General features: G+C 36.2%; 1 pseudogene; it reads right to left on the bottom strand.

Moving 5' to 3' along the window:
* Window positions 1-16,594: 16,594 nt before the first annotated feature.
* On the bottom strand, window positions 16,595-43,954 carry LOC134381605 (peptidyl-prolyl cis-trans isomerase FKBP3-like; annotated as a pseudogene).
* Window positions 43,955-72,089: the final 28,135 nt, after the last annotated feature.

The raw sequence follows: 72,089 nt of genomic DNA, 5'->3' as shown, positions 1-72,089 counted from the left end.
TAGAAATTAAACTGTTAGTGATATAAATCCTAATTTGATCACTTACTCAATTTTTTACTTTGGGCTCCCTGAGCCTCAGTTTCCCCACTTGTAAAATCTGTTGAATATCTACTTGGGGATTAGAGGAGATAATCTGTGTCAAATGCCTGGGGCAATAATATAGGCAGTAACATTAGTTCTACTTCCCTGTCCTCAAGGGTAGGAAAAGGTTTCTGTTACTGCCAAGGAGAGAGATTCTTCTCTGGCTCCTCTATTGGAAATTTAATACATTTTCCCAAGGGAAAGAAAATGCTGAAACAGGTATTTGCAAGTAGTTGAAATACTACTTTTAGGTATACCATGGACTACTTAGGGTCTTGTGGGTTGGACTGGGAATAGAAAGTAATGTATCAGGGGCAAAAGAAATGGGCAAGAGTTGGATAGGAAGCCAAGGACCCAACAAAATGGTTGCTGAATAAACTAATATAGAAAAACCAGTCACTAGGATAGAACAAACATAGGAGTGTTTAAGAGACATCTACAGCTCAATGGGTTTCAAAGAAAACCATGTTTGGGGTCACAAGACAACTCTCAATTTGACCCTATTCGTGGAGCTAGGGCTTATAATAAATTGCTAAGATGAACTGGGGGACACTCACTTGCATTTGTAAGCCTATAGAATTGGTCAGAGTAAGGCTAAGAAGGGTAGGATCTGGATGGTGGCTTGCCATCTGAGGGCAGCTAAGCATTTCCTGAGTATAATTACTGTTCACACACCTTGCCCTTTTATCTCATAGAAATAACAGATGATTTATAATTCATAGTTTATCACCACATTTCTTTGGCTCTCACATCACTTCTAGAAAATATTTCGGATGTTATCTTTTTTTTTTTTTTTTTTTTTTTTTTTTTTTACTTTACTATCATAATGATTTACAGTGGAGCAGCATAAAGAAAAAATGAAGGAATAAAGTAGAACACTCAAATACTATCTACTGGTAATTTTCCACTGCTTAAGAGAAAATGTTGCTTTTCTCCCAAACAACCCAATCCTTATTCTTATCACCAATGTACATAACATGATTGATATTGCATATCTGCTATGTAAACATTGCTTTAATATTTTTCATTACTTTTGCCCAGATGACCCTGAGTAAATGTAATATCTGGCAAAAGGTGCTAGCATTGTGGCACTGTTTCAAAGCCAGTGGCTTTCTTGCACAACATGGAACCCTCAGAACTTTGGCATAGCTTGAGTGTTTTTTTTTCCCCCTTAAAAAATTTTTATTGAAGATTTCACCTCTATTACCCATGAAGATCTCTTGCCTAGTAAACAGACACTAAAGACTAAAGGGGACCAAACAAACACGACACTTTTAACTCTCTAATGTGGTAATGATTAAAAAAATACTATCCATGTGAATAGTACCCAGTAGTTGGCAAAGTATTTTCACACACACACACACACACACACACACACACACACACACACACACACACACACACACACACACACACAATTACCTTTTGGATAGACATAGGAATTCATTTTAATAGGAATAAAGTGTATCTTCTAAAAAAAGAGGTACTGTTATCACCTTATTATCTTTCCATAAATGTCCCCGAATATACTGATACTAACATTTGGAGAGAATTTTTTAACCCCCCTAAGTCACAGTTGTATTGTTATTCAATGAAGACAATCTGCACTCTTCCTACAAAGCCAGGCAGATTTCAGGGATGTTTAGAGTTCCATGTTATACCTCATGGAGCCAAAATATACAATTTTATTTTTTGTTATACGGGAAAATTAAATAGAAACTGTTTTGATGCAATATTCAACAACCCATTTAAAAAATAACTTTTATTTCACCTTCTCCATGTCAAAAAAAGATGAATGTATACATTGAAAAATCCTTCTTATGCCTACAAAGCATTTTACTACAATTTTTTCTTGAAGAACTATTGTTTTAATAAAAGCTTAGCAGATTGTTTAAAGAAACCTCTTCCATGATGATCTGTCATGCTCACAATGAAATAAGTAATTAAAAAAAAATTTAAAATAATATACTAACAATAAAGAGGTTCTCAAAGGGTTCATGGAAAGATATATATTACCTTTGGATTCTATTTTTCCATGAATTTTTTTAAAGTACCCTCATATTTTAAATAGATTGGGCATGAATCTCCGTGATTAGAAAGGTAAACGGAATTAACAAACACATCGGAAATAACTGATAGTTGTAGTGTCATCATCACCACAATCATCATTAGAATTTATCATTCTAGACCTTTTTGAGTAGAACTCTTCAAGAGACGTTTTTACCCTATAAATATAACCTAAAATCCTCAAAAAACCCAAAGTAGTTCATTCTTCTTCCAGCATGGAGCCAAAACTGTTCATCACAAATTTAATTAGATAAGCTGAGAAAGAAGTTGAATGACAAGCAGTGTACATGCTGTTACAGTGGAACTGAGCTATGATATGACTGAGGAAGCCCATGCCTGGCTTTTAGTTTTGACTTTGCCATTTGAAGGTTGCTTGATCTTGGATAAATCCCCATCCCTACTACCAAGGGCCTTGGTTTTCACATCTGTAAAATGGAGCCTTTATATTTTGTTCTGCTTACTTCATACCACACTTCTAGGATCAAATGAGATCATGCAAGTGAAATGCTTTCAATAATTCCAAATGTTATTCAATTGTAGGTGGTTGTTATTATTTTTTGAATAGAGATCAAGAGCTTGGTGGACTTGTTCAGAAAACCTGAGACCAAGTTCCTGTTCTCCCACTTATTAGCTAGGAGAACTTACACATATTAGTGGCTCTTTCTCTACACCTCTAAAAAATCGGTAAAGGTACCTACTTCACATAATATATAAACTCTTTTAAAAAAAATCCAAGATAGTTCAGTTTCTTTCTGTACAGGAGCAAAATTGTCACAAATGAAATTATATAAAGCAAGAAAGGATTTGAGCAAGAGGTAATGCACAGCACTTACAGTGTTTTTTTTTAAAACTGTAAAAACAGTAAAATGAAAGTGTTTTTTAAACTGTAAAACTTCTTGTAAATATTAAGTCTGCTTGCTGACAGCTCCTGACCTTTTCTATAGATTAAACTAGTGGTAAGATTGGGCTTGAAACAGCATCTGAATAGCCCTACACCTGACAGTGAGCAAATGTCCACAGTCCTCAGCAAGCAGAGGTAGAAGGAGAGGTTGGTAGAGATGAACTGGGGTGTCACCAACTAACTCCTTTTGTTGCTGCTACTGGGACCCTGTGTTGATAGCCAAGTGGAGGGATCTAGGACTTCTTCATATGAAAGAGTTGAATTTAGCCCATTAAGAGGTAGTTTAGAAAATACTGAACATATACGTGAAATCTTTAACTTTCATTGCTTTTGACCAAAGCAGACTTTAAGAGCTCAAATGAATGTGACTCCTATGAAATAGAATATGGATTTGTTGATAATATTAAATGACATGGCAGTTTTGAAACCTAATGATTAATCAATTCTTACTAATATTTCTGAATCTGATTTATGACATTAGTAAATCAATGCTAATTTTGCTTTATATAGCAAAATTCAAAGGGATTGAGTGTCAGATGTATTTGAACAGTCCCATACATTTGCACTGGTTTTAAACAGAGTTATGAAAGCTCTAGTGTTTTCCTGGTTGTTTAGTTTTCCTCAGAAAGTAGTTCTCATAGCTCTCCAGTTCTGTAATCTTCCCACTCAAGCTCTTTAAATTAACTTTGTGCCAGCAACCAGCCTATTTGGCTTTGGTATGTTTTATTAAATGTTGTGCTGTTTAGCAATAGAAAGCAGGCAAAGAGTCAGAAAACCTTCAACCAGATAGCCTTTTATGGTTGTGAAAATACTACAGCTTCCCCCCACCCCCACTTTCTGTCCCTGTTCTGTTTCTGATAAAAATGACTAAAGTGAGAACAGAATTACAAGGAACCCAAACGATTCAAAAGAAGCCCTATCTCTGAAGCTCAGTGCAGAAGAGAAGGAGAGGAGTTTGGGGTGAGAGTCATAGCAAATTTCCCTACTCGCTTTTCAAAATTCAGCCAATGCAGCATGCTTAGTACACTAGCAAGGTACCCAGCAGAGGGGCATCCCACCGGAAGCTCTGTGTTACCTGTTCTGACTGAGAGAAAAAGTTAACAAGATCACAGATCAGCAGTTGCAATGGCTGGAAAAGAACAAATACTTTCTTTATTTTTGAATGTATTGAGCTCTCCCAAGAATGACTGAAACAAACAGTGCCAGACAACATTGATTGATATTTGTGACAAGGAAAGATATTTCCAAATCAATCATTAGTTGAGAAGATTTTCTTCAGCAGTTAAAGTTGCACAACAATCATTTACCCCGTCTTCTGGTAATACCATTTTAACTTTGAATGAACCTTTCTTCTGTCCCCTCAGTCAGTCCATGTGGATTGAGTGGACTAATGCTGTCTTGGGGGTGGAAGTGTATTTGACTGGATCCTAGCACTTTATTACCATCCATAGCTAAGTGATTGTTTCAGAAATATGCATTTGATCCAAGCCAGGCCAATGAGACCAATTCTAGGATTTTTTTCTAGAGCCATCAGAAAAGAGATGCTCTTTTTGCTGGGTTTGCTAAGCTGATAGAATGTTAACCTGGCTCTACAGGAACTTATCATGTATAGAGGAACTGTGTATGACCGAAGTTCTCAGAAGAAAGAAAATCAAGAGATTGGAAAGTGACTTGAGTCCTGAAGATATTGTTTGAGCACCTGGATCCAGAAATGCCTGAAGTGAGACAAATCTGGATTTTGCAGTTATGTGACAGAATACATTTTCTTCCATTCTTTGCTTAAGTCAGTTTGTAAAGATAGCTTTTATGCATGATTCCCATTTAAGAAATAGCCGGACTGGTTTCTAAGTTGGCATTCCATTTCGCATTCCCACTAGCCATGTCTAAGAGTTTCAGTTGTTCCCCATCCTTGTCAACATTTAGTTTATGGTCTGTCTACTTAATTTTAGTCAATTTAATATGTGTATAGTGGTATCTCTGTAGTTTTAATTTGCATTTCCCTAATGACTACTAATATTGAGTATCTTTTTATGTGTTTAATGCCCCTCTGAATATCTTTGTGTGTAAAGTTTCTGTTCAAATATTTTGTCAATTTCTTTATTGGAGGGACCGGCCCGTGGCTCACTCGGGAGAGTGTGGTGCTGATAACACCAAGGCCACGGGTTCGGATCCCATATAGGGATGGCCGGTTAGCTCACTGGGTGAGCGTGGTGCTAACAACACCAAGTCAAGGGTTAAGATCCCCTTACCGGTCATCTTTAAAAAAAAAAAAAAAAAAAAAAAAATTTCTTTATTGGATTGCTTTCTTATTATTGAATGTTGAGAATCCTTTATATGTTCTGGATACAAGTCTTTTAACAGATAAATGCTTTGCCAATATTTTCTCCTAGTCTGTGGACTGCTATTCAATCTTTTAACAGTGTCTTTCAAAGAGTAGAAGATTTTAATTTTGATGAAGTTCAATTCATCAGTTTTTTTTCCTTAGTTGATAATGCTTTTGTTGTATTAGTCAGGGTTCTCCAGAGAGACAGAACCAATAGGATATGTATATAAATGAATGAGAGGTAGATTTATCAGGGAAATTGGCTTACGTGATTGTGAAGGATGGGGAGTCCGGCCACAGGCCATTTGCAAACTGGATGCCGTAGCGTGGCTCAGTCCAAATCCAAAAGTCTCAGAACCAGAGAAGCTGATGGCATGATGCTAAGTCCAAAACCAAAACCTGAGAGCTGGGGGTGCTGCTCGTGTAAGTCCTGGGACCCAAAGGCTGAAGAGTCTCGAGTGTGGATGTCCATGGTCAGGAGAGAGAGTGTATTTCAGCTCCAGTAGATAGAAAAGATTAATCTTTTCCTCCATTTTAATTCTCTCCAGGCCCCCAGCGGATTGGATGTTGCCACCCATATTGAGGGTGTGTCTGTCCCACCTAGTTCACTCAGGCCCACATGCTAATCTCTTCTAGAAACACCCTCATGGACATGCCCCAAAAGGTTGCTTTACCAGGTTTCTAGGTATCCCTTAATGTAATCAAGTTGAGACTTAAAATTAACCATCACAAGTCATATCTAAAGCTTTGCCTAATCCAAGCTCACAAAGATTTTCATAATATTTTGCTATAAAAGTTTCATAGGTTTAGATTTTATTTTTAGCTCTATTATCCTCTGTGATATGATTTTGTATATGTTGCAAGTAGTAAATGGAATTCACATTTTTTGCATAAGGTTATTTAATTGTTCCAGCACTGTTTATTAAAAAGACTGTTCTTTCTCCACTAAATTGCCTTTGCACTCTGATTGTCAAAAATCAGTTGTCCATATCAGTGTGGGTATATTTCTGAACTTTCTGGGTTTTTTGGTTTTTTTTGTAATTGTATTTTTTCAATTTATTTTTTATTTATCATTATACAATGTAATCAATTTTTGTGGCCTTTTACCAATTCCTCCCTTACCTGCTTCCCTCTCCCCTTTTTCTACCCTTGGCATCTGTTTTGTTATTTTGATCTACTTGTTTATCTTGATGCCAATACTTTAGTGGCTTTACTGTTATAGCTTTTCAATAAATCTTGAAATCAGGTAGTGTTAGACAACTAATTTTGTTCTTTTGCCAAGGTTTTTTGCCTTTAAAACGTCTTTTTCACTTTCATATAAAGTTTATAATCAGCACGTCAGTTTCTCCAAAAAAAAAAAAAAAAAAAGAAGAAGCCTACTGAAATTTTGATAGGGGTTGTGTGTAAGTTATTGATCAATTTGGGGAAGAATGACATCTTAACAATATTGAGTCTTCTGATTCATGAACACAGTTTATCACTCCATTTTTTTAAGGTCTTTTCTTTCTCTCATCAGTGTTTCTTAGTTTTGGATGTATAGTTCTCACACATTTTTTTTGTCAGATTTATGCCTAAGTACTTCATATTTTTAAAATGTTATTGTAAATGGTACAGTTTTAATTTCAATTTCCAATTGCTCAAGCTATTGTATAGACATACAATTAATTGACTTTTGTTTATTGATCTTGTATCATGCACACTTGCTAAAGTCGTTTATTAGTTCTACTACTTTTTAAAAAATATTTCATCCTGTTTTCTTCATATACTATCAGATCATTTGTAAAAAAAAAGACACTTTTTCTTCTTCCTTTCCAATCTGGATTCCTTTTACTTCTTTTTCTTGCCTTTTGGCACTGACTAGAGCCTCCAGAAAATGCTGAATAAAAGTGGTGAAAATAGAAATCCTTGCTTTGTTTCTAATCTTAGATTGAAAACATGTCGTTTTTTTTTAAAACTTGGTTATGATGTTAGCTGTATGTTTTTTGTAGATGCCCTTCAGCAGGCTGAGAAAGTTATGTTCTATTTCTAGTTTGTTGAGATTTCTAAAAATTAAAATGGAAGTTGATTTTGTCACATTTTTTTCCCTGAATATATCAAGATAATCTTATGATTTTTCTTTTTTTGTTCGGTAATATACTAAATTACATTGATTGATATTTGAATGTTAAACCAAACTTGCATGTCTGGGATAAACACTACTTAGACATGATGCATTATCCTTTTTGTATACTGTGATAGGCTGAACAGTGGAACCCCCAAATATTCATGTCCTAAATCCCAGAACTTGTGAATGTTATCTAATATGGCAAAAGAAACTTTGCAGATGTGCTCAAGTTAAGGATATAGAGATGGAAAGATTATTCTAGATTATTTAAATGGGCATAAATGTAATTATAAGTGTCATCATAAGAGGAAGGCAGAGAGAGGTTTGAGTATAGAGAGGAGAAAGTGATAAGACACTGGAAACAGAGAATGGAGTGCTATAATTCGAAAATGAAGGAAAGGGCTAAAAGTCAAGTAATATAAGTAGTCCTTAGAAGCTGGAAAAAGCAATAAAATGGATTTTCCCCTCAGAGCCTCCAGAAGGAACCCTGCCGACACCTCGACTTTAGTCCGATTAAACTGATTTTAAACTTTTGATCTCTAAAAGTATAAGAGAATACATTTGTATTTTTTTAAGCTGCAAAGTTTGTGGTTATTTATTACAGCAGCCATAGAAAAGTAATAATTTTGGAATCAGGAAGAGAGGTGCTACTATAACAAATCACCAAAAATGTGGAAGTGGCTTTGGAATTGTATAATGGGGAGAGACTGGAGGAATTTTGAGGAGCACAACAGAGAAAGCCTACATTGACTTGAACAGACTGTTAGTAGAAATATGTGTGTTAAAGACCGCTGATGACGGCTCATAAGGACACGAGGAACATTTTACTGAGAACTGGATGAAAGGGTATCCTTGTTATATAGTAGCAGAAAGCTTAGCTGAATTGTGTCTTGAGATTATGTGGAAAGAAAAACTTGTAAATGATGAACTTAAATATTCAGCTGAGGGGTTTTCCAAGGAAAGTGTTGAAGTGTGCTGTGGTTTCTTTTCGCTGCTTATAGTCAAATGGGAGAAAAAAGAAATCAATTGAGAGAAAGATTATTAACAAAGAAAGGAACTAGGATTTGATGATTTGGAAAATTTCAGTTTATCCAGATTGCAAAAGATACTGAAATAAAAAGATTTACTGACAGGAAAGTGTGCTTTTAAGAGCAATCCAAGATTGAGGGTGGACAGTATTTTGCTCAGAAAAATCAAAAGACTAAAGTATTCAGTCACATAGAAAGCTCTTTGAAAAGATCAGGCATCTGATACAAGGATCCTAATACATACACAGGAGAATAACAAGATTTTTGAGAATGTTATATCAGCAGAAACTCTGCCAGTTTTTACTGGAAAAGACAGAAAAAGGAAGAAAGGAAAGAAGGCTGTTGCACTCTCAGAATTCTACAGGTAGAAAACAGGCAGGTAGAACTATTCAGCTGCAAGCATGTGCTTCCCTTCATGACAAAGGAAGAATTCAGAGGGTGGAGTTTTGGGTCTGGAGGGTGGAGCCTTGAGCTGCAGAAGATTATTCCCAGGATATGAAAACTAACAGAGTTTTCTCAGTTGGATTTCAAAATTGCTTGGGGATGGGTCAAGGGTGGATCCTCCATCAGAAGCAGGCAGGAGAGCATGCCCGGGGTCCTAGGCAGGAGCCAAGGGTAGCCCCATCTACCTGGAAGCAGTCAAGAGAGCAGAAACCAGGGGTAGCACCCTCTGCCCGGAAGCAGGTAAGGTGCATGCCCAAAACACCACTTCCATGCAGATGGCCCACCACAGCAACCACAACAGCCATGGCTGCCACAAAGGTGGCTCAATGCCACAGCAGCAGTCACAGCCACTATACAGGGGGCCCACCAGACACTCAGCTGCATTTACACAAGGAGAGTCACCAGCAGAGACTGGAAAAAGAAGAGGACATCTCTCTCAAAGCCCACTCCAGAGTAACAGAAGAAGCAACTGCTCTACTAGATGACCAGACATCAATGTAGAGATAATAGATACAAGAAAATCCAAGATAATATGATACCACCAAAAGAATACAGTAATTCTCAAACACTAGACCCTATAGGGCAGGAAACCCTCAAAATGACAGAAAAGGAATTCTAAGCAACAATGTTAAGGAAAACCATGGAGATATGAGAAGACTCAGTTAGACGACATAATGAAAAGAGAAAAAAATCCAGGATATGAAGAAGGAAATTACAAAGAGAGTAATACCTTAAAAAAGAATGTAACAGAACTCAAGGAACTGAAGGAGTCACTTAATGAAATAAAAAAACCACAACCGATAGCTTAAGCAGCAGACTAGAACAAGCAGAATAAAACATATCTTGAACTTGGCCTTTTTGATACAAAGCAAGTTGACAAAAAAAAAGGAAAAATGAATTTTAAAAAATGAAGAAAATCTAAGAGAGACAGCAGACAACCTTAAGTGCACAAACATCTGAATCATGAGTGTTCCTGAAGGGGAGGAGAAAGGAAAAGTCATGGAAAACCTATCCAACGAAATAATAATGGTAAACTTCCCAAGTATAAGGGTTTTTTTTTCTGACCTTCAGATACAAGAGGTTCAAAAGACCCCAAACAAATTCAACCCAAGAAGACCCTCTCCAAGACACATTATAGTCAGACTGGCAAAGCTCATAGACAAAGAGAGAATCTTAAAAGAAGCAAGAGAAAAGTGTCAAGTCACCTGTAAGGGAGCCCCTATCAGTCTAACAGCAGACTTCTCAATAGAAACTCTATAGGCCAGAAAAAAACAGAATGATATATTCAAAATAATAAAAAAAAACTACCAGCCAAGAATACTATACCCAGCAAGGCTGTCCTTCAGAAATGAGGGGAAAATAGTGTATTTTCCATACAGACAAAAACTGCTGGAGTTCACTACCACACAACCAGACTATAAGAAATCCTCAAGTAAGTCTTGCATCAGAATCTGAAAAATTATAATCACTGCTGTGAATACATGAAAAAGAACAAAACATACTATTAGAACAAAAATGTAAACAAGAAAGAGAAACTAAAACTTACCACCACAAAAAACCATAACGACAATTTATTAATGCCCTGCTTTATTTCTGAGCTTAGTGAATTTAGCCTTCTTTTTCTTGGTCAGTCTAGATAAAGGTTTGCAAATTTTCTTGATCTTTTTAAAGAATCAACTTTTGTTTTTTGTTGACTTTCTCTATTGTTTTTAAATTCCCTATTTCATATATTTCTGTTGTAATCTTTGTTATTTGCTACTTATATTTGATTTTGGTTTAGTTAGCTCTTTTTCTGTTTTCTTAGGGTAGAAGTTTACATTACTGTTTGAGATTTTTCTTATTTTTGATATGTGTTTGTAAGTATTAATTTTCCTCTAAGCACTGCATGAGCCATGCATCCTATAAATTTTGATATGTTGTCCTCTGACTTTTATCTCAAAGAACTCTCTAATTTTCCTGTGATTTTCCTTTTTACCCATTGTTTATTTAGGAGAGTGCTGTTTAATTCCTGCACATTTCTGCATTTTTAAAATTTCCTTCTGTTATTGTGGTCAGAGAACATATTTTCTATGATCTTAGTCTTTTTAAATGTGTTGAGACTTGTTTTGTGGCCAAAAATAAAAACTTAATAAATGAATAAAAATAAATTTATGTTTACAAAGAAAAAGCATTGCTTGGGGTTGATGACTCTTTTATTGGATGCTGTTAATGCTGTAATAGCTTTGGAGGAGGTTGCAATGGATTAAATACATTTTGCATGTGGGATGGACATAAAGATTTGGCAGCCAAAGGGTAGATTCTCGTAAGTTGAACAGCTGTCCCCCAAATATTTACATTCTCATTTCCAGAACCAGCAAATATTATTTAATATGGCAAAAGATACTTTGCCTAAGTTATTAAGCTAAGGGTCTTGAAATGGTGAGATTATCATAAGTATCCACATAAGCCATAAATGTAACCACAAGTGTCTTTATAAGAGAGACACAGGGAGGCACAAGAGACAGAGGGAGATTTGATTACACAGAAAAGAAGGTGACTGATGATGAAAGCAGAGTATGAGTGACACATTTGAAGATGGAGGAAGGTGCCTCAAGTCATGGAATACTGATAGCCACTAGAAGCTGAAAAAGGTAAGTGTATAAATTTGCTTCTTAGAGTCTTCAGAAGGAATCAGCTCTACCAGCATTTTCCCTTAGCTCAGAGAAACAGATCACAGAATTATGACCTCTGGAAATATAAGAGAATAATTTTTTTAAAGCCACTAAATTTGTGGTAATTTGTTACAACAGCAATAGAAAACTAACATACATATTATTGGATTCAAGCTAAAAATTTGTTTAGAAGGTGTGATTCTATGTTTATTAGATATATTGGTCTGTGGTTTCCTTTATTTGGTAAATTTGTGGGTTTTTTTTTTCTGAAAATTATAACAACATAATATTCCTTCAGTTTCCAGGGTATAAAGTCAGATATATGTTTTTTCCACTTTATTAATTTAGTTTATTTTGGTAAGAACGCTTAACATAGTATCCACCCTCAAATTTCATCGTGTATAATATAATATTGCTAATTATAGATGCAATGTTGTATATCAGATCTCCAGAACTTATTCATCTTGGTTAACCAAAACTTTATGCCTATTTATAAGTAGTTCCTCATATCCTCCTCCTCCCAGCCCCTGGACACCACCATTTCACTCTTTGATTCTATGAATTTGACTATTTTAGATACCACATATAAGTGGAATTATGGACTATTTATTTTTCTGTGACTGGCTTATTTCACTCAGCATAATGTCATCAAGACTCAGACATGTTGTCATATATTGCATATACTTTCTTTTTAAGGCTGAGTAATATTCTGTTGCATGTATATATCACAATTTCTTTATTCTACACCTTGGCTATTGTGAACAATGCTGCTATGAATGTAAAAGTTCTAATATCTCCTAAAGATACTGATTCAGGTATTTTAGTTAAATGTCCAGAAAGTGGAATTGCTGGATCATATGGTAGTTCCATTTCATTATTATTATTTTTTTGTTTGTTTTTATTTAAAAATTTATTTGTACATATTTGTGGGGTAGAGTGTGTGGTTTCGATACATGTATGTAATACACAATGATTCACTTAGGGTAGATAGTACAGTTCTGTACCCCTTAGTCAACCACTTCTCCTTCCTCCCCATCCCCCAACTTCCCCTTTCTCTCCCAGCCTCTGGTTACCATTATTCTACTCTCTACCTCTATGAGAACCACTTTTTTTCTTAGATTTTATGTATTATTGAGATCATGCAGCATTTTTTCTTTCTGTACCTGACTTACTTCACTTAACATGATGGTTTCCAGTTCCATCCATGTTGCTGCAAATAATAAAATTATTATTTTTTTATAGCTAAATAGTATTTCATTGTTTATATATATCACATTTTTTATCCATTCACCCATTGATGGGCGTTTAGGTTGCTTCCATCTCTTGGCTATTGTGAATAGTGCTGTGATGAACATGGGAATGCAGTGGTCTTTTCAAAAAATTGGTTTCATTTCCTTTGGGTATATACCCCATAGTGGGATAGCTTTGAGGAACCTCTGTACTCTTTTCCACAATGGCTGTACCAATTTACGTTTTCACCAACAATTCCTTTTTCTCCACATCATTGCCAGCATTTGCTATTTTCTGTCTTGTTGATAATAGCCATTCTAACTAGAGTGAGATGATATTGCATTGCAGTTTTAATTTGCAGTTCCCTGATGATTAGTGATGTTGAGCATTTTTTCATGTGCTTGTTGGCCATCTGTATTTTTTCTTCTGAGAAATGACTGTTTAGGTCCTTTACCCATTTTTTATTTTTTTATTTTTTTTTAAGTTTTATTTTGTCGATATACATTGTGGCTGATTATTGCTCCCCATCACCAAAACCTCCCTCCCTTCTCCCTCCCCCCCTCCCCCCCAACAATGTCCTTTCTGTTTGCTTGTCGTATCAACTTCAAGTAGTTGTGGTTGTTATATCTTCTCCCCCCCCCCAGTTTGTGTGTGTGTGTGTGTGTGTGTGTGTGTGTGTGAATTTATATATTAATTTTTAGCTCCCACCAATAAGTGAGAACATATGGTATTTCTCTTTCTGTGCCTGACTTGTTTCACTTAATATAATTCTCTCAAGGTCCATCCATGTTGTTGCAAATGGCAATATTTCATTCGTTTTTATAGCTGAGTAGTATTCCATTGTGTAGATGTACCACATTTTCCATATCCACTCATCTGATGATGGACATTTGGGCTGGTTCCAACTCTTGGCTATTGTAAAGAGTGCTGCAATGAACATTGGGGAACAGGTATACCTTCGACTTGATGATTTCCATTCCTCTGGGTATATTCCCAACAGTGGGATAGCTGGGTCGTATGGTAGATCTATCTGCAATTGTTTGAGGAACCTCCATACCATTTTCCATAGAGGCTGCACCATTTTGCAGTCCCACCAACAATGTATGAGAGTTCCTTTTTCTCCGCAACCTCGCCAGCATTTATCGTTCAGGGTCTTTTGGATTTTAGCCATCCTAACTGGGGTTAGATGGTATCTCAATGTGGTTTTGATTTGCATTTCCCGGATGCTGAGTGATGTTGAGCATTTTTTCATATGTCTGTTGGGCATTTGGATATCTTCCTTAGAGAAATGCCTGCTTAGCTCTTTTGCCCATTTTTTAATTGGGTTGCTTGTTTTCTTCTTGTAAAGTTGTTTGAGTTCCTTATATATTCTGGATATTAATCCTTTGTCAGATGTATATTTTGCAAATATTTTCTCCCACTCTGTTGGTTGTCTTTTAACTCTGTTAATTGTTTCTTTTGCTGTGCAGAAGCTTTTTAGTTTGATATAATCCCATTTGTTTATTTTTCCTTTGGCTGCCCGTGCTTTTGGGGTCGTATTCATGAAGTCTGTGCCCAGTCCTATTTCCTGAAGTGTTTCTCCTATGTTTTCTTTAAGAAGTTTTATTGTTCCAGGGTGTATATTTAAATCCTTAATCCATTTTGAGTTGATTTTAGTATACAGTGAGAGGTATGGATCTAGTTTCATTCTCCTGCATATGGATATCCAGTTCTCCCAGCACCATTTGCTGAAGAGGCAGTCCCTTCCCCAGTGAATAGGCTTGGTGCCTTTGTCAAAGATCAGATGGCAGTAAGTGCGTGGGTTGATTTCTGGATTCTCTATTCTATTCCATTGGTCAGTGTGTCTGTTTTTATGCCAGTACCATACTGTTTTGGTTATTATAGCTTTGTAGTATAGCTTAAAGTCAGGTAGTGTTATGCCTCCAGCTTTATTTTTTTTGCTCAGCATTGCTTTGGCTATGCGTGGTCTTTTATTGTTCCATATAAAAGTCTGGATAGTTTTTTCCATTTCTGAGAAAAATGTCTTTGGAATTTTGATGGGGATTGCATTGAATTTGTATATCACTTTGGGTAGTATGGACATTTTCACTATGTTGATTCTTCCAATCCAAGAGCATGGGATATCTTTCCATCTTCTTGTATCCTCTCTAATTTCTCTCAGCAGTGGTTTGTAGTTCTCATGATAGAGATTTTTCACCTCCTTGGTTAACTCAATTCCTAAGTATTTTATTTTTTTGGTGGCTATTGTAAATGGGCAGGCTTTCTTGATTTCTCTTTCTGCATGTTCACTATTGGAGAAAAGAAATGCTACTGATTTTTGTGTGTTGATTTTGTATCCTGCTACTGTGCTGAAATCATTTATCAATTCCAACAGTTTTTTTGTAGAGGTTTTAGGCTGTTCGATATATAGGATCATGTCATCTGCAAACAGGGACAGTTTGACTTCATCTTTTCCAATCTGGATGGGCATCCTTTACCCATTTTTTAATTGGGTTATTTGTATTTTTGCTGTTGAGTTGAGTGCCTTATGTTCTGAATATTTGCCTATTGTTCTATGTGTAGTTTGCCAACACTTTCTCCCATTGTGTAGGTTGCCTTTTTTGTTGTTGATTGTGTCCTTTGCTGTGAAGAAGCTTTTTAGTTTGATATACTCCCATTTATGTATTTTTGCTTTGGTTGCCTGTTCCTTTGTAGTCTTGCTCATAAAAGCCCTGCCAACTCCCATTTCGTGTAGTATTTCCCCTGTGCTTACTTCTAATAGTTTTATAGTTTTGTGTCTTAAATTTAGGTCTTTGATCCTTTTTGAGTTAATTTTTGTGTATGGTGAGAGACAGGGGTCTAGTTTCAATATTCTGCATGTGAATATCCAGTTTTCCCAGCACCAGGTATTGAAGATACTCTCCTTTTCCCAGTATATATTCTTTGTATCTTTGTCAAAAATCAGTTGGCTATAAGTATGTAAATTTGTTTTTGGGCTCACTGTTATGCTCCATTCATCTATTTGTCTGTTTTTAGTTCAATACTATGCTCTTTTGGTTGCTATAGCTTTATAGTATACTTTTTAAGTCAGGAAGTGTGAGACCTACAACGTTTTTTTTGTTTGTTTGTTTGATTGCTTTAGCTATATGGAGCCTTTTGTGGTTCCATATAAATTTTAAGATTGTTTTGTCTATTACTATTGAGAGTGTCATTGGTATTTTGAAAGCAGTTGCATAGAATGGATAGATTGTTTGTGGTAATACGGACATTTTGATGATGTTAATTCTTCTAACCTATGAACACAGCATATCTTTCCATTTATTTGTGTTCTCTTCAAGTTTTTTCACCAATGTTTTATAGTTTTCATTGCAGAGGTCTTTAACCCCCTTGATTAAATTTACTCCTAGGCATTTAACTTTTTTGGTAGCTATTGTGAATGGGATTACTTCCTTGATTTCTTTTTGTTGTTGGTGTATAAGAATACTATTGATTTTTTTGTTTGTTTGTTTTTTTGACAGTGGGCAAATTTTTATTGAGCCTTTTAGTTTACGATATGAAGTAAAAGGAAAAACAGTTCTCCTTAACCACTATTTTATACAGCTGTAGTAAAATATTTTAGACTTCAAGGATTTATAAGGGGTTACGTTTCTCAGATGTTGGGATCAAGTAAACAAGTTTTAACTTAATTACTTGAATTTTCCAGTTGACTCTTCCCTTACAATAGTAACGGGCTCTAATTGGTTACATAAGTTTCTTCAAGGCCAAATTTTATCATTGTTACTCATGTCTTTAGATCTGAAGCACTGCTATTTCAATCAATACCCACTAATTCCACTTCAAAAATGAGTTTTGCATTTGGTGGAATTTTGGCATCAGGTTGACCTTTCTTTCCGTAAGCCCATTCTGGTTCAATCTCCAGTTGAGCCTTTTTGCCTTTACTCATAGTCAAGAGTGCTTCATCCCATGCTCTCATAACTTTGCCCACTCCAACCTTAAAACAAAGTCTTGGCATTTTTCTTCTTCTTTGAACTTGTTTGAACATTAGCATCAAAAACAGTCCCATCCTGTAGTGTTCCTGTGTACCAGCAATGAACAGCATCTCCCTTTTTGGGAAAGTTGGTTTTATCTCTCTTTTTTAAAACAGATTTTGTATATTTTGGTGAACCCTCATCCATGGTTTCTTCAGACTTGGTTTCTTTGGGTTTATCTTCATTAAGTTTCTCATTTTTCACTTGCTCAGACACTTTACTTATACTTTCAGTACCCTTGAAATGCTTACTTTCAAAAAGATGGTTGTAGGCTGTTACCAAGTGGTCCTTGTTTGCTGTCTTGGCTACATTTTTAATGTTTCCTAATAATTTATGTCTGCAAGAAACAAATCTGAATCGTGGTCCTGCAGAAACTTGAAAATGTCTTTCTTGGGCATCTGCTCACTGCACAGCTGCTCCACGGTCCACGCCCACTGTGGAATGGCAAACGCGGTCTTCCCCTGCTGCCTCAGTTTTACTGGAATACTATTGATTTTTTTATGTTGATTTCATATGCTGCCACTATGTTGAATTCATTTATTAGTTTTAGTACTTTTTTGGTGGAGTCTTTAGGTTTTCTGTGTATGTGATCATATCATCTGCAAATAGGCATAGGTTGATTACTTCCTTTCTGATTTGGATCCCCTTTATTGCTTTCTCTTGCTTTATAGTGCTGGCTAGAACTTCTAGTACTATTTTGAATAAGAGTGAGGAAAGTGGGTATCCATCTCTTGTTCCACATGTTAGAGAAAAAGCTTCCAATTTTTGTCCATTCAGTATGACGTTAGCTGTGGGTTTGTTCTATATGGCCTTTATTGTGTTGTGGTACATTCCTTCTATACCTAATTTGCTGAGTGTTTTTATCATGAAGGGTTGTGGGATTTTATCAAATGCTTTTTCTGTGTCTATTGAAATAATCTCATGATTCCCCCCTCCTTCTGTTGATGTGATGTATCATGTTTATTGATTTGCATATGTTGAATCATTCTTGTATCCATGGGATGAATCCCTTTTGATCATTGTGAATGATCTTTTTAATGTGTTGTTGAATTTGGTTGGTTAGTATTTTGTTGAGAGTTTTTACAAATGTTTGTTTGGGATATTGGTCTATAGTTTACTTTTTTGGTGTGTCTTTTTCCTGCTTTGGTATGAGGGTATGTTGGCCTCATAGAATAAGTTTGGAAGTATTCCATCCTCTTCAATTTGTTGGAAAAGTTTGAGAATAATTTGTATTAATTCTTCTTTAATTGTTTGATAGAATTTGGCAGCAAAGCCTTCTGGTTCTGGGGTTTTCTTTGTTGGCAGACTTTTTTTTTTATTACTACTTCAATCTCGTTGCTGATTTCTGTTTAGATTTTGTAGTTCTTCCTAATTCAGTCTCGGTAAGTTGTATGTGTCCAGGAATTTATCCATTTCTTCTAGGTTTTCCAGTTTGTTTGCATAAAATTGTACATAGCAATCTCTTAGATCCTTGTATTTCTGTGGTATCAGTTGTAATATCTCCTTTTTTCTTCAGTGATTTTATTTCTTTGCATCATCTTTTTAAGGATTTATCAATTTTGTTTATATTTTCAAAGAACCAAGTTTTTGTTTCATTGATCTTTTGCATTGTTTTTAAATCTCTAATTCATTTATTTCTGCTCTGATCTTTGTTATTTCTGTCCTACTGATTTTTGGTTTGGTTTGTTCTTGCTTTAGAAGTTCCTTGAGGTGTAACATTAGATTGTTTACTTGAAGTCTTCTTTTTTTGATGTGGGCATTTGTTGCTGTAAACTTCCATGTTAAAACTGCTTTTGCTATATCCCATAGGCTCTGGTATGTTGTGTCTTAATTTTCATTTATCTCCAGGAAATTTTTTATTTCCTTTTTTTGATTTCTTCTTTGACTCATTCATTGCTTAGGAACATGTTGCTTAATTTCCATGCATTTGTACATTTTCAAGTGTTCATTTTGTTGTTTTTGTTTGTTTGTTTTGTTGCAGTCAGACAAGGTAGGTAATATGATTTCAATTTTTAAAAAGTTTGTTGAGACTTGTTTTGTGACCTAACATATGGTCTATTCCAGAGACTGTTACATGTGCTGTTGTGAAAAATATGCATTCTACAGCTGTTGGGTAAAATATTCTACAGTTGTCTGTTAGGTCCAATCGTTCTAGCATGGAGGTTATCTCTGTTTTCTGGATGCTCTGTCCTTTGCTGAATGTGGGATGTTAAAGTCTCCAACTGTTATTGTATAGGAGTCTATGCCTCCCATTCTGTCTAATAATATTTATTTTATATATCTGGGTGCTCCAGTGTTGGGTACATATATATTTAGAAATTTTATATCCTCTTGTTAAGTTGATTCCTTTATTACTATGTAACAACCTTCCTTACCATTTATATATTTTACCAAATATATATACATATATATTTTATTTTCCTTGGCTTGGAGTCTATTTTACACAGTATAAGTACAGCTACTCCTGCTCTTTTTTATTTTCTACTTGCATGAAATATCTCCTTTTCATTCCTTCACTTTCAGTTGATGTGTGTATTTATAGTGAAGTGAGTTTCTTGTAGGCAGCATATTGTTGGTTCTTGCTTTATAATCCATTTAGCCACTTAGTGACTTTTAATTAGGAATTCAGTCCATGCACATTTAGAGTTACTATTGATATATTGAGACTTGTTACTGCCATTTTATTACTTTTATGGTTGTTTTATAAATACTTCCACCGCCGTTTTACTGTCTTCCTTTGCGACTGAGTTTCTCTGATTGTATAGTTTGATCTTTCACTATTTGTTGTTTAGTATACCTATTATAGGTTTTTCTGTTATGGTTACCATGAGGTTTACAAAAGACATGTTATAGTTATGATAGGTTATGCTGTCATCTTTCTTTATACTTGGAAAATTTTTAGCCATTATATACTTAAATGTGCTTTTTAGGACTCCTCCCTTTATGTCTTTTTCAGGTACACTAATTATGTGCAGGTTATTTTGCTTGACAGTGTCCAATAATTGCTGTAGTTTTGTTCCACTTTTCTTATTTTTTTTTCTTTTTGTTCCTCTGTTTGGGTAATTTTGTATGTTCTGTCTTTGAGCACACTGATTCCTTCTTCTGTTTGGTCAAATCTGCTGTTGGAGCTTTCTATCAAGTTATTCTACTTAGATAATGTATTCTTCATTTCTAGAATTTCTCTTTTTTAAAAATTAATTCTAATCCTGTGTCAAGTTTTTCATTCTGCTCCTGGGGTTTTTTTTCCAAATATCATTCAATTTTCTATCTATATTTTCTTGTGACTCCCTGAGCATCTTTAAGAGGATTATTTTAAATTTTCTGTCAGACATTAATAAATCTGTAGCCCTTTGGGTCCATTGCTGGTACTTTGTTGGTTTCTACTTGTGGTGTTGTTTCTCTGTTCTGTCTCATTTTTTGTGTCTTTGTATTGATGCCTGGGCATTTGAAGATATATGTACCTCTTCCAGTTTTTGTAGGTGTATTTTGGTGGTGTTAAACCTCTGTTGCTCAATATTAGGTCTTAGTTTCTGGTCTGTGTTTTTTTTGTTGTTGTTTTGGTTTTTTGTTCTGTGGTAGCTTGATAGCAACCACCACCACCTAGACACTGCACTGGAACTAGTTTGCTGTCTTGCCATGAATTCCTTAATAGGGGAAGACTCACTGAAGTGACTGGAATTTGAACACTTTGCCTAGGCTAAATTGCTGCCCTTGCCATTTCTCTCAGTAGAGAAAAACTTTTGTGTGGACCTGATTTTAACTGTTGACCTTTTAATCTCTTTCAGTTCATGTAAAGACTCCACAGGACCAACTGGGCTATGTGAAAAATTTGGCTGGGATTAAGTCTCTTCCACAAATTGTATCCCCTATAATTCTATTATGTCCACAAATTGTATCCCCTTTTGTTCTATTGTGCCAGCCCGTCTCCATTCTGTGGCACCCATGTTGATCAGAAGGCAGATCCACTGCCAATATTGTGCCTCATTGCATCTCTGGTGGATTGGCATTGCACATACCCCACCCCATAGCCCTTGGCACTCCAGATGTTTCTCAAAGGGCAGGCCCCATATGAGTCCCCCATGAAGACTTACAGACCTCTGGGCAAAATAGAAATCTACTTCTTACTGTCACCTATGACATGTAAAACAGTAGGTCCAGTGGCCTTCTCTGTGTACAGTGCTATGCCAGCCTTGAATGTGGGAGATGGGGTGATTTTTTTCCCCTTCCAGTTGTGGTCTCTTCTGCCTATGAGGGCACAGGGGAATCTCATGAACAGCTATCTTGGCTTGTTAAATGATGGGGTATTCAGACCTGATATTTTTTGTCTGTGGTTGTGGTATTTTTGTCTCTTGCAGGCTTCAAGTAGCATCATGCAAAAAGTGCTGTGTTGGTTTTGCCATATCCAGAGAGGTGTTCAGTGGGCTGAGTTACACTAGCGAGGGAGTGGCTGGGGCTGGGACTGATTGTAGTGATCCTTCCTTCCATCTCTTGTGGTTTTCCATGTTTTTGTGGACTCATCAAGTCTGTCCTTTTCTCCTTCTGAGTTCTTGTGGTTTCAGGGTGACAGTTTTTGTTTTAATTGTTGCAAGTTGATTTCTTTTGGTGTGGGGGAGTGATGCCAGGAATCATCTAGTCTGCCATCTCGGTGATGTGACCTAATTTTGTTTACCTTTTCAGAAAATCAACGTTTAGTTTCATTGGCTTTTTCTATTCTCTATTTTGTTTATTTCTGCTCTAATCTTTGTTATTTTCTTTCTTTTGCTAACTTTGTGTTCATAGTAGTTTGATATTTTTCTACCTCCTTGAGGTGTAAAGTTTGGTTGTTTATTTGAGATCAGTTTTCTTTTTTAACGTAGACATTTGTCTCAACAAACTTTCCTCTTAGTATTGCCTTTGTTGCAGTCCATACATTTTGGTGTGTTTTGTTTGTGTGTTTGTTCATCTGTCTCAAGATATTTTCTGATTTTCTTTTTGGTTTCTTCTGGATCCAATGGTTGTTTAAGAATGTGTTGTTTAATTTCCACTTATATGAATGTTTTCTGTTTTCCTTCTGCTGTTGATTTATAGTTTTGTTCAATTGTGTTCAGAAAAGCTGCTTGATATGATTTATATCTTTTAAAATTTGTTAAGATTTGCTTTGTTACATAATATGTGATCTATTCTGAATAAAGTTCTGTGTGTGCTTGAAAAGAATGTGAATGTGTATTCTGTTAATGTTTGGTAGACTGTTCTGTATATTTCTGTAAGATTAATTTACTCTATAGCTTTTGTACATCAGGAATAGGGATCAATAAGTTCTAAGATCCTAGTGATCTTTCTGTTCTACTTATTATTAAATGTGAGGTAATGAAGTATCCTCTATTACTGTATTTTTGTCTATTTCTCTTTCAGTTCTGTTAATGTTTGCCTTACACATTTAAGTGCTCTGATGTTGGATGCATATATATTTATAATTGTTATTTTTCTGGTGGATTGACCCTTCTGTCATTTTATGACATCCTTCTTTGTTTCTTGTGACAGTTTTTGACTTAAACTATTTTGTCTGATATACATATGACCACTCTTCCTCTCTTTTGGTTACCATTTGCATAAAATATCTTTTTCCATTCTTCATCTTCAGCCCAGATATGTCCTGAAACCTTAAGTGATTTTTATTTTTATTTTTTAATTTTTTTTGCAGACAGCATATATTTCAGTATTGTTTTTCTATTCCTTTATTCACTCTATGTCTTTTGATTGGGGAGTTTAATACGTTTACATCTAATGTAAGTTTTGATAGGGAAGGATTTACTATTGGCATTTTGTTTGTAGTTTTCTTTTATTGTAATGTATTTTTGTTGGAATCAATTTAATAGTGGCCTCACTGAATGAGTTAGAAAGTATTCCTTCCTCTTCAATGTTTTGGAGAGAGTATATAAAATTAGTATTATTTCTTTTTTAAATGTTTGGTAGACTTACCATGGACACCATCTAAGCCTCATGTTGTCTTTGTGGGAAGGATTTTAATACAAGTTAAATTTATTTAATAGATAAAGGGGGCTTAAGATTATATTTTTCTTCTTGAGTGAGCTTTGCCAGTTTATATCTGTTTTGTATTCTTTTATGAGGTGTTTAGTCAGGTGAAGCCATAAGAGGAGACCCAAGAGAGGCTAAGAAAAGCAAAGTTTATTACATTCATGGTCCCAGGGACAGAAGGCATAGGATGCCATGGAGGGCCACATGAGAAAGACACCAGGGAGGTCAGGAGGCAGAAGACAGGAGTGAGGGGAAGTTTTAGTCCACTGCCTTTATAGGGGCTTCCGTGAGAAAGACAAAGGACGGTAGGTTGAACAATTTAGACTGGCTAGTTTTCAACAATTTTGGTGAGCTTTGGGCTATAGGGATGATTTTGGTTCTCTAGTACCAGGCCCTAGAATGGTTAAGGTAGAAAATTATGGCCTTCTGGAGCATGTAGGATAGATAGAAGAGGTATGGCTCTGGACCGGTGAGTTTACATACCGAAGACTTTCTCCCTGTCTGAGCCCTTTGTTTTCATTAAGAATTGGCTAGCCAAGGAGGGGTAGTCTCTCCCTAGTCAGAAAAGTTTTTCAAAATGCAAAACATCATAAAATGTAGAAAACTAAAAAGAAAAAATTACAATACAGTATCTTTCAAGAGATTTGTCCATTTTATTTAAATTGTTTAAATTGTTGGCATAAAGTTGTTTGTAATATTCCTTTATAATCCTTTTAATATCTGTTGGGTTGGTAGTAATGTTTCTTCTTTTATTTCTGATTTTGGTAATTTATGTTCTCTCTCTGTCAGAAGGTCATGCTAAAAGTTTGTCAGCCTTTTTGTTCTAGTCAAAGGATAATTTTTCTTTTTATTGATTTTACTGATTTTCTCTGTTTTTCTATTTCATTGATGTTAGCCCTTCTTGTTTCGAGTTTAGTTTGCTCTTTTTTATAATTTCTTAAGGTCAAAGTTTAGATTGTTGATTTGAGACCCTTTATATTTTCTAACAGAGGCATTTTAACCTATAAATTTTACTTTAAGCACTGCTTTAGCTACTCATAAATTTTGACATAGTGTTTTAATTTTCATTTTTGTCAAAATCTTTTCTTATTACTCTTAGAGCTCTTCTTTGACCCACACATTACGTTTTTAAAATTTAAAGTATATTTTTAACTTTTTAAGTAAATGTTCATTGTGTAAAATTTGAAAAACACAGAAAAGCACAAAAAAGTGAAAATTGCAATTAATTCCACCACATGAAAATAAGCATTGATAAGAGTGTATTACATTTTATTCCAGTCTCTTTTGAGGCCTAACTTTACCTCTCCACAATTGACTGTAACATTTTTTTTTTCTGACTATAAAAGTAATGCATATTCATGGTAAAATTTTCAAATAATAGAAAAAAGTGTAAAGAATATAATGAAAATTGATACAACTCCACTATCACTAGACAACTATTGGAAATATGTGGGTGCAATTCCTTTCAGCATTTTTTACTTAACTCAGATCATTTAATACATACAATTATATATGCTTTTTTTTTTAAAGAAAAGAAGCTGTTTATTTTGAGATAATTGTAGACTTACACATAGTTGTAAGAAATAGTACAAAGAGATCCCATATATCATTTACTCAGTTTTCTCCAACGGTGTGAATATCTGTAATGCATCAATTAGGGCATTTACACTGATGAAGTCACATTTCTGTTACCACAAAGATCCTTCATCCTGCCCTTTCATAATGACATCTCACTTCGGGGTGTGACTAGAACTTCAGTACTATGTTGAATAAAGTTGGTGAGAGTTTACATCCTTGACCTGTTCTTGATCTTAGAACGAAGCATTCCATCTTTCACTATTAAGTGTAGTGTTAATTGTTAAATTTTTGCATATGCTCTTTATTAAGTTGAGAAAATTTCTCTCTATTTTTATTTTGTGGAGAGAATTAATATGAATTGGTGCTGAATTTTGTCAAACCATTTTCTTCCATCAATTGATATAATCATGTGGTTTTTCTTCTTTAAGACTATTAATATAATGAGTTATATTGATTGATTACTTTGAATATTGAACTAGCCTTTCATACCTGGAATAAACCTAACTTGCTTATACTACAGTATTCTTTTATAGTATTGTTAAATTCTATTTACTAATAGTTTGATGAAACATTTTTTGATATAAAATAATAAATTTATTTTGAAAATGTTGAATTTGAGTGAGGTATTTGTGGGAAATGCAAAAGGAGTTGTCAATACTGGAAAATATAGGTCTGGAGCTAAATATAGACTTGGGAATCATCATCATGTAAGTGGTTATTGAAACCCAAAACATTTCATTCTCTAGAGGCCTTGTGGAATGGTACAGAAATCGAAGTCAGAATCAAGGTGTGTCCATCCATTTGGTGATAATATTCTAAAGCCTAATGCAAATGTTTTAAACACGTATGTTGCATTTTGGATCGGTGCCTCTTCTTCTTTAATGTGAAACTATTTTTTTTTTTTTTTTTTTTGTGGCTAGCCAGTGTGGGGATACGAACCCTTTACATTGGTGTTACAAGGCTGTGCTCTAACCAACTGAGCTAACTGGCCAGCCCCTACCAGTTTGATTTTTATTTAATAAAATTTTATTTATATTTATTTTTGTGGCGTACAGTGTGTTGTTTCAATACTTGCTTGTACTATATGCAGTGATTCACTTATGGTAGATAGCATAGTTTTGTACCTGTTAGTTCACCATTTGCAGCATTTGTTTTTCTGTGCCTGACTTACTTCAATTAATGTGATGGTTTCCAGTTCCATCCATGTTGCTGCACATGATATCATTTCTTTTTATAGCTGAATAGTATTCTATTGTGTATATATACCACAGCTTTTTTGTAAAAAAAATCCGTTTGTTCATTGATGGGCATTTAAGTTGGTTCCATCTCTTGGTTATTCTGAGTAGTGTTGCAATGAACATGGGAGTGCCTGTGTCTTTTTGATATATTGATTTCTTGATGAAACATTTTACATCTACATTAACAAAGTATATTGATCTGCATTTTTTTTCATGCAGTGTTGTCTGGTTTTGATATCAGGTTAATGCTAGCAGTATAAATAAATTAGAAATATATCTTCCTCTTATTTTCTAGAAGAGCTTATGTAAAATTAGCTTCAATTCTTTAAGATTTGGTAGTTTTTCAGAGAACCATCTGAGCCTAGATGCATCTTTTCTGTGGAGTTTTTAAATTACAAATTTAAATTTCTGAATAGTTGTAGGGCTACTTAAATTGTCTGTTTCACATTGGATGAGGTATGGTAGTTTGTGCTTTTCAAGGAACCAATCTATTTACTCTAAGTTGGCAAATTCATGTATGTAGAGATGTCCATAGTATTTCCTTAATAGTCTTTTGACGTCTGCAGAGTCTGTAGTGATATTCTGTTTCAGTTCTAATATCATTTGTGTGTTCTTTTGTTTTTATTTGTCAGTCTTGCTAGAAAACTTATAATTTTTATCAATCTTTTCAAAGAACTAGTGCTTTTTTAGTGATATTCTCTACTGTTTCTCAGTTTTATTCCAGTGTGGTCAGAGACTATACTCTGTAAAACTTCAACTCTTAAATTTGTTGAAGATTGTTTTATGGACTAGGTAGGATATGTCTATCCTGGTGTGTGTTCCATGAGATCTTGGCAAGAATGTCTATTGTGTTGTTGGGTAAAATGTTTTATAAATGTATAATACCTTCTTTTGTATGATGATGCTGTTGAGTTCTTTTATAGTCTTTCTTATTTTCTGTATACTTGTTTTATCAATTACTAAGAGACGGATGTTGAAATCTCCAACTATAATAGTCAACTTGTCTATCTTTTTATTTTGTCAGTTTTTCTTTAAATACTTTGCAGTTCTGTTTTTTGGTGCATACACACTTAGGACTGCTATACCACTTGGTGGATTAATTCTTTTTATCATTATGTAATGACAAATTACATACTGATAATTATGTAATCACTGTCTCTATTATCTATTTATGTATATCTATTTAAGTTGAGAAATTCATGTGTGCAGAGATGTTTATAATAATCCCTTATTACTGTTTTGATGTCTGTTTTTCAGTTTTCAATTTTATTGATTTCTGCTTTTATTTTATCTGCCTCTGGTAATTTTCTTTGCTCTCAATTGTATTTTATTTGATATTAATAGCTACTCCTGCTTCCTTTAGATTAATGTTTTACATATCTTTTCCATGCTTTTATTTTCAACCTACCTATATCGTTATATTTGAAATGAATTTCTTGTGTATAGCATATAGTTGTGTGTGTGTTTATTGCTCTGCCAATCTATGTCTTTTCATTGGTGTGCTTTGACTATTCACTTATATTTTTAAAAATATTTTCCTTTAACAGATTTGTGTCTTTCTATTTATGCAAGTCTTTTTTTTATTGAATCATAATTGATTATACATATTTTTGGGATTAAATGTTTACATGTATTGATCAAAGCAATATTACTAGTGTGTATATTGTCAGAAGTTGTACTTATTCTTTACACCCCTTGTCCAATCTCTCCCTATTCCCCTCTTCCTCTTCCCTCCCACCACTTATAACCCTAGATTTCTTCTCTCCTTCTGAAAGAGCAATGGTTACTCTGTTGATTTGTTGCCTACATGGTCTGTCCAATGCTGACAGGTGTGTTCAAGTCCCGCAATATTATCATAGAGCAGATGCTTCTTCTGTGACTCTGGAAAGGCTTTGTGGAGAGAGACATCCTCTTCTTTTCTTTGGTCTCTGCTGGTGACTCTCCTTGTGTCAATGCACTCCAGTGGATGGCGGACCGTCTGCATGGTGGTTGTGACTTCTGTGGCAGTGGTGGTTACTGTGGTGGCTGTGGTGGGCCACCCACATGGAGGTGATGTGATGTTTTGGCATGCTCCTTGGTGCTGGCAGTGTGCCCGATTGTGGGTGGGGGGAGTCTGTTCCCTGGAGAGAGAGAGGGAGGGGGAGAGAGAGACAGAGAGAGAGATAGGGAGAGAGACAGAGAGACAGAGACAGACAGACAGAGAGAAAGATAGAGAGAGAGAGACAGAGAGAGGGGGGAGAGACAGAGAGACAGAGAGACGGGGGGAGAGAGAGAGACAGAGAGAGAGAGAGAGAGATAGAGAGAGAGAGAGAGAAGGTATCAGGGTCTTTTTCAACAACCAGCCCTCACAGGAACTAATGAAGTAGGAACTCACTCACTACTCCCCAGAAAGAGCATTATTCCATTCATGACAGATCTGCCCCCGTGACTCACACAGCTCCCAACACTACCACGTTGGGGATCAGATTTCCACATGAGTTTTGAGGGGACAACACATCCAAACTCTACCAGACTCTTTTCAAGATTTTTTTTGCCTTTGGTATTCTGCTAAATATGTTTAAATATGATATGGTTGTGCATAAATTTTTTTTGGGGGGGTATTTACCCTGCTTTGTGTTCTCTGGCTGTTTGAAGATGTAGTTTGGTGTCTCATTAATTTTGAAAAATTCTTGGCCATTTTTGTTTAAATATTTCTTCTCTATTCCTTCTTTTCCTTCTGGTATTCCCATTATTCATGCATTACACCTTTTACAATTTCTCCACAGTTCTTGATAGTTTAGTGTTTTTCATTCATTTTCCTTTTTGCATTTCAGTTTGGAAAATTTCTACTGATGTGTCTATGAGACTCCCCGGTTCTTCAGCTGTTTTTATTCTACTGATGAACCCATCAAAGGCATTCCTCATTTATGTTGCAGAGTTTATGATTTATAGTATTTCTATTTGATTCCTTTTTAGAGTTGCCATCTCTCTGACTACAGTACCCATTTGTTCTTTCATGTTGTTTACTTATTTTTATTAGAGTCCTTAACCTATTTTAAAATTAAACTAAATGAATTTATTTTATTGAATATTGACAAATTATAACCGTGTAGGGAACCCTTAATATATTAACTATAGGTATTTTAAATTTCCTGTCTAATAATTTCATCATCTATGTCATATCTCAGTCTGGTGCTGAAGCTTGTTTTATTTCTTCAAACTGTGTTTTTTTCTTAACTTTTAGCATGCCTTGTAATTTTTGGTTGAAGTTTATGTATGATATATCTGGTAATAGGAACTGAGGTAATTCGGCTAGGAGTGAGACTATGTTTAATGTTTGTTGCAGTTGTTTAATGTTTGTTACATGCCATAGACTTCAAATTACTCAGGTGTCTTTATTTTTATTTTACCTGTTGACTTTGTGCTTCCCTACATGCTCCTCCTCAGAGAGAGTCTATGATTGTAGCTCTTTCAGCTATGATTTACTGTTATAATACTGGAGCCCTGTTGATATGATGGCAACGTGTGAAATATGGAAGGCATTCTGTAATCTTCTCATTAATTCTCAGTCTTTTAGCAGACCCATGTCCTTAAGCTATAACCTTCACTATTGTTTCTTAGCTTCACTACTCTCTTTCCCCACATTAGGTGAGACCGAAAGGCTAGAAGGGGCTGGATAGGGAGAAATACCCTTTTCTGGGTTGAATAAGGCTCTGGTAAAGTCTTTTTCACTGGAGGGCAAGGCTTTTAAAGGAAAATATCTTATGTATTCAGCTAGGTTGGTCCACTCTGTCATGTGGGAACTTGAGCTGTTAGTGAGCTCAGGGAGTCTTTCTGCATACAACGGTAATTGTTCTTTACCCAGCAATTATTTTTTCTCTAGTCTGATAGAGTATCACCATAGGCATGTTCAGATTAGTTTTAGCCAAAAACTCAAGCCTTATGCAGATTTATAGAGTTTGTTCTCTGTAACTCTCTCTCTTTCCATATGTTCTGCCTCACTATTTCTCTCTGCATTGGCCGCCACGATCTTCTATCTCTATCTCCACAACTTCGGACACAAGAGTCATTTACATCTCACTCTATGATATGGTCTTAAAATTGTCCCAGAAAAGAAGTCAGGACAATTGTAGGACGCATCTTGTTTGTATTCTCTCAGAGATCAACATTCCTGCATCATTTGTATTCCTATATCTGAAAATAACAGTTTCATATATTTTGTCCTGTTTTCTAGTATTTTACCATAATTCCCATAGAAATGACTGCTTCTTGGGTAGAAATGGAATTTATAATATTCTATTTTAATGTGCATATTTTTTTTCTTTTAATTCAAGGAATTTTTCCCCATTATATTCTGAATATTTTTTCTTATTCCATTTCTTGACTTTAGGGAGAAATGTATAACCAATTTCTGATATTTCTTTCAATGTTGAGGTAGCTCAATTAATATAATTTTACTCCTTTACCCTATCCATCCCAAAGAGAAATTAATGATGCATCTGAGTTCTACATTTGAGATAAATAAATTAAACCTGCTTGGCTTAGTTTCCACCTTTTATTCTTGTGAGGACTAAAAGCCTGCATGAAACAAGAACCAGGAAGCAGGATAACTTCCACTTTCCATGCAGTAAATCTTTTATTTATTTATTAATCTATCTATCTATCTATCTATCTATCTATCTATCTATCTATCTATCTATCTATCTATTTATAAGAATATCCATGAGATACAAAGCTAATTGTCACACCTCGTTCCCATGATGTGAGGGCCAGATTCATACTGGGGACATACCCATTACCGGAAATTACATTTGTACCCTCTGTCCCTCCCAATTATCCCCCAACCTACCTCCCCCTCCCCCTCTCTCCTCCACTCCTATTTGTAGCCCTAGGAATGTTCCCTCCGTCTGTTAGACCATGGCCCTACCGTGGTCTTTCTTTCCTTCCTTCCTTTCTCTCTTAGCTCCCACATATGGGTGAGGACATCCATGCAGTAAATCTTACTAGAAAAGACCACCCACCTCTCATCTTGAAGAGTACAAATGTTCATGAGTACTGCCTATGCCTGGATAAATAAGTATGCCTGATTCTTATTTCAGTTAGCAGGCACATTTAGCTGTCATGCTAAATTACATACTCTAGCTTTACTTTTATCCAAGATAAAGATGGTGTTTTGGTTGTCTACCTGCTAATAATATCTTCTTTTTCATTTTTTTGTAATGTTAGCAGTAGATAGAGGTGCTATTAATTGAGGATCTTTGAAAGTCCCAGCATTTGGTGTATGGATCAGAAACATTTTGAGATATAACAGAGAATAGAATTTGCGATAAAAGTTAACAGATGCAGAAGCTTTCTGTATGATTTTGGACATTTGATTTCAATCTGTGGGCAGATTTTCTTGATCTTGACACTTTGTAGAAGTTTATATTGCACTAACTTTCCATTGTTACTACCTTTGGGCACAAGACATTTGACTCTGGTCTGTGACTGTAGCTTATAGGGGCTTGATGCACAGGTGAGTGACAGTTTCTATAGATTCAGGAAATATTTCAAGATTAAAAAAAAAAACATGCTGTTTGCATCCTTATCAAGAGTGTGTGGAGACATTCTTAGGTACTGAGTGTGTGTAGGTCTTTAAGACCGTTGACAATAGTTTGTGGGAGCCAGGGATTTTTAGCAAGAGCATATAGAGGCAAAGAGGGCCTTGTCAAAGGTGCATAGATCCTAGCCGGTAGGTTGTGAAGTGTCATTATCAGATGACAATCACACAGGTGGCCAGAACTACACTCATGAACAAGTTTCAGAAATGGTATTAGAATACAGGATGATATAGCTTTTCTGTGCAAATTTAGCTTATCCTATTAACATTAGCTAAGGTGTAATACATTGATTGCACAAATGGTTACTATTTCTCCTGTATCCATGCCCTTATGTTGTTCTTCCACACTGATTCTGGGCTTGTTCACATGAATTTCTTTGGCCAATTAGTACAACTAGATGTTTGAAAAAGTACTTGGGTGATTCTGTTTTCCCTCTTGGAACCCTGATATTGTCATGAAAACAAGCCTGTGTAATTTGCTGAAGGATGAGGACACGTGAAGCAGAAATATCATCCCGATGATGCTATCCTACATCACCTAGCCTCTATTCCTTCAACTGACTAGAAACACACGGAGGAACCCAAATAAGAACAGCTAAGTCCAGCCCAGATCAACAGAACAGTCCAGCTGATATATAGACTCATAAGAAATAGGGCCGAGCCCGTGGCGCACTTGGTAGAGTGCAGCGCTGGGAGCGCTGCGACGCTCCCGCCGCGGGTTCGGATCCTATATAGAACTGGCCGGTGCACTCACTGGCTGAGTGCCGGTCACAAAAAGGACAAAAAAAAAAAAAAAAAAAAAAAAAAAAATAGTAACCAGTTCTTCTCTTAAGCCTCTAATCTTTAGGATGATTTTTACACAGCAATTAGTAACTGCGTCATGAATCAAAGTTCCAAAAGCAGGAGAAAAGACGTTCTTTAGTGGCCTTTTAAGCATTTTTGGCCACTCATTTACCTCCATAATTTGTTTGCACAAATTGTAAAACAGCTGAGATTTTGGCTTTCTTACAGACCCAAGTAGTCAGTGCTAGACAGACTGATACAAATTCACCTGAATCTTCCTGAAAGGAGAAGGAAGAAAAACATACTTGAAAAAAAAGATATTGGAAAAAATGATTTTCAAGGCCTGGAACCACGCATGGATACTGTTCTTTGCTAGGCTCCTGAGGGTTCAGTCTTAAGAAATGTCATTAGTTATTTCAGATTAGGAATCTATTAAGGATGATTTTTCCAGCTAAATGTGGAAGTAAGATGAAAACTTAATTAGGAGCTCCCCCTTTTTAAAAAAAATACTTCAGTCATTCTATAATAAGAGACAGAACCCATTGAGATATAAGGCTGAAAATGCCTGATCCCAAGAATTTGTAGTGCTATCTGACCAGATAGAACCCATATTAAGTTTAGCACTAACATAAATAAAAATTTAAAAGTTTTGAGTATATTTGAAAGGGAAAAAATGGACCTCAAATGAGACCAGAAGACTGGGGCTGCCTCTACTGCAAATTTCTATTTTGCTAGAAGCAGCATACATCTCAGGATGCACTAAATCATGCTGCCATAACAAAAAAAACCCTACATCTTAGTGGCTCTTTATACAACTTTATTTCTTTCACTTGCCACATGTCCTATTTGGGTAGGAGGGCCTCTGTTCACTGCAGTTTTACAGGGATATATGCCGAGTAATGCTCCATCTCAGCACTTGCTTCCATAATCATCAAGGCAAAAAAATAAAGGAATAGAAAGAGGAATGTGAAGAATTGCATACTGGCTCTTCAATCTACCACGTGGAAGAAACATATGGCACTTCCAGTCACATTTTCCTGGCTTGAGAAAGTTACATAGAAGCGGGAAATACCATCCTTGTGTTTGCCCAGCAGGAGAAGGGAAGCAGAACATATCCTAATATCTTCCACAGTCATTCTGTGCAACAAAATATTTGTTTATTTTCTTTTTATGCACAAAATACACTTACTCCCACCCCAAGGGAAACAACCAAAAAGCCCCATAGAGTAATGACACCAAATACAAACTCCAGGATATCTGGTGATGTACTTTACAGCAGGTCTAGATATGGTGGGTTTTGGTCCAGAGACTGTAAGGCGAAAGTGGTAAGTTTTTCCTCCTTTACACATCCAATATGCAATGATGGTATTGAAACAGTGTAATTACAATAAACTTTCTCACTTGGAAAAAGGATGATTGGGAGACATCCAGTAGTGCAATTCCAAAATCTCTATAACTAGATAGTTTGAGAGCCCTTTCACTGAGAATGAGCACTGGTCCTGTTTCTTATAATGCATATTCAATTAGTGCAACTCAGAGCCTCTGTCCACCTCTTTACTCACTCTATTCTGAGAAAATAGAGTGACTTATCATTGAAAATTTTGGAAAAATAAATTAGGGGTGCTTAGGTCAGCTCTCTTCCTCATGGGAGTGAGAAGCCTTTAAGGAACAGACTTCTGCTTCTCCATTTTCCACTGGTTAGATACCCCTCTTTCTGCCTCCCAGGTGAAATGTCTACCCTGATTTAGCATTGCTCGATGGGTAATACAAGCACACCAAGTAGATTCAGATAGAAGGTCTATTTGGCTGCACTGCTAAGCTACATCATTAGCCTTATCAACAACAATGGTGGTATTTTGATTCTTTTTCACGGACCTACTTTATTTTTATTTTTTTTCCCCCAGATGGAAATGATTAAACAGGTTTCTCTCAGAGAATTCAACAGTTGGCTTTTCGGTTTCTGAAATTCCAGCTAGCTTGATGTTGAAATGTCTTTATTAATTGCTGTGATTTTTAAAATTGTGCTTATCTGTGATTATTTTTTCAGGACTTTCCTTAATGTTGGAAATTATATTTTTAGCATACTTATTCTATTTTGTTTCTTTTTTTTTTTTAGTTCTATAACAGTGTTATTTTAGTATTAATTGTTCTGCAGACCTGTCTTTTACATTATTTTGCTTATATTTGAGTCATAGTCAAGATATAGAAAAAGTTAGTTCATTTCTGCAGATCTTGACAAGGCAATGAATAAAGGCAATGAAGGAGAGGGAAGCATAAAGATCACCCCTAGATGTCTGGCCTCAGTAATTGGGTGGTGCTGTTCATAGATATAGAAATTTGAGCAGGTGGAAAATACTGTGATTACAGGACATTTTTTTTTTTTTGTACATTGAACCTAATTGCTTTTCCAGTAACATCTTAGACCTGACAAATTAGGAGTTTTGATTAGTAAACGAGGAGAAAAAATGGATCACAGGGCAGACCCGAGTGAGTTGCTTCAGTTGGGATGGGGGCTGTATTAGTCCGATTCTGTTGCTTATAACAAAATATCTGGATCTGGGTAATTTGAAAAAAAAAATGAAATTTATTGCTTACAGTTTTGAATGTCGGGAAATCCAATGTCCAGGTAACACATCTGGTGGCAACAGTGACACAGGGGTCTCACATGGCAGAATGGCAGAGCAAAGAGAGATACTGTCATGTGCTTTCCTTTAAATCCCTCAGAACCACGCCCATGACCACTGTTAAACCATCAACTTAATCACCTCTTCAAGGCCCCACCTTTCTGTTATCATACTAGGACATCCCACATTCTTAACAGTCATGATGGGGATCAAGCTTTTAATACATAAAACATGGGGGACACAGTTCAGTCCATGTCAAGGCTTTGAGTGACCTGACTGAGTTTCTAAAGAGAGAGGCTCTAAAATGTTAGGAATGCTAAAAAATTATTGGACAAGTGTTGAAGACTAACAGTAAGTTTCAACAGTTTACCTGAGCTTTTAGAATCTTGAACTTTAGAAAAAAGGAAACCCTCTCTCTCTTTCTTGTAATTTTTAATTTGTGTATAATATGATCCCAAGCTCCCAGAATCCAGTGTACCATATGGTACTATAATTTATTACACCTGTTAGGCTTGTGGGCTAATATTAGAATCTAATATTAGAATATTAGAATCTATTTTCCTATTTGTAAATAGGAAATATGAGTTTCATTTTCCCAAAAGAAGACCATGTATAAAAATTACTTTTATTTATTGATTGATTTGTGGCTGGCCAATATGAAAAAAGTGCCTTTGAATAGCATGCAACATGATACAGAAATTCAGAAAAGGATCTTGAGGGCTGGCTGTTCTTTTCTCATCTCTACATCTTCCCATACTTTAAGCTTATCTTCACAAGTTGGAGAACCCGGCCACCACCAGCTAGGGGGATGGTTTTCTACTCAGTATTATAAAACATCATGTATTAATATTTAAAAAATTTAAAAGGAAAAGAAAAAAATCACCAATAAATAATAAAATATATTATTGTTTTTAAAAACCACATATGTTTTGTTACTATGAAGCCAAACCCTTTAATATTTTATTTATTTACTAATTGTATTTTCTTTCATGTTAATTGCTCACCTGTTATTTTGTTTATTTAACTGCCTGACTTATCATTTTAATTACTTGGTTGTTTCCTAAAAAATTAAAGTTTTTGTGTAGTAAAACCTGTTAATTATTTACTTTTGTTGTTTCTACTACATTTAAACCTTAAAAAGTCATTACCTTTCCCCAAACCACCAAAATATTTATTTCTTTTCTCGCTTTCTATGATTTTATTGAATTTAAGAAAAGAAATGTACTCATTGATTCAACAGAAATATTTTTGTGTATAAGGTAAGGTATATTTCTAAATTTTGTTTTTTGCCAAATTTTTAACCATTAATGCTGTGGAAGATTTTTTTAAATAATTAAAGATGTGCAGAAATGGAATGTTTTACTGTTCCTAGATGGGGACCATATACTGGGCACTCACTATATTGTGGGTTTTGAGTATTTTGGGTTTTTTGTTTGTTTGTTTGTTTGTTTTTTTGTAGCTGGCTAGTATGGGGATCCAATCCCTTGAAATTAGTGTTAACAAGGCCACTCTCTAACCAACTGAGCTAACCATCCAGCCTGGTTTCAAGTTTCAAAGGGTTAAATTGGAAGATGTTTAAAGAATTCTTTTAAACTTCAAGTCCAGGAAAAAGGTAAGTTTAGAAGGGAAATTACATGTGTCTATTTCTTACTTATGTGTGATTTTCTAAGAATAAACTCTTTATTGCTTTCCAAGTGACTAATTGCAGAGGATTGTGATGAAAGGTAGTTTAAAAAAGTACTTAATTGTTTCTCTTATTTAGAAAGCAGTTTTCCTTCAAAAAAATAAAAATAAAAGCAATCTGCCTAAAGTCACTAGTGAAGCTCCTCACACTTGATCTGATGTTAGTCTTTGCAAAGAATTGTCTTTGAAATGCTCATTATTACCCCCTAAGCTTGATATGACACAAAGAAGAGGCTAAAGATGTACCTTTTGGACATTTAGAATTTGGAGAGAAAGCTTCTTTGGTCCTCTAATGAATTCTTTCTTTTAGTGAAGTGCAAATCTTTCTTCAGTGGAAGGTGGTACTCAATTGTGGACAGTCCGAAGGAGTCCTGATGGAATTTTTACAGCCACTTTAAATTCCGTTTTGAGTGCTGCTGTTCCATGCTCTTCCCCATGGAGGACAAGGTTGTACTGTACCAGAAGTCTTTAGAGCCTCACTGTAATGCATTTCTTTGTCGGGCACCAAAATATACCACCCCAAAATATGACTGAAAAATTACCCTTTTGTAAGAGAAATTTGTATCTATAAAAGAAATTTCCATTGTGAGGATCTCTTTCTCTGTACCAGGAAGAGAAGAATGACTAAATCACTGAAGACGCTTAGTGGAGAAGGCCATTGACTTAAATCTGTATAACAAACCTTACCTTTGTTTAAGGTGCTTTTCTGGGCTATCTTGCCTTAACTGGGCCTTTCCTTGCTTTCCCTTCTTTCTTCATTTCAGAGAACAATGGCATTTAATCCTGAAGTTTAAACTAAGCAATATTTACACTAGAGATTTAATCATTTCTCTGGGTTTTCTCCCATGTAGATCTCCCAGGGAATATGCACGTTATCAGATATATAAGGAGGTATATTTGTTATTAAAGCTGTTTGATTTTCTTTTGCTAATCTGTCTTTTGCTACAGGGAGTCCCATTTAAGAACTATGAAGTAGAGCAAAAATTATTTGTCCTCCCCTATATCTGTACGTGGAAGCTGGATGGGGCAAAAAATAAGATAATTTACTCATTGGAGATGTTGAGGTTCAGAAAATTACCAAAAATATGGCATTTTGGCATGCATGAGTACTTTAAAGGAGATTGAAAGGCCTCAGAAATAGCCTCAGAAACAAGCTCTTTCTGATCTTCTCCAGTCTGCCTTTCCCTTTTTTCTTTTTCTCCTGAAGCACAAGAGGGAGCTTTCTCTGAGGTTACCTTATCCCTCTAAGTGAAATTCCTCCAGAAGGAATGCAATCGTGAACTCCTTCCCTGGAATGTACATTAACCAGAAAAGATTAACTTGTGGGAGACTACATGGTCTCCATGCCCAGGACACCATGCCCAGACAGACTTTTCACCTTTTCTTCCAAAGCTGTTACCTGAGAGAATTTATCTGCATAATAAGACCACCTTTGTTCGTCGTGTTTCTACCCTTCACCCTCCCATAGCTTGTGTCACCACTTTCCCACCAGAAGCCACTATTTCTGTGGTTCAAAATGCCATTTAAACCTTAACCATTTGGCCCTTCTTTGAGTCTCATGCTTTTTGGAACCACTATATGTGGACAGGTAATACAATTATATTCCTTTTCTCTTATTAATCTGTCTACTCTTAGGTTCATTCCAGAGAATCCAATTATCAAACCTTCAGAAAACAGAGGGAAAGTTTTAAGTCCCCCATACAGAGACCTCTGTGATGCAAGAAACAACAGTTATCTCTATTTACAAACAGAAGAACTGAAGATAGGAGGACTAAGATCTGATCTTTGTTGTCAGTAGAATATAATTTGTTTTATTGAACAAATACTTACGTAGTGATTATGATGTTCTGGATATATTACTACCCCTGTAAAGTGAGCATTATTTTCATCCCAAGTTTAAGATGAGGAAGCTGAGGCTCAGAGAAATTAAGTAACTATTCCATGTCCACACTCTGTCTTCAGAGAATGTATTGTTTACCACTCATTAAGCCTAGAATGAAGAACAAAATTCTCTGACTTGTAAGGGTTAAGGCTCTTTCCAGAAAACTATGTAAATACGCATTCAGTTATCTACTGAGTAACCAAAGCCATATTCAAATTGCTGTCCAATGTACTCTTGGGGAGGACAAATTGCTTTCTTCTACCCTTCTAGGTTCTTTGGCTGGTCTATGAATTAAATGAACATAAGACAGATTAACAGGAGAAGAAATTGTAATTATCTATATATGCATGGGAGTCCCACAAAAATATGAAATTCAAAGAAGCGGTTAGATGATTGAGACTTATATACTACCTTAAGCTAAAGAAAAAAAAATAGGGCATTGGGGATTCTAGATGGGGTGGAATGGAGGAAAATTATGGAAGGGTGAGGGGAAAGAACAAGTTAAGATAGAAAACCAGTGAAAGTACCTTTAACAAGGGTAAGTTTTGTTATGCAGATTTAAGTTGATGATTCTCTGTTGATTGGCTCTCTAGTGATTTAGTCATTTTTCTTTTTCCAGTGCACAGAGAAAGAGAGAAACCCTTACAAATAGAGATTTCTCTTATATATGTAAATTTCTCTTACAAAAGGGTAACTTTTCTGAGCTTCTGTGTTTGCAGTTTCTTAAAGTAACCAGCTTAAAATAATCAATATGCCAAAGATACATATTTTAGGGTGGTATATTCAAGTCTCCTACAACATATTCTGAGATGGCATGTCCTGAACCCCATCACTACCCGCTCTATCAACTTTTCATCAAGTGTTTTTACCACTTATACTCTTTGCACTTGATCTGTTGCTGGTTTTATAAGTGACTCTGCCACAAAAGAAAAACAAGATCAGTTCCCTTCTATAAGGAGCTGAACCATTGGTACATGAAGTCAAAGAGTACAGAAATTTTGTGCTGGAAACTAGATTCTCTGAAGGATACATGTATTAAAGCAGAATTTATTGCTTGGCTGCTTCAAAGAGATGAAAAAGAAACCAAACAAATGTGGTCAGGCTAAAAGGGATGGGAAGTTCTTCATGCATTCTCTCCTATAGGGAGTTGGTAGAGGATCACACCAATCCTGTTCTCGTCAATGTGCTTGTTCACAAGTGAAATGAGGGCAGGGATAATCCCTCATCAGCCAAGAGAGATAAGGAGAGTGTCTTAACACTGCATTATTTAAAAGACTATGAAATAGAGTGCAGATAATCATTATATGATTTTCATCATTTTAATCTGCATTTGATTGCTGCAACTATAAAGTATCAACTAACTTTGCCATGACTCTGTAAGAGAGGGAGCCATGAACTTATAAAAATTATCCTCTATTACTATCCTGTTTGATCTTTCACTTCCTTCTTAAATGAATTGCAAATCTTAAAGAACTATTCTAAAAAGTTTGATCATTTTGGGTTTTTTGAAATATCTAATTTTTAGGTTTTTCTAATTTAAAAATATCAGAGAAAAACAGAACACTTAAAATGTCAATGTTTGTAACAGAGGTAGTAATATTAGTATTAGTATACCCTCTTCTCATAGTGAAATATTTACTTTTCTGCATAATGAACTCAAGCGTTTCTTTAACCAGGACTTGAGCTGCTTGCTTGTGAGAACTGCAACATATGGTTTTTCTCTTCCACTTTTTAATATTTTGGTCTCCAGTGAATCCGCATACAAAAGTTTCCTTCCTTTAGCTGGAGTCCACAAATGAAAGGCTTTTCTTTTTTTGATTGCAGATTAGCCTGCCAAGAAACAAACATGAGCTGGAGAACATCAGTTTAATTTATTGATGGGATGCAGATGACACGGAAGTCTGTCCTCTTCTAGGCTTTTGGGAATGCTTCAAGCTGACCCAACACAGCTGAGTTCATACGGCAAAGACAGACTTTGCCAAAAACCGAAGCCAATAGTCATTGCAAACCTCTGAACCAAAACATTCCTTTAGTGCTTGAATTTCCCTATAATTTGTGTAGATTCCCTTTTTGTCAATGAAGCTAGCAGTGGGTAACTAGCTTAGTGTAATCAGACAAAACAACTGTACCATTCATTCAGTAATTAGATGATAGCCTTACTGCATGCTTTATGGTTTCCGTTCTTCATTCTTTCCTTTCTTTTCAAGTCCTTGGAGACAAACTCTGGGATGTTTGGCAAACCAGAGGCCCTTGTTGAAAAATATCCTGTCTTTTTTACTTTAAGGTTGCTAATAAGTTCTATTCTCAGAGGCAAAACATTAGATGCACACAGCAGGGGAGAATCAGCCACGTTGAAAAAAAGCTTCGTTCTTATGTATATTACCTTTTGCCTCACTTTACAGTTTTGCCTTACTCAGCACTGAAGCAAGTTTTTACTCTTCTTATATCTAACAGCATGCAAATAAATTTGATACTCCAACTAAATGCTTATAGCAAATCTTACATAAATTACTTTTTAAACTTTCAGACATGAAAAGTTTTACAAGAAGTGAAGCAGAGACAGAAAGAAAAAATAAATGGAGAGGAAGGCTGTGTGATTGGAGTTAATCTGCTTTGAAGAGCTCATGGCAAATGAAATTACTGCATGTGAAATTGGGCTGAGAATTGAGTGCTAATAGTTTTCCTTCTTTTTTTTTTTTTTTTTTCCCCAGTCTGTTCTTGTTTCTCAAACCTATAGAAGAGAAGGAAGAGAAAGCTTCTACAAGAGAACAGTAATACTAGTTCAGATTTTGTTGCCATTACTGCCATTAAAATGCAGAGGTATCACATTCACAAGGTTGGTGGTGTTTGCTGCCTTCACTGAAGATCCTCTGGCCCTATGTAGTCAGGAGCCTTGGTTGCAAGTGACACAGCTTAAGTTAGCTGAAGGAAAAGAAGGACATTTTTTTGCTGCTCTATTTAAACGAGAAGGCCAGGAATGGAGCTGTCTTTAGGGATGCCTGGAATCAGGTACATTTAGGTCCTTGTGAGGATTCTCTTTCTCTTTCTGCCTCTCATCTCTGCTTCTCCTTTATCCCCCACCCCCCCGGGCCTTCTGGAAACGTAGCTAGAAATATGAATAATGAAAATTTCAGCCTCAATTACAGCTCTGAGGTCAAAAAGCTGATCAAATCCCAGATTACCCAGGAAAGTACTGTGATTTGTCTGGCTTGGGGCATGTTCCTAATCTTGAACCAATCACTTTGGATGTTGTGATGAGGCATTATAACTGGCAGGGCCTAAATTGCAAACCCCATCCCTTACCCTGAGGCCAATGATATGGACTATGTATCTATTCAGAATAAGGAAAGGAAGAAAGAACAGACAAAAATAAGAGCCACTGGAAGTTTCTGCCTCTGTTCCTCAGTTTACCCACTTGAAAATAGTATTTGTGTTTTGGGAATGCCATGTGTTGAGATTCTTCTGTGAAAATATAGTAGAACAGAATATACCAAGTAGTTTTAGTTGTGACATTGGGAAGGAAGAGGTGGTCAATTGAATTGCGAAGGAAATGGTGTTTATAGTCCTTGGTTTGACATATGAACACAAGAAAATTTTATCATTGTATTGAGGTTAAGCTTCCCTTTTACCCTGAGGAACATTTGAGGGATTTTTTTATTGTTTTTTGCCTGAGTATTATCTCATGGGAAAGTATTGCTTACTGCATATTACTGTTAAATGACAGCTCAATTTTTCTCTTTATTAAAGTGGAAAACAAGTTGACTTGAAGGTGAGCTGTATGTAGTGTGTAGGGTGGGAAAGGGTACATAAAATTGTCTTCTTGCTCCAGAGCAGGGATCAGCAATCTTTTTCTGTAAATGTCTGGATAATAAATATTTTGGCTTTGCAGGGCGTACAGTCTCTGCAGCAACTATTCAACTTTGCTCTTGAAGTGGGAAAGCAGCCATAGATGATATGTAAATGAATGGGTGTGGCCATGTTCCAAAAAAACTTTATTACAAATATATAATGTATGTCAATGAAGTATGCAAAATAAAATATTATAAAATAAATTCTATGTATTACTAGCATTTAGAAATATTCTTCATTGATCTAAGAGTAGATTTATAGAAATAACTTGATCAGAAGATTGGGTATTAAATATAATAAATAGAAGTTTAAAATGATAATTTGTGGGTAAAAGTATAACTACAGTTAAACTATTTCCATTATTGGAAAGTGCTTGCAGATGCACTGCTTATTTCATGTTAAAAAGTTCTTCAGAAGTAACATAGCACTGATTTAAATTTGAATCTAATATAAACCTTTGGAATCAAATGGATTTTTCACAGGATGTGTACATACCTAACGTTTTACCTATTTTCCTTCCTAGGACAAAATGGATACTGGTATAACATATATTGTGAGCAAATGAGTTCTTTTTCTTGTAATGCTTGCAGTCATGAGTGTACTGTTATTACTTGACATTTGAAATATGTCTCAATTGAAACAGGAAACTTTTTACGAACTGAAAAATTTGGAAATCCTTCAGGCAGAGGATTATATTTACAATATAACATTCAAGATTTCCATTATATCCTTTTTTATTTTAAGCATTTATTAGGTACTATAAAAAAATCACTTTGGGACCAATCTTGATGTGCTTCTTAAATGTGATAATTATACCAAACTAAGAAAATGTATTTTTCCATACTTCATTAATTCTAAGATGCACATTCTTTTACTTTGTAACTTTTCTGAAGTCAGGGTTCTCGTAATGATGGAAGACACCTTACAAATTGCTGTCTGCCAGGTTGTAGTCAGGAAACAGTTGTAATTATCTGTGTGAAATTGGTTTGAAAATCCTCTCTTGGAAACTTATGGTAAGATCTAGAAAGCATGAATATTCATAAATTATATATGAGGGTTAGTGTCATGGAAGAAAATTCTTGAGACAAGGGTGGAATGCTCATTTAAGGAATGTTCATAACACCCACCTTGATGTTGCAAAGGAGATTCTTGTGCAGATAGTCATAGACTTCACGATGCTCAGTCAAAGAGTAATTACTGATTTATCTCGCTAATGTATTCCTTTTATATATACACAAGAGTATTATATAGATAAAATCTGTATCTAAAGAAGCCTAAAAGAGCTCTTCTAATAAATATAAATACTAAGTGATAAAAAAGCATTGTGACAGTTTAATTGGAAGCATTTTTGTATTTAGTGGTATATAAGATGATGTTGCTTTCTATGATATAAAGTAATGCATACATATACTTTTAAATTAAAAAATGCCAACTTTATTTCTTATGCTGAAAGTGATAATAATAGTAATAAACCACTTTACGGCTCCTATTAGAGAAAATCCAACTTGTGAACTGAAGAAGCAGGGCAACCACATCGTCCTCTTATTCGCGAAACTCTCACTGAATCTTCTAAAACGCAACTTGAAAAGATCCAGCACGAACGTTTAATTTCAGTACTTTCCGTTCTAGACCAAACATACATTTTACAAGCAAGCAAATACACATTTTTCAAGGCTGGATTTGGATCATCATCATCCTCAGCCTCAATATCACTATCAGGTTTTCTTTTCAATGTTTTTGGTAATTTGTTGGAAATATTTTGTGATAACACCATTTTAGTGTCAATAAGGACAGTTTTGGTCCCAATTACTGATGAATTAATTAGAACATTTTGAATTGCAGTTGTGACAATGACAGCACTGATCATTTTATAGTTGAAGGCTACCATTTTCATTGTACACAGAAGGAGATATTTTGGAAAATAATTATTGCCAGTGTCAGTATCTACTACTTGAATTGAGGCAGTTGAAACAGAAGTGAATTTTGGGGTTGGTGTGTCTAGGCTGAGAGTACTTGATCTTCTAGAAACCAAGCCTATAGTTAACTAAGGACCTGTTATTCTTTCCTTAAAAGGAGATAACTTTCAGGTAAGGACTTAAATACATAGTTTACCACAGTTAAGTACTATGGGTCACATGCAAATCTAGGTGCCAAGTATGGCTTAAATAAAGCTAAAGGGGATGACATTTTTTACCCTGTCATATCTAGTAATCTTTCAAAAAAGGAGGTAAAAGTTAATTCAAAGCAACACTGGATTGATTGGCAATCACACATTATCAACATCAACAGTAGTGCCCTTAGTGATGTTTGACTGCATTTTTGCATGATATGGAATGTGGTCACATGTTGGAAGAAACACACCAACATCTGATTTATAACTTTGGTTTTCTGTTGTCTGCCCACCATATACTTCAGAATTTGTGCTGTCATCTGTGGAAATTTTGACGTGCTTTTAAGAGACATCATCTTACCAGAATCTATGATAGCCAGGGATCATACTTCTTTTGCTAAATCACCCACATTAATGTTATTGTTATGACTTCAGTGTGGTTGTTGCTACCTTTGGTATATTGATGAGAAACAAGTTGGCCTGCAACATGGTCCTTACAGTGACTAGTAATATATTTTCATCTAAAATATGAGCAATTATTCATTTTTAAAATTTAATTGTTAATATAATTACTTTTAGAAGATAATGTGAACTCTGTGGGAGTAATACTCTTAACAAAATTAGGAAATTTTCTACTTTGGCTATTTAGAATACTAGCTTTAACTTTCTATGTTGTAATTAGATTATACATTTTCATTATTTTTTGTATGTGGATGAAGAAATTTGATGTAATTGGTATCTGGAAGTGGGTTTTTATTATATAAGTAACTAAAGTGTAGCTGTAGCTTTGGAACTAGAAAGTTGGTGTAGGCTGAAAGAATTTTGAGGAGCTTGATAGAGAAAGCCCAAATTTCCCTGAATAGATTGTCAATGTAAATATGGATTTTATGTCACTGCCAAGTGAGGGCTCAGAAAGAAGTGAGGAACACGTTATTGGAAACTGGAAGAAGAAGGATCCTTGCTATGTAGTGCCAGAAAGCTTAGTGAAATTGTCTCTTGCAGTTTTGTGCAAAGCAGAACTTGTAAGTGATGAAGCAGGTTATAGAGCTAAGGACATTTCCATGCAGAGTGTTGAAGGAGCCACCTGGTTTCTTTTTGCTGTTTTCCAGTAAAAAGTGAGGGGAGGGAGATATATTGAGGCAAGAATTGTTAAACAAACAAACAAAATAACAAAAAAACCCTGCAGGACTTGATGATCCTAAAATTTTTCAGCCTGCAATTTAATAATGGCAACATTAATAAGTTATGATGTGGCTTCTGAGCTGTGTCAGAAAAGCATGCTTTAGAGAAAAGGCTGAGGTGTGACATGACAACTTTTGCTAAAACCTCAGAATGCAGTTTTTGGACCCACAGAGAGCTCTTGCAAGACATTAAGGATATATCTCATATCCTTTCACTCAAACCATGGGGCTTCCTGGAGGCTTAAATGATTTTCCTTCAGCCTTCTCAGCAGGATGTTAAGGTAGAGAAGGGTTGATCTCATAAATATCCACAGATGTAGCCTTTTTCTAATGGAGTGAACCCCATTGAAATCTACAGGAGGTTCACACAGTTCCTGAGAAAATTACTTCAACAGAACACTGCCAGCTTGGACTAAAATGGACAGAGAGAGTGCAACATAAAAGGAGGCTGTCAGATGCCTCAAGTTCCACAGCGGCAAGTAGGCTGATACAACAACAACGTTTCCTGAAAAAGGAAGCAGAACCAAGGGCCCAGAACGTGGAGTCATATTATATTATACACAAAACAGAAGCCACAAGAAAGAATGGGTGATACTTTATACTAAAGTTATTCCTAAGCCTTGGAACATAATAAAAGAACTTCCGACATTTGCCCAGCTGGATTTCATAACTGCTGTGGATCAGTGACTCCTTTTTCCTTCCATTTCCCCTTTTTGAACATGAATGCCTATAGCTCTTACCTATGCCTGTCCCACCATTGTATTGTGGGTATGTTGGAGCAGATCACTTGTCTCTTTTGTTCCACAGGTCCACAAGTGGAAAGAAATTATGCCCTCAAAACTGTACTTAAAGTGTTATGCCTAGGCGCCTCCTCTGCTCCTGGATCTGATGGAGATGATAATAGTTTGGACATTGAGCTGAGACTATAATGGGGTGAAATTCTTACAAACCTTGGAAGGGGATGGATATGTTTCTTACATGGGAGGGACTTGAAGCATTGGGGATCACAGGACAGACTGGTGATGGAATTTAAGGTACACCGTCATGATCCCCACCTCCTTGTGTTCATGATTTTGTGTCATTCCTTCCACTCGAGTGTGGACAAGACCTGAGACTTGTTCCTAGCCAGTGTAAAGCAGCAAAGGTGATGGGATATACAGAGTTCCTTGAACACAATTACGTAAGAGTGCATCCCCTGTCTTACTGGACTTTCTCTCTCTCCCTGTTACTGGTTTGGAAGAAGCAAGCTGCCATGCATTTTACAGCCACAACCCACCAATGACCGGAGGCAGCTTGAAAGTGGATCTTTTCTCAGTTGAGCATTTGATGAGAACTTAGTCCTGACCATGAAAGATTCAAGTTTACTAGTTTGCTGCAACTGAAATACTTAGTACTTAATTTCTTCCACCTTTTTCTAGAGCTGGAAAAATGAAGAACACATTTGCTCTTCCTGAATCCCGTGTGACAACTCAGTTTATAATTGGGCATTGTTTAGTTGTCAGAGGTGTCACTGGTATTTTGGCTATGCTGATGGCTGTAAAGAGTCCCTCTGCATGTGTGGTATGTGTGTGTGTGTTTTTTTTGGCTGCTGAGTGCTAGTTTATTTACTGTTGCTCAAAGAAGAAAGCACTTCTCTACAGAGACAGATGAAGACTGCTTCTTTGAGTTCGTGGACGTTCACTTATCACCTTGCCGGTTGGATGATTAGACTTACGGATAGTCTGTTAGGAATTCATTTATTTTCTTCACTCTTGTGAGTGAATACTAGTTTTGTCTATTTTAGAAGAGGAATCCTCTCTGTGTTCTGGGGTTCTGAATGTCCTGGAATTCTGCAGACACTGCAGCTCTGAATTTGTGGATGCCAGCAAAATGCAAGGATATCAACAAACCTTAATATTACATCAATTTACACAAGGTGAAGACAAGAACTGAAGTGTTTGTGTTTATGTTCCCCTGGAATGACACTCAGCATTGGGAACTGCCATCATGCCTTCCTTAGGCCACATACCCTTTGAATTGCCATGTCCATCCTAATATACACATTGCTTACATGAGGTCATATAGAGCTATGTCTCCATGTACTAGATTTATGGTTTTTTCTTCATTAACCTTGATCAAATCATATTTTTAAAAAAGATGTTTGTGTTTTCCCTCAACCCCTCTCCTTTCTACCCTTTGAGAAGAGCTGCTGACAAAATCTATTACCAAACTGAACTTGAGTGATATGGTCACAGCGTGGATTTGAGCAGTGTCTGCATGTGGATGGCACGTTGCTCAATGATCTTCCTTCTTCTGCTGCCCCTCTCCTCAACTTTCTCAGTTCAGAGATCAAAAAACACCGAAACAGTGAGAGGTCGGACAGACTGTACAAGTGCATATGGCAAATCAGTAGGTGAGGATTTCATCTGAAGCCTCCTCCTTGGGCCTGTGCTGCATTCTATGCTAGAAATCTTGCATTCTTCAAACATAGTATAGAAAGTTACCTCAGATCCAGCCTCCAAATTGAGCCTGTGCTTGCCTGTTGCACTAAGTAGCTAGGCTTTGCATGGAACCTGGTTCCAAATTTTCTCTCAGATATTTCTGCACGTACTCAAAACAGTAGCATGATACAAGGAGAGCGAGGCCAGAGCAGCTGAGACCAGGGCTACACAATGATAGCTTTCCTTGAGACACGGCTCTAGACGGTTACCCAGGGCTTCACCCCTTTTTAATAGTCATCTAATTAAAAAAAGTTAATTGTAATTATTTTCTAGTTATGAAAGATCTATGTGTCCATTGAATGAAAACTGGGATATTTTAAAAAAAGTAATAAAAAGAAAACATCCATAATCTTTCTACTTGTTATTTTACAAATGAAATGTTAACAAATTTTGTTTTCCATGATTTTCTCTAGCTTTTTTTAGATATTTGAAATCAAACTACATTTATGATGTGGTATGCAGCTTCCTTCACTTAACATTCTATCAGAAGGTTTTCCAATGTCATTAGGAAATATTCATAAACATATTTTTAATATCTGTATTATGTCCATCACCTTGAGGAAATACTAAGTCTTCCTTCATGTATTTATTATTCATCTAATTTGGAGAGTTTATTATATCTGAATTTTAATTATAAGTCAAGTCCTAATGATGGCTGACAAGCCCTTATGTGATTTGGTGTTCGGGTACCTCTTCTGCCTCTCCTGCATCTCCTGGGACTCTGCCTCTCTGCTTTCTTCTTTGGCCCCATTGGCGTCTTGCTTGATGGTTGAATTTGACAACCTTGCTGCATCTCAGTCCTTTCCTGCATGGCCTTGGCCTGAAGTGCTCTTCACTGCTGGTTCCTTCATCTCCTCGGGCCTTTCCTTGAACTTCACCTTCTCATTTTTTTTTTTTTTTTCATCAACACTAAAATTTCAACCCCCTTATAGACCTGGCTGTTCCCCTCCCAGCTTGGTCTCTTGTTTTTTCTTTTTTTGTATTTCCCTCCCTCCCTCCCTCCCTCCCCCCTCCCCTTCCTTCCCATTTATTCTTCTCCATAGTATGTCCCCATCTAACATGACATCTTATTTATTTATTTATGTATGTCAATCTCTCCCACCTTCACCTAGAATGTAAGTCCATAAGGGAAAATTTTTCTGTTTTGTTTACTGATGTATTCCTGATGCATAGAAAAAGACCAGATTTTTAGTCCTCAATTAATATATGTTTAATGAATGCATTAAAAAATAACAGTGCTATAAGCATGTTTATATTAGTTTTATATGAGAAAATTTGTGAATTGAACCATGTGCATTATGGCATACTTTTTAAGATTGACCCTAGAAGTGGAATGACTAGATTACAGTTTCTGTATATTTTTAAAATACTTCTTTTCTAGGTAGTTTCTACTTACCAATTTATATTGACTTTTGCTATGTATGAGAGTGACTTACATTTTGTCAATTGTTTTTACTTGGAAATTACTCAATTAGAGGAAATAACATTAGTTTCATATAGATATTTTTATATTTGTTTTATATGAGAAAATTTTAGTTCAAACATCATGTTTTATACACTTGTACTTCTATACATAATATAGACATATATGGAGAAGTTGGCATAATTCGGTATTTGGTATTGCTCATGAGAGGAAGATATGTAGCACCATATTTAGAATAAAATTATTATATGAGGGTACTTCAGAAAATTCATGGAAAAATTTGCATTGTCTTCTAATTCCATTTTTCCATGAACTTTCTGAAGTACCCCTGTATAATTGGCAGCAAATTATTATGTACTTCTACAAATAATATGATTTGATTTACATATTTAATACAGAAGTTAGGCCCACGGACCAAATCTAGCCTGTCTCCTGTTATATTAGAACACAACCATGTACATTCACTTAGGTATTGTGTATGTGTACTTTGGCACACAATGACAGAGTTGAGTAGCTGTGACAGTCAGTGTCTGGCCCACTAAGCCAAAAGTATTTACTATGGACCTTTATAAAATATTTATAAAATATTTGCTACAGCCCTTTACTGAAAAGATTTGCTGAGCCCTAAATTAATAGGTAAAAAAAGATAGTGACTACCAATTTAATTTGCTTATGAAGGGAATCTTCAGATATTATTTACGATTTTCTACGTACCTCCTGACTATTCAATTTCAAAGACTTCCCACATATTTGTGGACTTCTTTGCAATTGAGAACTGCAGAGCACTAGTTTCTGACTTAGTTTAACTGTAATATACCGACATCTGTGCTTGAGAAGGAAGCATGACACATTTTCTTTTAATATAGAGCTAAACTTCTAGAATTCCTGTTTTGTAGTTGATATTTTAGTTTTTGAAAGAAAATAAGGAACATGATTTTTTTTCAATTTATTCCCAAACTATCTACTTCTGTGCATTAGATCCTCACACACGGGTGCTTAAATAGCAAGTAACTCCAGAGACAACACAGAGAAAAGAAATAATTACAAGTTTAATGGATGCTTGGTTTTAGTATTTACAGGTGTCTTGGTATGATTGTGCCTATATAATTGGTTCTTTAGTATATTAATAGTTACTACAAATTCTCTTTCTTTTGGAATATCAAGCAATAGAACTAGAGACTTGTTGAACTTGTGATGGATATGTGTGTACAGTGCATATGTGTGCATATATATAGCACATAAGCATATAAAAGAGAAAATATTATTTTTTAAATTTATTAATTATTTCTGTAAAAGATGTAAAATTTAAGCCATTTAACTTAAGTTATCTTTATTTGTAGAAAAATTTATCAAATATATTTAATAAAATAATTATATTTAAGAATTGATATTTAATTATTTATAGATAAGAATTATATTTAATTACATTTGATAAGAATTATAATTAAGAACAAAATTTACAGAAACGTATATTACTTAATACATTTCCATGTTACATTTGTTTATAGATTTAAAAAATATGGTATATTGTTTTACTTGTATATATTTGAAGAAATCACTTTTGTAAGTAGTTCTTTTTCTTAATATATTTTTCACATCTTTTGGTAGTCTGCAAATATAAAAATATTAAATGAATTTTACATTTCAAAAAACATTAATGAGATAGTTTAAGGACAGAATTGTCATGCAACAATTTGAGAAAAGCGCTTTTGAAAAATACTCAAAAATTAACATATTCTTATTTATTGGATTTTTAATGAACCAAGAGAAATTAATTGAATCCTGTTTTTTGCTGTTAATTGATCTAAAAAATTTAATAATATCCCAAATAAATCCCTCCCTTTATCTGATAGAGCAGGTTCAAAAACCCAATCAATTCTATCTATAACTATTTTCTTTTACAATTCTCTTACTATGAGTGGTGAAACTCCAATATATTCATGTAAAACTTTATTGTTAATATGTCCCAACTATCTATTATGTACATACCTTTATCAAAAATAGTGTTAGCATTATGGAAGTCACAGGATTCAAGATCAAACTTAGAGCCTTTAAAACATTTTTTTTAAAAAAATTTGGAACAATTTCTCCTGTAAAAATATGTTTAGAGTGGAGGAAATATTATCAGTGATCTTTCAAAGGCAGAAACTAATGTCAGAAATCTTATACTTTAATACAACACAACGTATCTTTACTTGGGTTACTTTTGTTTTGGAACCCAGACTCATACACTACAAATATAAAAATTAAATATTTGAAACAGGGCAGCTTTCTCACTACTTGGAAGTACATTATCAAAATGCTTTCTAATATATGTCTACCACCTCATGCTTGTTGCTTTGCCTCCCACAGATTTGTCACCCCTTTTCCCGTGGGTGATGGAGCCACCAAAGATTACTCAAAGCCCATCTCTTCTGAGCAGTGAGAAGCCCCGAAAAGGGGTTAATTTCCCAGAACGCTCAAGATAGAGGCATTCTTTCCATTTGGGAAATTAACCACGAATTAGGGTTCTCTTCCTGCATTTATTCTCCAGACCAGGAAGTTACAGGATGAGAACATAGGTGGGGTTTTTGATAAGTATAGTTTAACAAGTTTAACAATAGACATTCCATAATGCAATTTTCAGGAAGTTAAGTTGATCCACCAACAAAAGCTTGATCTTAGCAAACATTGTCTTCTTACAGCAATTTCCCAGGATCTTTACATATCAATCAGTAACCTGTCTGTCTTTGAGCCAGCAACCTTGCTGTGTTACAATTATTTATCTTACAACAGAGACTATAGCCTGGGGAAAATTTCCTGTCCTTTGCAAGGTCAATATTTGAAACTACAAGGCTTTGGAAAACCAGGCCCTGTGAAGTACATTTGCTTTATGCATACTCCACACATGCCTACCAGTACTCTGCTGCATTTATCACAAAATTTCTGGAAACATTCTTGGAATTCATCCCCTCCTCCCCCACTCCCTGGCTTTTTAAAATGAAGTTACTTAACCAACAGACGTGTGACCAAGTCTGCTGTAGGTCGGAGCTAACATAATCATTTATGTAAAATCATAATCCATTAATTCTTTCATGTTACCTAGATTAACTTGTTGTATGGAATACAGCCCAGTTTCATGTTCTTATTTCCTAATACACCTGGAAGTATTTGAAATACAGTTCAGGTTCTACTGTTGCTAAGTTGAAAAAGTTTTCTACTTTGGTGTGATGATGAAGTCTTCCCCTTCTCCTTCCCTTGTCCCTTCTTCCCTCCTTCCTCTCCTCCACCCCTTTTCCCTCCTCCTCCTCTTCCTCTTTCTTCTCTTCTCTTTGCTTTTTCCTTTCTCTCTGTTTCTACCCACATGAGCACATACACACAAACACACAGAGATACATTAAAAATTAGGAATATAGCATATCAACATTGGAAACTTCTCAAGTGACTTCAGCAGGGAAAATCTTTCATCTCACTTGATATAACTGAAACTTTAAAGTTGTTGTCCCTGAGTAACTATGTGAATCCTGGAGGTGAATTTGCCTTTCTGGTGAGCATCTTAACATTTCTCTGTGCTCGTTTTTCCTTGGATCTTAGAAGCAGCAAGGAATTCTTATTCACCTCCACTCTAGCTGTTTCAGATATAGTAGGATGACTCTCTCAATATCCATTCCAAACTCCTTCTGCCTTGACTACTTCTATAAAGTCTGTGGAAAATGAATAACACTGAAGATCCCACCTCCTGTAAGTTAGAGTGACCATGCAATGTGGCTGTGGGCAATAAGACACTGAAGGAAATCCTGAGGGAGCTCTCCCTTCCTTTCCTTGCCAAATAAAAAGGCAATCTAGGTAAGGAAGAGGGTTTTACCCTTCAACTTGCACCCTTCTCTTTTCATGTGTGCGATGCACAGAGGTGTAGCAGCTGCCTCGTGAGGATGAGCGTTGTATGCTAGAAAATGGCAGGACAGAAAAATAGAAGCATCCTGATTCTAGAGCAGCAGGATGCTTGTTCTGTGATAGACACAGCCCTCCTTCCTTTAGTCATTGTTTGTCATGTTTTCTGTTATTTGTAACCAAGCCCAACACTAGCTTTCCTGCTGGTCTTGCTCTCACCTCTCCTCTGCACTGGCACTTGTTCTCAAGTTGTGCTGTCACATCTTCACTTCCTGCATTCTGAGGTGCCACCAGCCAGAAGAACTGATGCTTTTTTATTCCCATTTCCTACTCAACACACACCATGTCCGAAAGACAGTGGAGTGACAGCGATCGGGATGAGGATGTATTTTATCTTTTTTGCTGTCATCTGATGTCTTTCATTTGTCTATTTTTAACTCTTAGCCAGAATGTAATTTCCTCTCTCCATTGCCTTTGGTCTCAGGCACCTAATGCCTCTCTGTAGCAATATAACATTTTCACTTGTTTTACCCGAAAGTGTGCTGAAATAACTATTTTCACATTTACTGCAGAACTGTAATGAAAATATCTCATAAAGTAGTGATGGAGGGGGAAATTTGCTATTTAGAGCCATAATTATATTTCAGAGGATTGAGGATGATGTTGGATTTTGATAAATTTGGATTATGCAAAGGGAGGCCAAATTTAGACGAGAAGCTAAAGAGACTTAGGAAAATGGGGATTATATAGAACGGATGGATAAAGAAGAGAAAGGGATAAGGAAAGAAAGGCCAGAGAGAGTGTTTAGGCTGGAGTCCTAAATTAGTCAAAATGATTCATGGGGATGGGGTGGGGGACAGGGGGTGGGAATCACAGCTATCATTAGTGTTGCCAAGACAATTTTCAATAATGTGGATGCAGTATTTAGTTTGAACAGATGCTTTGTTTGAATATAAAACTATTTTTTTTTTCATCTTTAGTTAAATCTGCTACATTCCTAAAAGATTTTTGGAGAGAAACTACAGGAAAGTCTGATATTCACCACTGGCTCGACATCATGTCAAATAGGTGTGGGAAGAGCATAGTGACTCTATGAATCCAATTGAAACTGCTGCACAGAGTCAGTGTTCAAAGGCTTCCTGAAAATCACAAATCCTGTGGAGTGGGGTTTGAGGCATTGATGTGTGCCTTAAAGAGCTGTGTGAACCCAGGTAGTTTCCAAGTGAGGCTAAGATAAGAATAATTAAATGATAGCAATAGTTGGAAGAATTTATCCCAATAGTAAGATATGAAGTTTTATTCAAATATTGTTTCAGATTTGAGAAAATTTTAAAGAAAGCTTTTTTTTTTTTTTCCTCTAAAACTTTTTGCTTTTTTCCCTATATACAATGGAAATGTATGAGGGGGAGAATTATGTTTGTTTTGTTTGTCAGTAGATTCCTAGAACTTATGGCAGTGCCAGTTACCTAATAGGTTTCAATAAGTATGTTTTGAGTGAGCAAAATTAATTTCGAAATGAATTCTAAAAGATATGAAATTGGGTGAGTGTACAACTTGATAAGATGTTACACCTTTTGTTCCACCTGCCACTTAATATATTTTATTATGAAATTCTGTTGAAGCTCTAGAATGTGTAGTACTGTAGATGTATTCAGATCCTTTGATGAAGCAACATGAAACTTTCTGTGGTATCTCACTACTACATTGGATATAAAAATGTTATTTGTTGATTGTCACATTTATTGTTTTCTTTTTAAAGAATTATTTTGCCCAGCCTCATTCATGGTTGAGTTTTTGTTTCTCACTCTTGGCACTTGTTTTGATGCTAAAATAAAATGCTATTTCTAATGAGTTTGGAAAGCATGGTTAAATCAATTTTAACATAAGCAAAGTAACTATAACTATAAATAATGGAAACAGAAATAATCTGTTTTAATTACCTTTATTTAAAGCCAGCCCACACTGAAATGTTGTCACAATTGCTCTTGTATTATTATATGCTCTGAGGTTTGTTCCTAGAAAAGCATGACAGACACACATACTGTAGATAAAAGATCATTAGTTTCTTAATATGGGCTACTATGTACTCAGGTATTTTCTTGAAAAATACTGATATTTCTCAGTCTTATTCACCATAGTCTCCTTCCTCTGAAATTTTCCCTTACACCTTATCTGAAGATGGCTTTTTCTTCAAAAGCAATAGATGCAATCAGACAAAAACTTCCTTAACTCAACTTTATGCTTTCCTCTTCTAAATTATGATTAAAATCGATCAATTCCACTGTCTATATATTAGCTTCAAAATCCAAAAAAAAAAAAAAAAAAAATGGGGATATTATTGATGTCAGTCTACCTGGTTGCTATATTCCACCATAGTTTTACAAAAATAATACTATTAGGGGAAACTGGGTTAAGCATACACTTCATCTATCTGTTTTTTTTTTTTTCTTTTTCTTTTTTTAACAATTGCATGTGAACTTACAATTATCTCAATAAAAATTCCTTTAAAGTAAAATCCAAAAGAGGTCTATTTCCAGGCTGGGCAGATTGACTTTGGAAACACAGGCAGTGATGATGGTTAACGTAAAATACAGTCTGAATTGCTAATTAATTGTTAATTTGTTGCAATATGATGTATCCTTCTCCAAAAGATAATCCCTCCTCCTTTACTGCTGATTTATCTTTTTTCATTTACAGGATCTTGCCTCTTTGAATAATTTCTGCTTTACTATGTCTTCAATTTCTCCCTTTTGAATATTATATTGGCTTCACTTCATTGCTCCAAATTTATTGTTTTATTACAACTTCCCACAGCTTCTGATTTCTGATTTGGAGAATTCAGGTGGCTCTTGAGTGGATGAATTCAGTTCTGAACAATGTTACTTAAGCTTGGTTGTTCAGCTCATGTTATTGGGCTGACCTAGGGATTGGTTCCATAGCAAATATATGACAGTCACAGATCCAATTGAATTCCAGAGCATATTGTAGAAATTCAATGTTTCTGTGGTAGGCAGGCATGAAGCCTGCCTATCTTTTGCTAATGTCAGAGAACCAGCCAGGGGATGAAGTTCATACACAAAGATAAGCAGACCCGAGAGTGCCAGAGAAAGGAAGCCTCTATCAAAAATTAACTGAAGTCTGTTCTGTCTCTGGACTTTTTCAAATGTGTGAGATGAAGAAACAACAACCCCCCTAGAAGAAACCTCATCTTTATTATTGTGACATGTGATTCTTACTGAACTGGACTGATACTGAATTCAGCAGTAGAAGAGAGGGTGTTTTGAGTGAAAATGTGTAGCTGGCTGACCTATGGAAGGAGTAGGTAGTGCAGAGAATTGCTCTGTCTTGTGCTGGAATGTTAGCCTTCCTTACTTGCAGTTACAAAGGAGTTTATTAAACTATGGCCTATTGAAGTCTGGGATAAGAATCATACAAGAAAGGTTAGAATGCTAAAGTGTGTTGAAGTTTTCTTCTAATGTTCACTAATGTGCTGGGATAAAGAGATTTCATTTGAAATTATGCCTCCCAAAAGTTGAGAGGAGAGAAAATATGTTTTGTTAAGGAATGTCTTCTGACTGCAGCTTGTTATCAAAAATGACTTGAAATCTGGTTATCTGGTGTCTTGTAAGCTTGGAAATGCAAAATTCCTGACCCCAAGCTCAGGTTAATATAAGAAAAATCAAGGAGACAGGGGACTTAGCAAGAGAGAAAATTAGGGCATGGGATGGGCCTGATTTTGCAATCTTTTACTTAGTTCCTTTCTTGAGGCTTCTCTGCCTGTCAAAAGGCAGAATCATTTCTGTCTTGGTGAAACACCTGGGATGCAGCCTGTGGGCAAGGAGCATATTAAATCTGCCTTGTGAGCCATATGATTTGGGGTAGAAGCTATTATACCCAGGGCTAGGAGTATGAGCAGACCATCAAAGCTGGGCTTCTAGGAAACAAATTTTTGGTACCAGGTCTGGGTTTAACAACTCTTACAAAACAACATCTGTGTCTTTAACTACTAGCCCTTGATATGGGATGGAAGCAAGTAGATAAGAATCTTTCTTAATTTCCTAAGAGAAAAGCATTGCTGACAAAACCCAACCAAGACTGGCTAAAAGTAGCTAATAACTGTTCAACTCTTCAATCTATCTTTAAACCCCAAATTCACATTGTCAGAAAGTTGGCTGCTAAAGCAGCCAGCAACCAGACAAGGCAGTATATCATCACCTATCTCTAATGTTGCAATGGGAGAAAATGGGCAATGAAAGTCTTTCCTGAAAGTTTCCTACAAACTGTTAGTCTTGGAACAGTTTCCAGAGAGCACTGTTGACTTCAAGTCTCGTTTTTCTCAAGTGTGTGGTTTCATTGTGATTATCCTGTTTCACTAATAAATGCTGTATGTTGTGGGGTGGGCAACTTATTTATTTATTTATTTTGGGGGGGAGGGGGGAACTTATTAGTTAGCTGTAGGTTCCTTAATTATCCTTGGAGAAGACTGCACCTGACACAGAGAATGTGGGCTTATGCTACTTGAAAGGATTTTGAGTTCACTCCATTTGGGGAGGAAGGGAGTGTATTTCACATTGACACAGGCATTTTTGAAAGTGTGTGTGGGATAAGAGATATGTTTGGATGTTAGATGTTATAGACAAAGGGGTGGACTGTAGTGGCATCATTTTTTTGGTCTCCCCAGCATCTGTCATCTCCTTTCCCTCATCTCACCAGCAGTTTTTAATTTGGGAAACCATGAGGTCACAAGGAAGCCTATCCTACCCCTAGTGAACAGTTCTCATTAGAGAAGAAGAAAGTCTCATCCAACCATTTCTAAAGCTTACTCTACTTCTGAATCATTTACTTTAAAGAGTCAATAAATTCATTCTGTTGTTATGGTAACTCAAATTGGATTTCATTATTTGTCACATAAAAAAAAATGCTCATATCTCTTTCTGGAAAAAAGAAAACCACCCTCAGTTTTTATCTTTTTTTTGCTAACATTTTGTTATTTTTCTCTTCATAACCATAGTTGCTGAAATGTGTAGTGTTTTCTTGATCTCTGTAATTCTTTTTCTCTCATTTACTTGACAACATACTGCTTTCTGCTTTCTATCCTCATCACTGTACAGAAACAGCTATTGACAAGGAAATAAATAGCTCAGTAGTAGTCAAATCAGTGGATGTATTTCATATTAAGAAGTGAAATTTTGATTCAATCTCCATTCGTGTCAGTTTACACAAACCTTCTGTTTTCTTCCTTCTTTTCTTCCTTGGCTTTTTAAAATAACTCTGAAACAGCTTCTGCTCAATCCCTTTCTGAATCCTTCAATCTTTTTCTTCTGCCTATTCATTAAATTGTGTTTTCCAGAGTTTTATTGATGCTATTTCTCTTTTCCTTTGACTTTAAATGATCCAAGCCATATTGTACACCCTTGTGTACTTCCTGGGTTTGTGGCAATCCTCAGGACTCCTTCAGCTTTCAGTCTGCTCGTTTCTAACCTAAACTATTGGCTCTGTGACTTGAACCTTTATTTTAATCTCTGATATCCTGAACTTGGTGTTCTTACATGTGTTTGCTTTATCTGAATCTCAATATGGTCCTATGAATTGAAGCTTGGATTGTAACCTCCTTTCTGAGTTTTTCATGTTGCATTGATTAGGAATTCCCTGTTCTATCTTGGGACTACAGAACACATCCATTTCTCTGTCCTTCTCCAACCCCAAGACAAGGAAATGACAGAAGAACTGAACACACATTTATTTTCTTTCTTACCACCTCTTCTTCATCAACTAGAGCTGCTGTGTTGAAGCAACAGTTAAATCTAAGGAGGCCATTAGAATCCAAGAGAAAGACAGGAGAGTGGCTTTATAACTGTAAGGGAACTTTTTATATCAACACAGTCCACATCTCTAGCAAGTGATATCGGTCTGCTGTAAGGTAAAAAGATAAAAATAATGTTAAAAGCCTAGGGACTAACTGGTAAAGTATCTTGTGGGTCAAGAATATGGCTGGTTGGCTGAAATAGCTGATTGGCTAACTTCTTTAGAACCCATAAACACAGGTTGGTCCTGAGGAAAAATAGAGAAACTCTGCACTTAGGAATCTATGTGGGAGTTTTAGTGACAGGCAAATCCCTTCATTGCATTACCTTTAGAGATTTTCCTCTGACAGAACTGCCTAAAATGCAGAGGGATTTGTTATTCTCTAAACTTTGAAGGTAGAGGCTTCCAGAAAAGAATGTGGGTCTGAATCTTGGGTTAGAAACATGAGATGGATAATAATTATTCAAAATCACTACTCACTGGGAAGGAGCTTCCCATGACAAAAAAATGATTATCAAATTGTACTACATGTCCAAGGAAACTAGCTAGAGCAATTAAAGTCAAACCATCTCATCAAGAAAGCAACTGTGGTCCAGAATGATGTGATTTATTTTTTAGAATTCTCTTCCTAAGCTCATCTCTTAATTTATGGTATTCTCCAGATGTCCATCCTCGACCCACTGTTCTCATGTGGTGAACTCTTTCAGAGTGATCTCATTTCCTTTCATGATTTTAGTTCCTAATGACTTCAATTCCCTATCTTTATCGTTGACATTTCCCAAAGATCCATCTATCTGCCTACTCTATGTTTCCCATAACATTATCTTAAAGTCACAGTCTCAACTTCTGTAAAATGGTAATTGTTCCCACCACCACAAATCTTTCTCACCCGAACCATCTGCCCAAGTCCTTTATTATTATTATTATTATTTCCTTATTCTTTGTTGTATTTGGAAGTACTGACAGCCACTTTATTGACCCAGGTTACAAACCATCATCTGTGACTTTCTTCTCTTCATCCCAATATCCAATAAATTCCTATGAATCTTAACTTCTGCCTACTCTTCAGCACTCTCCCCTTCTTTCCATCCTGTTTTCCTTGCTTTAATGCAGGCCAGTATCCATTTTTATTCTAAATTAATACAACCTCTCAGCTGGCCTGTGTCAGTCGAAATTTGTATTGCAAAGTCATAACATGATTTTGGCTAACTCAAGCAGAAGAGGATTTTTCACACAGGCTTGGAAATACTTATAAAATCAACAAGATAGTTGGAAAACTAGACTCAGAAAATGTGTGAGAACCAATGGATTCCAGTCAGCTGGGGCCACAGCCAATGTGATGTGTCAGAGCAATCTGCTCAGGCTGCCACCACCAGTACTGGCACTGCTGAAAAACGTACCATTCTCACCTTCAGCCCTGCTGCTACTCAAGCCCTTGGACAGCACTGTTGTTGAGAGCCACACCGAAAGGTCTTTTCACATTATCTTATTCCAGAGTCAAAGACCAGAGTGCAAGTATCAAATTGGCCAAGCCTAAATTGTGCTAGAGGATAAAGGAAAAAAAATCCATCCTCCTTAAGTTGCTGTGGTAGGAAGTAGTGTTTGCCTTCCTCGAGCTTCATATAATAGACCTTTCTCTCAAATTGGAAATAATGAAAAATTAAGCATAATGATGATGATGATGATGATGATGATGATGATAATAGTAATATCTAATAGGTGATCACTTCTTCCAGTCATTTTCCCTTTAATTAATTTGCTGCATAGAAACAAGGGAGAAGAAAAAGGCAAGAGGTAATAATTAGAAGCTGTTGCAGAAACCCGGGCAGAAATTTATGGCCCCCTGAAGTAGAGTTTTACAGATGAGTGTGGAGAAATGGGCAGATCTGAGTGACATATAGGAGCTAGAGTCAGTAGGGATTCAATTTACCAATGTGTGTGATGAGAGATACAGGGAAATTAAGATTGACATTGATATTTTTTCTCAAGCAACTAGGAAGGAATGGGAAATTTCTTTAGTTGTGGACGTATTTAATTTCCGGGCTTGTGAAGAGGTCAGTGAAGATGTTGTGGAAGTAGGTGGCTATGTGAATCTGGGCTTTGGAAAACAGAGCACCACTGGAGATATATCTTTGTGAAACACTAATGTTATCACATATAGTTGATCGTTCAAGTGGCAGGAGCTGTTGAGATCACCCCAGGGGGCTGGGAGGGGGTATGTAAAGAAAGAATGCCCAACTCCAAAGAAGCAAAGAAGCTCAGATGGATGGGTTCATCTACCTATCATGCCTCCCTGTGGCAGTCATCCAGAGACATTTGGACCATATCACCTTAATTTTTTTAAGATTTAGGACTTTGGTTCATTGCTTCTCTTGTGTTGACATTAATCTTACCAAACCCTTGGTGATTTCGATATGCCTCTACTAAGCATATTTCTACTACCTTGGTGTTTCAAATACTTGGCCTATTATTTCCAGAGATCTTATCCTTCAACCCATATCAACCACTCACTTTCCATCATCATACCCTTAATTTGTGTTTTTCAATCAAAACATTTAGCAGATCATGAATCAGTGAAGTTCTCCTAAACAGAATTTTTTTCAATGAAATGTAATAGAGAATATCAGCATGCATAGTATATGCTTAGTGTTTAAATCATATCTGATTGTATACAGGATTTACAGTTGTTCAAATTTGGAAAAAAGAGAAAAGGCTGATTAAAAGCAGGATGGCATGTGTAGGTGTTGTAATTTTGAATTTCTTAGTAATTTAAAAAAGCATGGTCTTCAGAAATGGGACAAGGACAGGAACGATGTTTTTGAGTGGACAAAGGGGATGGAATCTAGTACTCAGATATTATTTTTGCCATTTTCTGTTTTTCCCGCATGATCAGTTTCCCTGATCTACAGGATTATTCTCATTCGCATAAAAAGGTGGTATATCTGGAAAAAGATGGTATACCTGGAAAAAGATGGTATATCTGGGGGGAAAAATGCCCAAGTAACCTCACATCCCATTCCAATTGCTTTATTTCTGTTTCTATGTACAGAAGATCTTCTGTAAAGAATTTTCTGTTTTCTTTATTTCCTTTTCCTCTTTCCTTGCAGCTTCTTGTGCTCATTGGATTCAGATTTTCATTTCCAACATTCCACCAAAACTGCTCTTATTAGTATCTGTTTTACTAACTCAGTGGCCATTTGATCTTATTTGAGTCTTCAACATTTGACACTGTTGATCACAAACTCCTTTTTGAAACCCTTTCTTCACTTGACCCTAATTCTTTACCACCCCCTTCCCTGGCCACTCCTGTGTAGCATTTTACAGTGATAACCACTTCCTCTGGCTTGAAACAGTAACTATTTCTGGCTTCACCGACACCAGCTCTTCTGGTTTACTTGCCTCCTCTTTGGAGACTTTTCAGAAATCCTTACCAGCTTCTCTTAATTTTATTTCCTAATCCCTATATATCATGGTTCCCTCAGGGATCCCTTTTTGGATCTCTTCTTTGTTCTTTCTATTTATTTATTTAACAAATATAGTGTAAGGGTTTATTATGGATGGACATTATCATGAGAGTTGGGTTGTACCTGTGAAATAAATTGGCAGAGTTTGTTCACATGAAGTGCAATCTAGTGGGAGTCAACCAAAAATATACACATAAGCCAAAGATATGGAGGTAAGTGAGAAGAAGAAAAATAAAGCGTGCCGTGAGGGAACAAAATAACTCAATGGGGAGGCAATTTTACGTAGGGGTCGAGGAATTTTCTGAAGGAAGTAAAGGAAGATTTTGAGTTATAATTTGAAAAAGGTCATTTTTGTAAGATGAAACAGCAACATGCAAAGAAGCTTAAGGAGGAGGATGCCTGGTGTGTACAAAGAATAAATAAATTAATAAAGCAAGGAGGCCAGTGGAGTGGAAAGAAATAAAAGGAAGTGGTAAGATATGAGGTGAATGTGGAAATAGAGGACCAGGTCCAGGAACGCCCTGTGAACCACAGTAAACACTTCAGATCTTACTCTGAGTGAGATGCAAAACTGCAAGGGAGTTTTGATCAGCAAGGACCTATGCCTTAAAGGTTTAACTTTGCTAAATAAAGACTGACTTCGGTGAAAGCTGGGGAGAGGGAAATTGAGTCAGAAAGACCAATTAAGAGGTGGTTGATATTGGCCCTGGGGGAAGTGATGACAGCATTAGGGTGCTTATGGGAGAGGAAATGAGAACAGGTCAAATTCTACATATATTTTAATGATACAGTGGACAGAATTTCTTCATGGCTTGGTTGTGAAGTCTGATAATAACAAAGAAGTCAAGGATAACTCTAAATTTGGGGGCTGAGAAACTGGTAGAACAGAACTGCCATTAACTGAGATAGAGATGGCCAGTGAAAAGCAGGTAGCAGAAAGATGTTTAGGTAATCAAGAATTTGGTTTTGCTCATTTTAAGTTTCACTTACCTTTAGATATTCAAGTGTATGTGTTAAGTAAGTAGGTAGATATGTGCTTCTGGAGGTTAAGGGAGAAATCCACACTGAAAATTTATATTTGGCTATTGCCAGATGATATTTGAAGTTGTGGAACTAGATGAGAATCGTTTTGAATGAGTGTGTTAGTAAAGAATGAATAAGTCAGGGCCCCATCCCTATACATGTTTATTCTAGCACCAGTGGCCCTACTTAATCCAGCACTCGTCACTCTTAATTCACCCCATTGCTGTCTTGGGCCCCAGCAATGTCAACCATGTTACTGACATTAACAATACTGTAAGGTCAGTGTGAAGCCCATGAATGCCTCTGACAATGAATAAGCATTGGAGCTAAAACTAATGGAATATCAGAAATTTTATAGTTCCGGAGAAAATGACATAGATTTGATTGTATGGAGTAAAAGGTTGTCTTTAAAGAGCTGGCACTTTGTCATGGAGTATTGCCAAATCCTTTTAGAAGCTGCCCTGCTAAGAAGGAAGTGAGAAGGTGAAAATTATCAACAATTCAAGGTCATATTTGAGCCTGCTTGGATGTCAACTCCTTTGTGGTAATGCTGGCAGGATTATCAGGCTAGGCTGGATTTATGGTGGGTGATCATATTTAGCTCACTGGTGGATCTTTTCATTATACCAAAAGAAAATCAAGTGGGGAATATGTGGGAATAGGAGCCTGACATTATGTACTTTTGGTCTTTTCCACATTGGCTTGTGGTAACATTAAGGCTTCTCCCTTTATTGCTGTTTGCGTGTTTCCTTTGGCGAGCATCGCTTCTGAGATTCTGTGTCTTTTGGGTTGTGGCAGGTGGTACAAGGGGCAGTTTCTATGTCAGCATTATGTCAAGGAGTGTGCCTATGGCATGAATATCATGGAATGTCGGCTGAAAGAATCACACTTACTGTCATGGAGTTTGGAGTCAAATCCCAACTCATTGACTTCTCAAAGGTCTGAAGCTGTGAATAACTCTGTGTATTTGGGAAAATAATATGTCTTGATAAATTTAAAGAAGTGATAAAACACAATCAATAATAAAAACTGAGGTTCCTGAACGAAGATATAGGCCACATAAAGAAACCAATCATCTGAAATATACAATAATGAACTGCTAGATTAGCCAACCACATTTGGAGCCTATTCTTTGGTTTGTTAAACTGCCCAATGAGAAGTGTGTGAAACATTGTGTGGTGTATATGGGCACCTATCCAAAAACAGAGGTGTAAGAATGATTTATGTGAAAGAAGAGGTTTTTGGGGCCAATTATGTCAATTTTATTATACAGCACCAAGGATCTAGAAAAAGACAACAATACCAATTGTGGACTATCTGCTCTATAAGGGACATTCAGAAAGTTGGGTAAGTAAGAGCTAAACCTCATAGAGAAATATGATTCACTAGTAACTTCAGTGACAACTATCAAGCATGCTAGGGGTTGGCAGAGAAGAGAGTTGGGTGACATTTTAACATTATTCATAATTTAAAGACTTAAACTTAAAGGCTGCATCAGTATGGGTGATGTGGAGTCCACATTCTGAAAGGGTGTTGTGAAACCCATCAGTGTTGTCAATTTTCATGATAATAAGCATAAATTTTCCTTATGGAAGCAATATAGCCTAACACCGTTTTTTTCCACACAGACCTTTTCAGATTAAAGAAACTTGGTCATTCAGGAAGAGAATGGGTGATAGTCTTCATTTCATCATCATTACTCTAATTGAAAGTTTGAATTAGTACCTTTAGAGAATAATTGAGAATTTCTATGAAATCCTTAATGCCTGTATATCATAAGGAGAGGTCCTAGAATCAGATGTCTTCCATGGTTTTGACATTCCAACAATTTTAATCATCTGTCGTTTCTTTTAAAAAGCTTATTTTTGGTAGGTTCTTAGCAGTATTTACTTGCTTGATTAACTTATGTACACACATGCCCCATTAACTAATTGCTTAGGATTCCACCTGTCTAAATTATACAAAGAAATTCAGTGTCACCTCTTGAGCAACCCCCCTTCCACCTACCTCTGAATTGCACACAAAATAGTTTTGCTCTGAAACAGAGAAGAGCTATAGAATCTGGAAGGTCTCCAGCTGTTCTTGATTCTATCCCACAGACTTTGTTTACATCTTCATAATACAGCCCTGCCCAAGCCACCGCTGAACCCACACTTAGCCCCACAACTCTTAAAATTCTCTCATGTGCTCATCTCTTGTTGCTAAAGAGCGATTATTATATTAGTCAATGGTTTTAGTTTAAAGGTCAGATACAAATGGAGAAAAGAAATTAATTAGAAGGATATTGCAAGTCCCAGAATTACTGGGAAGGCAAAGAGGTTTAGATTTGATGCAGCAAGAACCATAACCCAAAACACATCATATAGATGGTCTGGAGGAAGTACTGCTGCTACCACTGCTGAGAACTATACCTTGATGTGTTTCACCTACACAGCTCCTGGTGATTCCTGGATTTGGCTGTTGGTTCTACAGATTCTACCATCCCTGAAAGTGGATACTGATGCTGCCACCATCACCAGCATTCATCTCTCCCTTCTTTTTGTCATCAATTCCTGACTTACAATACAGGGTGGGTACATCTGATTGATACAGCTTTGGAAACATGCCCATAGTGTAGATGACAGAAAGTCTGGGATGGTGGGTATCCAGCATCATTTGCTTCTGTGGTAGGATATGCCTCCCATCAAGATTTGGAAGGTGTGAAATTCCCTAAATGTATGGAAGAATGTCAGATGCTCGGCAGCCAAGTAAATGATAAATGTCTAAATGGTGTATCACTCTCTAGCTTCCTAAAATCCATACATATTTCCTTCTACACTTATACTTCTAAAAGAAAATCACTCCCATTTATTGTAATAAAATTATTCCATATAAAACTGAGGATGGACTCTCTGCCTACCAAAGTGGAGACAACCCAAATCTCATCAGTTCTTGCATTAGCCCAGGCCACACTCTCTGGGTAATAAGAATTCCTCCCCTTGTTCTGTCCTGAACCTGACCCTGACCAGTCTTTCAACTATGGATTCCATCATGAAAGTAATTACTTTATATAAAATAGTGGAGAAAAGGGAACAAAAAGAGTAGGAAAACTAGTTAAAGTGTATAAGTTATAATTTCATATTCATATGTGACACCAAGAGGAAGTCTTTTTAAAAAAATAATTCACAGAGGAGGGTTCACAGAGACCCTCTTCCACTCCCAATCTGTGATATTTTTTTCTTCCATCCAGCTCTGCCTCACAAATGTGTGAAAACAATCACTATCTTATTGATAAGACTTTCTCAACTGATCACAACCTTTTCAACATTTCCTTTCCCCATAGCCATCATTTTGGATCATCATGTTGGAGAATCTCAATAGCTCCTGGATATTTTCTCTTTCTCTCCACCAAATTCTTTTCATAAAAGCTAGTTATCTTTTAAAAATGCACAACTGATCATGTCTTTCCCCTGCTTCCAGTGACTTGTAATTACTCTTAGGAGAAATTCCCTTGTTCTCAGGATGGCTTAGAAGGACTTCCCTGTTTGACCTCTGCCCTTTCCAGCCTCATCTCCTGTCTTTCTCTCTCACTCTGTGTACTCTAGCGATAGTCTTCTGTCAGTTTCTCAGAAGCCCACTCTCTTTCCAGCCTCAGGGACTTGCAATGATATTTTCTCTGCTTGGACTATTTTTGCCATTGCCTTCTCATCCTTCGACTTTTCAGGTCTCAGCCAAATTTTAAATCTTCAGGTCTTCATCACGCATCCCCTTCCAAACCCAGACAAGCAAGGCTCCTGCCTCTGCTTCTCTTCATATCCCCAATTGTCATAGACATTATTTCCACTACTATTTGCCAAGTGCCTGTCTTGCCCCATTAAATAAATGCATGTCTTGCCCCCTTAATTAATTAATGCCTGTCTTGCCCCATACATGCCTGTCTTGCCCCATTGCTCCAAAGGAAAGGGGCAGTGTTGGCTGTGCCTTGAATACTTGCAAGTCGCTACATGGTAGGTACCCAACAGGTATCTGCTGAAGAAATGAATACGTGGAAAGATCCTGCCTGGGTAACCATCAGGCCAGGCACTATATCTGGCTGTTTTTGGGTTTTTATTTTCTCATGATAAAATTCCATTATTTCATCCTTTGCTTTCTCAGGCAATTAAGATTTGACTGGGAAGGTATGAATAGAAGAATTTTGTTTGCATTAAGGTTTGAAGCTCATATTTGCCATAAAGAGGTGGGACAGCTTTACAACAGAGCAAATGTCATTTGTTTCCCAGCACTAAACTTTGGCAAGAATAGTTCTCTGCTAATTCAAGTGACCAAGAATTTATGCAATTTCCTCTGAAGAAAATTATCCTCTTGAGAGCAGGAAGAAATATTTTATCCTCTTCACCTAAACTTTATCATTTTACCAGGATCCATTTCTTCTTGCACCTGATTTTCTTTTTTCTTACAAAACCAACCCTATCTGCTTTGTATAAACCTCTCATATTTAAAAGTCACCTTTCAAATGCACTATGTCTTAGGATGTGTATATTGAACTACCAGAAATAACTTGGTGACATACTCTTCTTGCTTATTTCATACATATTTCCAAGTTATGAGTCATTGGTTTAAAGAGGACAAATGTGAACTAAGAGCAAAACAGAGGACTTGATGTACTCGTGCCTGAGAGGAAGATGAATCACTGTGCTGCTGGCAAAGCGTGCCGGCTCGGGGTTGCCTGTCTCATGGGTTTCAATGAACCCCACTGTTTCCCATCCTGGCCCCACTCACAAACTCACATGCAACCTCGCACAAACACATCAAAAACACCACTCACCTCTTACTTTAGAAGTCCAGAAGTCCTGTGAAACCATTTTAGGCTGGAAGGCATGCATATAATAAAGAGAGTGACTGTCTTGGAGGCTATAACCTGATATAGGAACACATCAGAGGGACCAAAAATGTTAGCTGTGGCATTTTCATTCTCAATTTTCAGAGCATTTTATTTTCCTCTGTCCTTCCACCATCTGTTTCTCTTACTGTAGCAAATGTCATTTCCTATGGAGTTTAATAGGATATGAGATGGGATTGTTTTACAGTGAATTTTGAAGTAGTTTCATGATTTTTCTGAGAGTCATCTGTCTGCCTGCCTTCCTTCCTTCCGTCCTTCCTTCCTTCTCTGTTCCTTCCGTCCTTCTTCCTTTCTTCTTTCCCCCATTCTTTTTTAACCCATTCTGCCTCTCTTTTTTCCCCCATTTTACTAAAAAATAAAAATAAAAAAAAAATAAAGCTAGCTTTAACATGACTTTGATCATCCCAACTTTAAAATAATCCATATGGGTTTGCTTTAAATCCTGAACTGAAAATTGTGATAAGACAAAGTTCTTAAATGTGTGATTTTTTTACTTTGCTTATAACAAGCAGAAATTCTCAAAGTGGCATAAAACTTAAGCAGTAAATTCTCATTGAAGCGACAGAGCACTTAACTTCTGTTGGCACGTGTGTATGCATGTTTGTAAAAGAAGTAAAAGGAGGATGCAAAGTAGAGAGAACAATACAAGGGGAAAATGCAGGAAGCATCACAACAGTATACACTTAAACAGCACTTTCTATGTGTCAGGCCCTGTTTAAACTCTACCTATATTAATTTATTTAACTCTTAACTATAATCACGTGCTGGAGGTCTTATTTCTTTCTCCATTTTACATATGAGAAAACTGAGGCATAGAGAGGTTGAGATCACACTGCTACTTATGGGAGAGGTACATGGTTCATACCCTAAGGATTATAGACTACGCTGTTTTCTCTCCACTGAGACTCGGGTGTAAATTTGTAGCACAACGGTAGAGAGAATCTTCTGTGAAACATTGGAATCAGATTTGCTGTCTTTCTTTGATGGAAAAAGAAGCAAAGAGCTTTGGAAATCTTTCATGATAGCAAGGGAAGAGGACTTCAGAAGGCAGGAGCATGTTCCACCTGAGAAGGTGGCTGCACTGCAAAGTGGACAATGGTAGAGAGACTCCGTGAGAGGACTTGCAACATCTGGAGAGTGAGAGGCAGTCACAGGGGTGACACTGTGATGTCTGTGCCTCGGGGAAAAATTCCATTCTCTCAACTCTTCTCTCCACAACTGATTCAATGAAGATTTACTCTCTCCCAGGGAGAGTGGAGATTAAGATGGGAGATTAAGTGGAAATTAAGATTAACAAACTCCATTTGTTGAGAAGAGCTTAAGTTAGTGAAGCTGCAGGGAAGGTGTCATGGAGATGTGATATTTTAAATTTAACAACCCCAGGGAAGGGTATGATAGAAATAAACTGATTAATATTTTAGAGATATGTTTTAGGGTCAATGACTATGCTTTTTCCAACTTTAAAAATACTCCTCTCATTACAATAGGCTTCCTCTTCCTAACAAGGGCTTTCATCAATGATGGAGTCATTTTCTTGGGTTTAGAATCTTGCTGCTCTCCATCACTTCTCTCTTATTCATTTAGGGAGTCTGATTTTGGTCCCTGATTCCATGTTAGGTCACCTTCCTTAGAAAAGGAAAAGATCACCTTCTTACATTTTGCAGCCAGCACAGGAGTAGCAGTTGTGGGAGTCCTCCTTCAGTCTGAGTTGATAGCTTTCATCAGGAAGGCTCAGAAAAATTGACAAGGATATTCCTCAAGTTGTCTTCAGAATAAATTTCTTGAGGTCTGTGAAACTTTGGGTAGGACTTTACCCTTATGAGCTTTTTGGCATGCAAATGTATTGACTTGCTAAACGTCTTGGGTTCTATACAGACATTTGGAGTATCTGGGAGAGAAAAAAAGAAGATATATTTCCTTCTTTTGTCTCTAGAAACAATACGAATGGAAAGAATCAAGCCAAATATTGTTTCTTTGTTATATGCTTTAAAGATATTCCAGTTTTATACTTCCAAACTGGAAGATAATGCACTCATAGTATTGGAGAACAGGACCATCAAGAATGGCGACAGAAACAAAGAAACAAAGGTGTTGCACTCCCAAATGGAAGTGAGCTGATACAAAACAGCAGTTCAGTAAACAACACCCCCCCCCCGCACCCCTCCCTGAAAGAAACCTCAATATATTGAACATGTTCTACATGGATGTGGTCTGTTAATTCTATCACTTTGATTCAAACTAGATCAAACCAAAATAAGGTGTTCATTGTCTTTTAGTTTAGAAAGGTTGTTGCGAGTAGCACTTTACCAGTTGAGACTAAAGCTCAATACCATCAAATTTCTTCTCTCCTTTCATCTTCCCTTCCCACCCCTCTCTTCTCCTCCCCTCCTTCCTATCTCTCCCTGCCACACACACACACACACACACACACGTGTTCAAATTCATACGCTTACTCCAAGTGGCGGGGACTACTGGGCTACTGCAATGTCCAGATTCACATCCTTCCATATCAGCAAACCTAATTGAAAGAGAACTTCTCTTCCAAAGTTCATATATCAGTCCCAGGCAAGGTCTTTGTTTGTCTGTTTAAGTAACATGTCCACATGACCTGTATTAGGCGAAATAAAATTCAAGGTTGACTGAGGATTGAGGATGTATTTCAAGAGTAATTGACACTGCTTACAACCAGCATACGGTTTATTAAAAGGTACAATAATGTGCACAGATAAAATTAGTACTCATTATTTGACAATGCTCATTTTATCAAAGTTTATAAGATTTATATAATTTTTCATTATATTAAAACTGAACTATATTTATGGAAGACTTACAGATGTGCTGAATAGCCTTTTTTGGTCCCCCAGAGTTCAGAGGATTCAAGCTTTTATTATAAATATTAACTCAATAAAAGCACTGAAGCTATGTATTTAATAATGTTATATTTGAAACAATGCACACATTGAATTGGTTTTACTTTCCATCTCTTTTCCAGACAGTATGTTTAAGAGCTGTTATTGTGTTCACTTTAGAAATTGTTCTATTGCATTATTGATCTCCATTAACACTCCACACAGAAACAAACTAGACATCGTGGTCATCTTAAAACAAAAGAGTGCCTTAATTAAAAGTATATAAACTCTACAACACCACAATCACCAGGATTTTCTGAAGTGCATTATTTCAGCTCTCCAAGTGGAGCAGAGATTAAAGAGAGGCCAGAGTTACCACTGGATGTCAGGTAGTGGAAGAGATGGAGAGAAGCCAGCTCATTGATCACCGCAGGCAAGGAGAGCAGTGGCTGAGCAAAAGAAAATAAACACATGATGTGCAGCCCTGGACGACAGAAGTACAGCATGCAGACAAAGTTGGGCCATGTTATTTGAGCTAGTATTTGAGTTGTATATAGCATATACATACTTTGGGCAATTATTTCAGAAGTTTCCATTGTCCTATTGGGTTCTATTCATTCATCCATCCATCCATTCATTCATTTACATGTAGATAATTCTATGGTATATATGAACAAAGTCATCAATCAACCCCACACTATTCTATAACTATTGAAAATAATTTAAAGTGTGCCTAGTTCTTAACCTCAGTCAATAAGATATTTTACTGTGTGTAGTCTTCTAGCCCTTCTCATAAGCTCTTGCCAGAGACCAATATTTCCCTGATAAAAATGAACAGTTTCTTAAGTCTTTGTTTCTCAAATTCTTGTCCATGTACCACCAGCAATGATGTCACAGCAGGATCTCAGGCCAGAGCGCATACCTATTGAATTGGAATTA

Source organism: Cynocephalus volans, chromosome 7 (genome assembly GCF_027409185.1).
Source record: "Cynocephalus volans isolate mCynVol1 chromosome 7, mCynVol1.pri, whole genome shotgun sequence".
Lineage (NCBI taxonomy): Eukaryota > Metazoa > Chordata > Mammalia > Dermoptera > Cynocephalidae > Cynocephalus > Cynocephalus volans.
The sequence above is the reverse complement of the archived record's forward strand: the minus strand, read 5'-3'. Positions and strand labels throughout refer to the sequence as shown.